The sequence below is a fragment of the Phascolarctos cinereus genome, unplaced genomic scaffold, assembly GCF_003287225.1.
Source record: "Phascolarctos cinereus isolate Bilbo 61053 unplaced genomic scaffold, phaCin_HiC Scaffold_726;HRSCAF=1367, whole genome shotgun sequence".
NCBI lineage: Eukaryota > Metazoa > Chordata > Mammalia > Diprotodontia > Phascolarctidae > Phascolarctos > Phascolarctos cinereus.
Genome location: NW_027556098.1, coordinates 241422969 through 241473871, shown reverse-complemented (window position 1 = coordinate 241473871; position 50903 = coordinate 241422969). Strand labels below are relative to the sequence as shown.

At 36.2% G+C, this 50903-nt stretch overlaps 1 protein-coding gene across 1 annotated transcript; it reads left to right on the top strand.

Annotated features, from left to right (window-relative positions):
* The first annotated feature begins 17955 nt into the window (after positions 1–17955).
* Positions 17956–43025, top strand: TNFAIP6 (TNF alpha induced protein 6). The gene is made up of 6 exons (XM_020970338.2): positions 17956–18141; positions 24598–24735; positions 27753–27914; positions 35070–35298; positions 36892–36932; positions 41424–43025. The coding sequence occupies exons 1-6, from the start codon at positions 18048–18050 to the stop codon at positions 41591–41593; spliced, it is 834 nt and encodes a 277-aa protein (XP_020825997.1). The 5' UTR covers positions 17956–18047; the 3' UTR covers positions 41594–43025.
* Positions 43026–50903: the final 7878 nt, after the last annotated feature.

Below are 50903 nucleotides of genomic sequence, written 5' to 3'. Positions count from 1 at the left end.
CCCTCTTCTACCCCCTCTCCAAGATAGCAAGCAATCTGATATAGGTTATACATGTGCAATCATATTAAACATTTTCTCATCTTAGTCATGTTGTAAAAGAAGAAGTAGAACAAAAGGGAAAAACAAAGCGAAAGAAAAAAAACAACAAAAGTGAAAATAGTATTCTTCTATCTGAATTCAGATTCCATAATTCTTTCTCTGGATGTGGAAAGCATTTTTTGTGGATTAACTTGGATCATTGTATTTCTGAGCAGAGCTAAGTCTACCATAGTTGATCATTGCACAATGTTGCTATTACTGTGTACAATGTTCTTCCGGTTCTGCTGACTTCATACTCACCTTCATACTCTCTTAAATTCTAGCCAAAATGGATGACTTACTATTTGCTGTGCACGACATTCCATCTCCTGTCTTACTAATTTTGCATCATCCCCCATCTCTAAAATATATTTCTTCCTTACTTCATCCTTGGGAAAGCTAGATGGTGTCATGGATAGAGTTCCAGTGGATAGAGCTCATCTTCCTGAGTTCAGATCTGGCCTCAGACACTCGATAGCTGTGTGATCTTGGGCAAGTCACTTAATCCTGTTTGTTCCATTTCTTCATCTGTAAAATGAGCTGAAGAAGGAAATGTCAAAACTACTCCAGCATCTTTGCCAAGAAAACCCCATATAGGATCACAAAGAGTCAAATATGACTGAACAACAATAGACAAGGGAAAGAATTATTTCTTCTTTTGTCGTATCTCTAGGACAATGCTTTGAACTTAAATGTTTATTAAAATGAATTGTGTGATATTGAAGTTACAAGTGAGAGAAAACCAAAAAGTTGGCTAAACTGTTTGATTGATTGATTCATTGATTATTTCGGAAGGGGGAAGGAGAGGACAAAAGTTGTAAGTTCATTGGGATGAAGAACTCTGGGTGAGTAGACTCTCTTACCAGTACAGGTCTGCATCTATTCTAAAACTTAAAATATCTTAAAAAGAAATTTCCTGAGACACAGAGAGGGGTTCAGTGATGGCCAGTTTTCATAGTCAGTGCTAAGAGCTACTGAAGGGCCTTTCTAACTGGATACTATCTTCTATTAGCTACCGTTACCACAGGAGTCCTTTATTTCAGCTATCAAGTAGGACTTTGTTTTAGTTTTGTTGATTAATTATGCCTGACTCTTCCTAACCCCATTTGGGGTTTTTCATTGGGAAATTAATTGGGAAAGAGATAATGTAAAAACAAAAAATACCAATAATTTCTTTTCTAAAATAAGGGATCTAAACTGCATGACCCCTGCATGATTTTGTTGTTGTTGTTTTGTTATTCCAAGTTATCCAAATGTACAGTTTGTGAGGCATTTGCCACTCTGCTCTGAAGACCTCAGAAATGTCTCTCTTTTCTTGATTCCAAGCATTGTTCAGCAGCATTATTCGTTAATCTCACTGTTAAAAAGAATTATAGCCACATGAAGAGATTTAAACCCTGACTCTTTCCACTTATTTACTAAAACCTCTTGGGAAAATATACTTTTTATTAGATTCCTAATGCTTCTCAATCTCACACCAAGAGGATTATGGTGATAATAATGCCAAATATAGTATTGTTACCCTAGAGACCAGATTGGAAAAGACCTTCAAAAGTGGATAATTAAAGACTTGTTCTTCAGTGTCAGTTATTAATTTTTTTTAATCTTTAAAAAAAAGTCCTGACCACAGTTTTCTTAGCATAGTCAAACACCAGAGGAATAAAAAATTCTTTCTCTCCCCTTTTCAGTGGTTAGCAAAGACTCACTGTGGCATCAGATCATCTAAGTGCTATCATTCCATTACAGTGCTCTATAATCATGAGGGAGACTGAGAAATCCCAAATTTCAAATTCTTTTTCCAGATAATGTTCCCCCCAAATGTCCTTTATTAATACCTTTCCTCTCCTTCTCCACACCTCCTTAGTACAAGGATCAAGTATATGAACTCTCAGTTTTGTCTCTCTTTCTATTTCTCTTCTCTTTCCTTTCTCATTTTCTTTGGTATTACAGGATTGTAGGCCTAAAGTCAGGAATACCTGAATTCAAATCCATCCTCAGACACTTACTAGCTATGTGACCCTGGTCAAGTCACTTAACTCTGTTTGCCTCAGTTTCCTCATCTATAAAACGAGCTGGAGAAAGAAATGGCAAACCATGCTAGTATCTTTGCCAAGAATATGGGGCCATGAAGACTTAGAAACAACCAAACAACAAAGAAGAGAAGAGAGCCTCTCATTTTACAGAGGAGAAAACTGAGGACCAGAAAGTTTAAATGATTTACCCAGTTACAGAAGTATTAGAGGTAGGATTTGAGAATAGGTCTAATAAATCTAAATCCACTGTTCTTTTTTCTCTCTCTCCTGCTCTTTGATCTTTCTCTTCTTTTTTTTTTCTTGTTCTATTCTGACATCTTGCTCTTTCTCACCGATCCCAAGTCAGTTTGAGTAGGTAACTTCCTATAAAAATTTGCTACCAGACCAAAGCTTAAAGTTCAATGTTAGAGATTACTTGTGTTAGCTGAACTTTTAATTTCTTTAAAATGCAAATGTCCATGCCAGTTAACGACATTCTCATCTATTTTAATCACCTCTCTGAAAGAGTGGTATTTATTGCGGGGGGGGGGGACAAACTAAGAGACACTGAGGAAAAACACCAGGTACCTGAAAAAGTAGAGCTTCAAGTTTGGGGAAAGTATAAAAGAAGGAAGGTAAGGTAAAACTAGAAGAAAAACTTCATATATTCACATAGTCACATATATTCACAAATTTTGCTAAGGATAAACCTTTATTGTTCAAGTGAAGTTAAATTTGTTAGCTCATGAGACTAAAACACTCTTGCATTTCTATTTCCTAGGAAAATTTCATAATCCTATATATCTTTCTTCATTGATCTTCCCTTTCCTAACCATAACATCCTCTTTGCCACCAAACCCTTCTTAGTCTACAGATTCCTAAATTCACCCAATCTCCAGACTCCCTACAATCTATTGCTATCAGGCTGAAACTTTTCATCTACCTTCTATATCTAGGACACAAACTATAATGGAAAAGATGCTAAAGTGGGAGTCAGAGGACTAGATTTCAAATTCCAGCTTTGCCATCTATTTATCAGTGAGATCTTGGGCAAATTCATCTCACCTCCATGGGTCTCAGTTTCCTCATGAATACAATGAGGCAGTTAAAATGTAAATGGAGTAACAACAAAAAATTGATACTGAGTACAACAAAATTATAATGACTAAATTTGGCCCCCAAAAAGAGATGTGAGAAGACACCTATCCAGCTCTTTTACAGAAGTAGTGGGTCTGTGGGCATGGAAAAGTACGTATAAAATCAGACTTTCTTAATACATTGTTTAGTTATTTATAGTTTCTTCCTTCCTTCCTTTATTTTTCATACTTTTTAAAATAAGAGATGGCTCTCTAGTGTGCAATGGAAGAAAATTCATTGGGAAATAGAGATAATGTAAAAACAAAAAAATGCCAATAATTTTTTAAAAAAATAAGTGAGCTAAACTGCGTGACTCCTAAAGTCTCTTCCAGTTCTCAGAGTATGATCCAAAGTTATTAAGATCAAAAAAAGGCAAGAAGTCATTCATGGAAAGGTTCACACCATACCTCATGCTTGGAATTGTCTCCCAGTACATCTCTACTTTTCCTTCTTTCAAAGTCCTGATGTACAATTTAGTAACCAAGGGAGAGGTAATAATATTCTCATAAAGATAATGCCTCGGTTTCCAGACCAGATGACAGGCACACCAGTAATTCCACCAACAAAAATGAATAACCTCTAAAGAGAAACATTCAAAAGCCAGGTTAGGGCTAAAGATATAAATTCAGAAAGCATATGGGTAGTTCCTACAGTATCATCTCACACATGTATCACCAGAAAAGCTACCCCAGGTTCAAGGAACTTTCTGGGTCAACACGCACTCAAAACCATAACTCATGAACCCTCATCTAGTTACTGACTTTAACATTCAGCCAGAGAACACATCAGTTTCAATAAAGACAATTAAATAACAGCAAATTAAAAAAAAGAACCCCCCATGCATACATGGAGAACATGCTTTCCTAAGTTATGACATCACCACTGGGTAACAGCATAAAAAGAATACTCATTAACAGCATTCTTGTACAAAAACCACAAGTTTCGGGAATGTATATGACCTGGGAATATGCAAGAAGCAACATACACATCAGGAAACCACATAGGAAAGACGCACATGGGGTATGTGTAGAAACAGTGAATGTGTGGTCACCATAATTCATACCTCTACACTATAGAACTGTCACTGTCCTCTGGTGACATCAGCATAATGCTTTTTATTGGGCGCTTTGTATCTACTCTCCAGTACCTTTTCTTTACTGGGAGTTTCCCATCCTACTAGCTTCAGGTCTTCATGGCCATCTACTGTTCTTCGCTCAATTTATGAGAATTCCAATGACTGGAAAGCTTCTTCTGACAGAATCCTAGTGAATTAGTATGCAAATGAAGGTAGAACAAAATGAAAAGGTCTGGGAAAACATCTGGGTCATAAGCATTCCTTTATTATAGTTATCTGCCTTTTATTTGTTTACTCCTGTGGAGCTCTGAAGTGTTCTCTCTCTACACCTACATAGAAGTGAGAATTGAATAAAGAATCAAGTTTGAAAAGCAAGAAAGTACAAAGCAGAAGTTCCCAAATTTATTTGGCCTACTGTCCCCTTTCCAAAAGAAAGTTACTGGGGAGGGGGAGGTGCCCCCAGAAATCTACTTTCTTTAACCCTTTAATTTTTTTTTGAAATTTGCATAATTTAAAAAAAAATTTTTTTAAATGACACATCTTAGATTTAATAATTTATTGTAAATTTGTGGGTTTTTTCCTGCATTGAAATTTTGATGATGCTATATTCCATCGTGTAACCATATAATATCATATTGTAAACAAGTCATTACATGCACATATTCCTGCCGATGCAGGCTGGACTTTCCAACAAAGTGTGACATGCTTGCCTGCCACCACTGACTTCTTAAGACCTATTGGCAGACTTGACCACTGATAGGTTATAACTTGCATTTTGTGTGTTTATTTGGAAAATGATGTAATCATTATGACTTTAATTCTGTTATACAACAAATGAAACATGCGCAAATGGTTTTTCAAAATTTTCTTCTCTTCTTTTCTTTCCTTATACTTTCACTACTCCCTTATTTTTATTCAACACTCCCCCAATTGCACCTGAGGCTACTACTGCATCCCCATAATTCCAGCACCCTACAGGGGGAGGTATTGCCCACTTTGAGAACCTATGGATAGAGAAAAGTTGAGGATAGCCTTGAAGAATGCCAGCATTTAGAGGACATGTACTATCAAAGGAAATATAAAAAGAGCATCATATTAGACAGGTAATTGCTGACATTATATGTAGTACTTTAAACTTTGCAGAGTGTTTTTTTATGGAATCTAGTTTGACTCTGACAATCAATCAATAACATTTATTAAGTGACTATGTGCCAGGCATTGTGCTAAACAGTGGGCATACAAAAAGAAGCAAAAGGCAGTCCCTGTCCTCAAGCAGCTTACAATCTAAAGGGGGAGACAACATGTAAACAAATACATAGAAACCTATGGGAGATGAACAGACATGAATGTTCAATGTCTTAGTATCTAAGTTATAGAGAGAGCATCAGTAATGGTCAAAACGGCAAATGCTTTAGAAAAATCAAAGAGCATAATGACTGAGAAAAGACCATTGAATTTATTGTTTCATTAAAGTAATAAGGATTGAAGCCAAATGCAAGGAGTAAGAATAGAGTAAGGAATGGTAAAACTCAGAATGAGCTCAGAAGGGCAAGAAAAACCAAAAGGTTTTTACTATGCCTAAGGCAGAGCTATGACTAAAAATTTAGGTACTTGGGAGAAATTCAGCTGAGATGAGACAGGAAGCAGAAACCCAGGACTATTGCTGGGGAGGCTTGTACATACTGTCACTGCTACTGATCTCAGATGCCTGCCAGGTCTAGTGGTAAAATGGGAGCAATCCACCTAATTTGAATACATTTGCAGCTGCATAGCACTAGGGAAAGACAAGCCTCAAGAAAGAGGTATGAAAACAGTAGAACTGTCTGTAAGCAGTGGCCATGGGCTGGGCTGGGGGCAGGTCACACTGGGCAGCAAGAAGTATCTGAACACTGAAACAAATGTGCCCTAACTCCAATAGATGTCAGCAAAGTCCCAGTCACTCTATATTAGTTGTACCTCTGGGTAGGGGCAAGAGGATGATCAAAAGGGGGCTAGGCCTACCTGAAGTGATGACAGATAGCAGAGAATGGGAAAGAGATATAGGTACTTTTTTTGTTTTGCTTTTCTTATAACACAAACTTTTATTTATTTGTTTTTGTTTTATTGGTGCTCTTTCTGTTTTTTTTTACACCACAATAACTTCCTAGAAACTTGTGTCATAGCATCCTTTCTCATTGGAAAAGAAAGAAAACAGCAAAGCAAAACTATTTGATAGAATAATATCAACTTAATATCTGTGATCTTCATCGCTTGTTTTTGTAAAGGAAGGAAGTATGTTTCAACATCAGTCCTTTGGAACCAATATTGGTCATTAAATTTAATCTGAAAGTATCTCATGTACTTGGTCTCTATCATATGCACTGGATCGTGTATTTAGAGTTAGAAGTGATCTCAGAAGTCTTCTAAACAATCTAACTCCCTCATTTTAGAGAAAGGATAGTTTGGTTCCCCATGGTTTCTTTGGATAGAAAGTGGCAGAGCTGGAATTCAAACTGAGGTCCTTAGACTGCAGACACCATTCATTCCACTATACCATAATACCTTTCTCATATTGACTGCAAATAGAAATAATTTTTCTTCATTTTTGCTGTACTCCTTTAATTTCTTTTTATTGTCTTATTTCTATAGCTAGCATTACTGATACTAAGTCAAATGATAGCGGGAAGAGAGAACATGCTCACTTTAAACCCGAACTTACTGCAAAAGCTTCTGGTGTTTCCCACTGCAAAAATATCACTATTGCTTTTAGATATATATTTTAGCAATTAATCAGTAAACATTTATTAAGCACCTACTTATATGCCAGGCACTGTGCTAAGTCCTAGAAATACAAAAAGAGGCAAAAGACAGTCTCTGCCCTCAAGGAGTTTATAATCTAATGCATAGTAAGAGCTACCATTTAGCATAAACGAATGTTACATCTCATTGAAGGCTTTTTCCGAATTCATTCTAGCAATGATTAAAATTTATATCTCTTTATAGCATTATAATGTAGTGGGCAGCTACTGGAAGCTAACCTAACTTCAGGCATCTAGAGAATACAAATGACTGACCTAACACAGGCAAGGGGTATGTAAAAACATCTTTATTTTGCTTGTAAAGATACAATCTCCAAACGTAAGGTGGAACATATGATGGCAATCAGACTCATTAACAGTTGTAGTTAGCTTATGTACTCCTCATGCCTCCCTCTGTCCCCCACACTGAGGCATGTCTCAGGTCTCAATCCTAACAGCCAGTAGGAGCTAAAGACCTTACCAAATTACAGAAACAGTGACCTCACTTCCGGTCGTGGCTTTTAGCCCTAATGCTCATTGCTGCATCATTCTAGGATTGCTCCAACAATTGTCAAAACTTGTTCTAGCACTATTTGAAAGACTTGTTTATTTGACTGTTTTCCCCAAACTCTATTTTACAGCTTTGTTTTCCTAATCCCACCTAGTTAAAGTCTTACTATGCCCACCACATTCTGGTACTTACTTACATAAGGGTAATCAGGATTCTTATTGGGGTTGAAACAAGATTTGGCCAAAGCCCAATAAAGCAGTTTATTTTTTTACAAATATACCCTTTTCACAAGAAAAGATGACTACTACCAGTACAGCGAACCCAAGATATATCCTTGCTTTTCAGGAGATATAGACATTAAAAGAGTTATTCAGATGGTGCAGAAACAAGGTAAAAATGAATGGCTATTTAGCAGTCCCACTAAATGTTGCCTGTTTTGATGTTTGAAATATTAGCTATCCAGGAAAGCATGATAGGAGCTATGAGTTATGAGTTGGGTTCATGTTTTTTAAGTCTTCGTCAACTTGTCCTTATGAGTCCACTCTGTTAGAGGCACTTCTTTTTGTGCAGGAAATAAATAGTTGTCCTTTACCTGATCTTCATTGTATATTGAGTACCTCTCAGACACCTTTTGAGACCTAGACTTGCACCAAACTAAGCATTAAGCTATTTTGCCCAGGTTTCCAGGGTAAGGCCATAAAAAACCAGAAATAACAAGAACCTGACTCTTCTCTAGAGCCAAATTCCTCCAGGGTTGAATCTAGTCCATATAAGCCCAGACCTGAGAGGTTCCTTAGTAGGAAGGGACATATGGGCTGGTGCCACTCTGTCATTATATATATCGTGTATGTATGTACGTATATATGTATTTCCTTGCAATATGTGCCAAACAGTGGTACCTCTATGTCAACTGGTATAGATATATGTTAGTCATTTTTTTCATAATTGCAAATTGTTTCCAGAATCGTTAAACCAATTCACAGCTCCACTAATGGTATATCAGGATACCTGTCTTTCTAGAGCCCCCCCAGTATTGATCATTTCCATCTTTTGTCTTCTTTGCCAATTTCATGAGTGTTAGGTGAAACTTCAGAGTTGTCTTAATTTGCATTTTTCTTACTATTAGTGACGTGGCTCAATCTTTCATATGATTATTAGGAGTTTGCAATTCTTCTTTTGAGAACTATTCATTTCCTTTGACCACTTTTCAACTGAAAAATGGCTCCTAGTCTTATATATTTGCATTAATTCCCTACATGTCTTGCTTATCAGACTTTTATCAGGTATCTTCTATGTAAACATTTTCTTCCTGATTAGTTTTGCATTTTGTTCTACCTGCATTGATTTCGTTTATACAAAAGCTTGTCAATTTCACATAATTAAAATTGTCTTTCTTGCCTTTTGCAATCTTCTCCATTGCTTATTTACTTGTGAGATCGTCCCCTAGGTAGAGGTATAAAAATTACTTCCATTCAATATGGAATATGTAAGTTCTTTTATGAAGTGACAGTTAATGTTTGGTTTACTGGTCCCTTTGGAATTTACTGTGTCATATAGTATAAGGTACTTAAACCTATTTTTGCCAAGTTTCTAGTTTTTTCCAGCAGTTCTGAAAACTCTAACAGTGGCAGTGATATCAAAGAAATGAAAGTCATTGGAACAGAAGAGACAAACTTACTCTTATTTGGAGATTGTATGATGGTTTACTTCACAAACTCCAAGGAAATGAACTGCTTTTTTTTTTTTAAAGGCAATTGGGGTTAAGTGATTTGCCCAGGGTCACACAGCTAGTCTCAAGTATTTGGCCCGAGGCCGAATTTGAACTCGGGTCCTTCTGACTTCAGAGCTGGTGCTCTATCCACTGCACCACCCAGCTGTTCCCTATGAACTGTTATGTTTAATAGGATAATAGAGACCAAGCCAGAAAGGACCCTAGAAATCATCTAGTCCACTCCCCCTGACTTGCTATTGCTCACACATAATTAGTGGCAAAGCCCAGGGTTTGAACTCAAGTCCTCTTTTGCTAGATTGAGCACATTCTTCAGCCTGAGGGAAGATGAACACACTAACACACTCTTGGTGGAGCTATAAACTGGAATACAGAAAACAATTTGAAATTATATGAGAAGAGTCAGTAAACTGTTTACATCCTCAAACCCACTACTGGGTGTGGATCCCGAGGACGTTAATTACAGGAGGAAAAGTACCACATACGCCAAAACATTCATAGCAACAAAAACAACAAACCCCCAAACTGGAAAACAAAGTGTGTGCTAGCAAGTCAAGTCAACAATCATTTATTAAAGGCGTGCCAGGCACTACACTAACTGATGCAGATAAAAGAAAGGCACAAATAGTTTCTGCCTTCAGGGAACTCAAAATCTAATGCAAACAGCTATATGCAAATAAGGTATATATGAGACAATTTGGAGGCAGTCTCAGAGGGAATGTACTAGCATTAAAGGGAATCACAGTAAAGGCTTTTTGCAGATGAGATTTTTAACTGAGACTCGAAGGAAGTCAGGGAACCCAGGAGATGGCTGCAAGGAAGGAGAGAATTCTGGGTATAGAGGACAGGAGTTAGGAGATGGAGTGTCAACGTAAGGAACAACAAAGAGGTGAGCGTCAGAAGATCATGGGTGAATAAAGATAAGAATAAAGTGTAAAAAGATAAGAAAGGTAGGAGGAGGCCAGATTTTGAATAACTTAAAAATGAAACTTTTATATTTGATTGTGGAGGTAGCAAGAAGCCAGTGGAGTTTATTGAATGGTGTGATGGAGGGGGTGATATTGCTTTGGCAGCTGACCAGAGAATGAATTGGAGCAGAGAAAGACTTGAGTCAGGAAACTCAACCAGAAGGCCTTTGCAATAGTCTAGGTGTAAGGTGAAGAGGGTCTTCATCAGGGTGATGGCAGTGTTAAAGGAAATAAGGGAGCATATATGAGGAATGTTGCAAGTATAGAAAAGCTTCAGTAAAACAGAAGGATGCAAAATTTATCCCTGAAATTATCAACATTTCTATCTATCAATATCAAAGATCCAAAAGAATTAATGGGAAGAAAAATGGCATTAAAATTTCCACAAATTTCATAAAAAAAACCTGGGAGTTAACCTACTAAGATACAGTCAGGTCATATAAATACAATTACAAAATTTTCTTCTACAGAAATAAAAGGATACTTAAATAATTGTAATGATATTCATTTCTGGTACAAGTCAATGTGTTCAGTTCTGGTAAATGCCAATATAAGAAAAATATTACCTAAGTTAATTTACAGATTTAGTGCTATGCCAATCTAGGAGCTACTTTAAAGACCTAAACAAAAAAATAATAAAATTCATTTTACAGGAACAAATGATCTAGAATCTAAAGAAAGTAAGAGGGGAAAAAGTAGAAAAGGGGAATGGTGATATATAGCAACATTCATTTAAAAAAGCAAAACTATTTGATACTGGTTAGAAAAAAACAGAAAAGCCTGTAATTTATAGATAAGTAGGAAGCACAAATGATCGAACTCAATAGCCCAACGTTTGTTAAATTCAAAACCTACGCAACTTTAGAAAAGACTCTTATTTCTTCTCAAAGTTTTTTCCCTGATTTCCAATGCCCAGGCCAGAGAGTAATATTTCTCATGATGAATCCCATCATTTTTCTCCATTCTCCCAATCCAAAAAAAAAATTTACTCTTTCCCTGTCACAAAAATATTGATTTATTGATGAAGAAATGAGCTCTAGCACAAAATATATTGAATTATTTCTTTCCACTTTCCTCTTACCAATTCTTTTGCTTTCCTTGAAGTTGACCCACACATGTTTACTCTTTCTTATTTCAATGGCCCTCAAAGAATGGGAGTTTTTTAATAGCCTTACCTCACCATAGAATCATAAAAGAATTCATTGCAGTGCTTAGTTTCTTTCTTGTTACTTATCACTTGTTTATTGTTTCAGTTTACTCTTCTTCTTTTGATAGTTCTGGAAATCAAATGTTCTCTTCTCTGATTTCATTTCAAAGAATGGTTCAACTTCCTCCTTTTTACTGAAAGACTATCTTTTTCTTCAATAAGTAAATGCAGCTTCATAGGCTATGTTATTTTGGAGTTCAAATTGATCTCCTTTTTTTAAATTTCTATATTATAATTTGTTCTTTGTTGTCTTGTAAATGACAAGTAAACAATCCAGACTGATTTCCTCTGGTATATAAAGGGCACCTAGATGTTTGATAAATGTGTTATTTGATTTTGAAATTTTTGAACAACAGCCAAAAAAGTTTCCCAATGAATTAAACTTTGGGCTCTTCTCTGTCAGCATTCTATGGAGTCCGTTCTTTACCAGGGGCGAAGCCAAGATGGCAGAGTGAAAGCAATGACTTGCTTGGGATCTCCCCCAAGCCCCTCCAAATACCCATAAAAATGGCTCTAAACAAATTCTAGAGCAGCAGAACATGGAAAAAGACAGAGTGAAACAAATTTCCAGCCCAAGACAATTTGGATGATTGATCAGAAAGGTGTATCATGCTGGGCTGGGAGCGCAGCGCAGTGTGGGCATGCAGGCTGCAGCAAACCTGGAGCAGGCCTCAGAGGACTGAATCACAGGCAGCTGTGGCGGTTTCCAGATTCCTCAATCCACTAATGCCAAAGACAACTTAGAAGGTCAGCGGGAAAAGTCTGTTTCTGCGGTGCTGAGAGAGGAGTGTGGGGTCTCAGTTCCAGTTCCCTGTGAACACTGCCTGGGGAGGGGGGCAGCTGCCTCCTGAGCTTCTGGCCCACAGACTGAGGGGGAATCCAGTGGCTGATCATAGAGGGATTGCAGGGATCTCTTTGCCAGTGCCAAGGCAGGAATCTATTGCTTTGGATCTGGGTCACAGTTCTGGGCAGCAGTCCTGGGGGGAGCAGGAGCGCTGGTGTGGTGGAGCTTGTAGTGGCTGTGAAGAGGAAACCCTCCTCATAGTTACAGGACAGAAAGGAGTACCTGTAGAGTACTACTTGGAGTAGTATTAATAGACCAGAGCACAGGCCAGGAAAGGAGTATACATCTCACCCCTTTTCATACCACCTGGAAGAACTGAAAATTTACAGGTCCCTACAAGTATCTCTGAAAATAGCTGTACAAACCCCCAAAGCTTGAGACAGTACATTCTCCACATTGGAAGCAGACTCTTACCTTAACAAAGAGTTTAAAACTCAAGTAATTGGCTGGGATCATGAGCAAGCAGTACAAAAAGAGTCAGACTACATTATCTTACTTTGGTGACAAAGAAGATCAAAACATACAACCAGAAGAAGACAACAAAGTCAAAAGCCTCCAAGAAAAATATGAATCAGTCCCAGGTCTTGGAAGAGCTCAAAAGGGATTTTGAGAAGCAAGTAAGGGAAGTAGAGGAAAAACTGGGAAGAGAAATGAGAGTGATGCAAGAAAATCATGAAAAACAAGTCAACAGCTTGCTAAAGGAGACCCAAAAAAATACTGAAGAAAATAACACCTTAAAAAATAGCCTAACCCAAATGGCAAAAGAGGTCCAAAAAGCCAATGAGGAGAAGAATGCCCTAAAAAGAAAAATTGGCCAAATGGAAAAGGAAGTCCAAAAGATTACTGAAGAAAATACTTCCTTAAAAATTAGAATAGAGCAATTGGAAGACAGTGACTTTATGAGAAATCAAGACACTGTAAAACAAATCCAAAAGAATGAAAAATAGAAACAATGTGAAATATCTCATTGGAAAAACAACTGACCTGGAAAATAGATCCAGGGAGAGAATTTAAAAACTATTGGACTACCTGAAAGCCATGATCAAAAAAAGAGCCTAGACATCATCTTTCAATAAATTATCAAGGAAAACTGCCCTGATATTTAGAACCAGAGGGCAAAATAGAAATTGAAAAATCCACAATCTCCTCCTGAAAGAGATCCCCAAAGGAAAACTCCTAGGAATATTGTAGCCAAATTCCAGAGTTCCCAAGTCAAGGAGAAAATATTACAAGCTGCCAGAAGGAAACAATTCAAGTACTGTGGAAACACAATCAGGATAACACAAGATTTAGCAGCTTCTACATTAAAGGACCGCAGGGCATGGTGTATAATATTATGGAGGGCAAAGGAGATAGGATTATAACCAAGAATCACCTACCCAGCAAAACTGAGTATAATCCTGTAGGGGAAAAAATGGTGAAATAGAGGACTTTCAAGCATTCTTGATGAAAAGACCAGAACTGCATAGAAAATTTAACTTTCAAATACAAGACTCAAGTGGAACATAAAGAGGTAAACAGAAAAGAGAAATCATTAGAGACTTATTAAGGTTGAACTGTTTACATTCCTGCATGAAAGATGATATTTATAACTCATGAGACCTTTGTCAGTATTAGGTAGTTGGAGGAAAAATTATATGTAGTATATAGATAGATAGATAGATAGATAGATAGATAGATAGATAGATAGATAGAGGGCACAGGGTGAGTTGAAGATTAAGGGGTCATATCTGGAGAATAAAATTAAGGGATGAGAGAGGATTATACTTAGAGAAGAAGAAAGGGAGAGGCAGAATGGGGTAAATTATCTCACAAAAAAAAAACAGGAAAGTCTCTTACAGTGGAGGGGAAATGGTAGAAGGTGAGAGGTGAGTGAATCTTATTCTCATGGGATTTGACTTATGAAGGGAATAACATACACATTCAATTGGGTATGAAAATCTGTCTTGCCCTACAGGAAAATAGGGGAGAAGGGACAAGAGAGCAGGGGATGATAGAGGAGGCAGATTGGGAAAGGGTGTAATCAGAAGCAATTACTTCTGAGGAGGGACAGGGTCAAAAGAAAGAATAGAATAAATGGGAGGGCAGGATAGGATTAAGGGAAACGGATGTATAACCTATATTGAGTTGCTTGCCTTTTCAGTGAGGGTGTGTGGGGAGGGAAGGAGGAAGGGAGAAAATTTGAAACCTAAAGTTTTAAAAACATATGTTTAAAAAAATGTTTTCACATGCAACTGGGAAATAAGAAATACAGGAAATGGGGTACAGAAGTCTATCCTGCCCTATAGGAAAATAGAAGGGGAAGGGGATAAGAGAAGGAGGGGAGAGATAAAAGAGAGGACAAACTAGGGGAAGGGATATTCAGAATGCATGCTATCTTGGGGTGGGGGGAGAGGTGAGATGGGGCAAAAATTTGGAACTTAAAATCTTGTGGAAGTAAATATTGAAAACTAAAAATAAATAAATTTATATTTTTAAAAATCTGTTCTTTACCCTCCATTTTCCATATTTCTAAGCAATTTTCCTGAGATAGTTCCTGAAATCTATTATTCAGAATTTTTTAGTTATTCATTTTTCCTAGATGATCTCTATATATTTTTTTTATTTTTGCATCCTAACTTCATTCTTTTGCATCCTTACTTTTCATTTTTGCATCCTAACTTCAAACTTGTTTTCCTTGGTTTGTAGAGGTATCAAGTGTCTTCCCAAGCTTGTCTCTCATTTTTTTGATTCCATTTCCTCTGTCAGAGAAAATGGTATTCGGACTGGCTTTGGATAGAGCAAAATGACTAATAAAAATTACTTCATTGTTTAAGATTAAAGGTAAGAAGGAATGGACAGGTAAGACAGAACTTTTTTGCAGTCCATTAAAGTGGTATTTTAAGTTTAGATAGTTATTTTGGTATATAAAGGGCAGGAGTTAAGGGAATTTAGATCAGATAGCCTCTATCTTTTCATCAAGGCCAACTCTGGAAAGGAATTAGAAAATGAAGTTAGACTTTTTTTTAAGAGAGTGAGAAAGTTTGGAGTAATTTCTGTGGTGAATCTGAGAAGGCGTCAATAAGACATGAGTAAAAGGATTATTACAACAGCAAGGTCCTAGCCAAAGTTTGATAGCAAAAAATTATAGTAGACTTAGCACAGTTTTGTTCACATAGACATGAACACTCAGTAGTTCAGGAATGGGTGGGGATAAAACAGATGGTGAGCATTATCTATCATTGGGAATTAAAAACGTGATAACAGCTCTGGAAATATGGGATTAGATTTGTGTAAGTCTAAGAAATCTGATTACGAAAAATGTGAGAAGTGTTCCAATTTTAAAATTGTGTGACATTTAAAAAGTTCAAGAGACATAATTTCAGGTAATTCAATCATTTTGTTAATGATGTCAGCATGTTTATTAATAAAAGGATGGTCATTTGGCCATCTCTCTTTTAGACCAAAGACCCCTCATGACAGTGGGCTCACAGTTTATATGTTTTTGGAAGAGTAGGTGTTCCTGAGGTGGCAATCAACTCTGATTAACAATTAATGAAGGGCAGCGAGGTGGTACAGTGGATAGTGCACCGGCCCTGAAGTCAGGAGGACCGGAGTTCAAATCTGGCCTCAGACCAAACACTTGACACTTATTAGCTGTGTGACCCTAGGCAAGTCACTTAACCCCAATTGCCTTAAGAAAAAAAAAAACAACAATTAATGAGAAATGAATTTTACAATGAGAAGCTGGGCTATATTACATTGAAAGCCTTGGGGTACATGAGTTGGATCACCCAAATCTTGGTCAAAAAGACTTATCAATTTCCATATCACCTCTCTGACAAAAGGGAGTATCCACATGTTCTCAGACTTGTTTGAGCAAACACAATGAGCAGGAATGCACACATTTGCCTCCACTTAGAATTTCTTTTACTTAGATCTTAGACTGGGTAAATCTTTGAGAGAAATTTCCCACATTGGTTCATTTCTGGATAAGGAAGTAGAAAAGAGGGAAAACCTTGGTCTCAATACAATAATTAGTTATTAGTAAAGAGAGAAATAATCATTTCTCTCATAGGCACCAGTTTAGACTGCTCCTAAGAAAATGACTTCTTGCTGGGGCCTACCTGTAGATTCCATTATAATTGGTGGATGAAAGCTGGTCAGGAGAGAAGTGAAGCCTTGAACTAAACCACTCTCCAAAAGACTAACATCAGCTATTCATTCATTTAAAAATTCATTCAAAAGGCATGGATCATTGCCTGCAATGCACCAGGCACTGGGGATAACACAACAAAGTCCTTGACCTCAAGGAGTTTACATTTGTTATGGGAGGTATTTAGATACCTAAACACAAGATGTATACAAAGTAAATCTAATTTTCCAGGGCCAGGAAGGGCACTAATGACTTGGGAATCAAGATGGATGTATTGTAGGAGCATTTGAGCATTAAGCATTTGTAAACTGAATCTCAAAGAAAAAATTAGTGTTAAGAGATAGGAGTGAAAAAGGGGGGCGTTTCAGGTGGACAGCCCAGGCAAATAAGAGCAGGTGGTGGAATGTTCTTGAGGTAAACAGAGGAGCTCACACTGTGATGTGCTTCGATGCCAAACGTTTATATTTTATCCTAAAAGTACTAAGGAACCACTTTAGTTTCTTTAGTAGGAGAGTGACATGATCAGAATTATACTTTATGAAAATCACCTTAAGAAACTGTATGAAAGATCAATTAGAGAAGAGAAAGATTTGAGGCAGGAAGACTCATTAGTTATGAACTGGATTGTCCCCTACCTTCACTGCAGAATGGAATAAACAAACTGATCCTTCCCTCATCCTTAGGCCTCATAGAGGCAGGGAGTGGCATAGTGGATAGAGTGTTTGAACTGGAATCAGAAAAAAAACAGTTCAAATTCAGCCTCTGATACTTACTAACTGTGTGACCCTGGCAACTCACTTAATTTTTTTTTGCCTCAGTTTCCTTCTCTGTAAAAATGGAAATAAAATTAGCACCCACCTCCCAAGATTGTTGTGAGGATCAAATGAGATATTATTGTAAAAGATATTTAGCACAGTGCCTGGAACATAGGAGGCACTACATAAATAAATCCTTATTCTCTCATCAAGTCCATCACTGAAGCAGTGCTTGAAATTAGGGTATGCCTAATTCATATAATTTTGGTTTAAACATTTCTAAATTTCTTTGACATGAGAGAGACTAACAAGGTATCCCAGTTTTGAAGTAACTACCTGGGTAAATTAAAGAATAATAGTCCTCATACCAAGATTGATGCATTGAAAATAAAATTGGGGTTTTGCTTTTGAAAGTTTGTTATCAGCACTGAATCTTAACTCACAAAAATTATATCTACTATAGTTCACCAAGTGAAATAAACTTCCCAATAGCAATAAAATATCTGTCAGTTCTGAGGATGAAAGGATATCTGGATGGGCAAGAATTTTCCTATCAGTTTTAGAATTTACACAATTACTCTATACTCTCAGTTTTACACTCCAACGCAAATGAGTCAGACTAATAGATTCAGACACTGTCTTAATTGTGTTACTATGCAGCTGCGAATGCAATTGGAGCAAACTTGCTGACCTCACAGCTGAAAAAACTATTTAAAAGATCTGGAAACCAGATGTTCCAGTCAAATTTCAGCAGCTGCTTGAAGAGTTTACCCTGAGTAGCTCCCAAAAGACTGTTACCCATTTTCTACAACTGAAGATATGATCGCCTTAATTTATTTCTTTGTTTTGCTGTGGGATGAATCTCAGGGCTGGGGATTCAAGGATGGAATCTTTCATAACTCCATTTGGCTTGGTAAGAAACTTCATTCATATGTTTTTTGTTAGGAAAACAAAGTCTTATTTTTTCAAACTGTAGAGAAGTATGCCAAACCAGCAAGCTCTCCCGCAATTCATTTATAGGTGAATGTTGCATAAAGAAAATGTTATTAAAAAAGATCTCAATGAGATTTATATTCTGAAACTACTATGTTGGTGATACATTTTTATGGCTTTATTCCCCTCCTTTAAAGCTTAGAAGTGGTTTTAAAGGAATAAATTTCCTAGAGAAGAAAATAGTTAACTTTTGAACACATTTAACATAAGTGTTTTGACTATTTTCTTCTCCATATGAATATGTGTGTTACATTTTCAGGAGAAGATCCTAGAAAAGATTGGAGGAGGTGGGGTGAATTATTATCTGGTATTTTTAAAAATTATTTTGAAGTGATATCTTTTGTTTTTACATTGCCTGAATTTTCCTCTGTGCCTGAACTTGCTTCTGCTATAAATAGAAAATGTAGTTTGGACTCAAAACTGTAACATACAAAAATCTTCAAGCTATTTTCTACAGTGATGATACTATAAGTTTTATATTTCTCTCAGTTTTTATTGAGTTTTAGCAAAATTTACATGTGTTATGTGGAAACAAAGAGAAGGATATCTTTCTGACAATACTCTGTTTCATTCCTTTTTCCCCTTCCTGGTACACATTTAAATGAGAGTTTATCTCATTTAAAAAAAAGGAATGGTGGGTTAGCAAAATAAATGTAAAAACTAAAGGTGGTGTGACACCAAATGTTAACAAAAAGCCCCATCCCACCAAAACAAAACAAAACAAAATCGACAGAACAAAGAAAATATCTCAAATTCTCAAACCACTTCAAATATTAACTTTTAGATAATATTCTCCCTAATTCTCAAAATACAAATACATTTTTATTGCTCTATCTTTTCTTTGTCATAATGGAAAGTTTTTTTTTTTGAAGTTCAGAAAGGAAACTAGAAAGAATAGTGCTGCAAATATAGAAATAATAATTATCATGAAATGTAATAGGATCTGCCTGGATCTTGGTTTCACACTAGCTAAGCTGGGTCCAGATCATTTTTCCTTTTCAAAATATGTCATGCTTGTAATAAGAGCCTCAATGAGGATTTCATTAAAAAGCCTGACTTATAACGGAGAGTCTTACCTTCTCCTCTTCATTTTTATTCTGCTCCTATGAACCATTTTCTCACTGAACAAATGTTATTCTTTTGATGGAGTTGGGCTGATATTTATTGGCAGGAAGGCAACAAATATATTGCATGTCTTCAAGGCTCCTGCTAGAATATATATATATGTGTGTGTGTATATGTATATGTACATGTACACACACATATATTATATATGTATATATGTTGATGATGATGACGACAACAATAATATGCAGCTAGGGCAGCCCAATGAATAGAATGATAGACCTGGAATCAGGAAGACCTGAATTCAAGTGCTGCCTCAGATAGTTACTAACTGTGTAACCCTGGGCAAATCATTTAACCTCTGTCTTGGTTTCCTCATCTGTAAAAAAAAAAATCTGTAATAGCACCTACCTCCCAGGGTTTCCATGAAGATCAAATAAGAAAAACTTTAAAAAGCCCTTTGCAAATCTTAAAGTGCTCTATAAAATGCTAGATATTATTATACATATATAATATTGCTATTTGGTAAAATCTTGGGCTAATTAGGACTGCATGAAGAACAGTCTCAATGTATGAAAATTCTAAATTTTGGGCTATTTAAATAAAGTTTAAACAAAAGAAGTAAGAAGTCAAGTACTGCAGTAACTCTAACTTCTAACAATTTTTCTAAGTTCCACAGGATGCCTCCTTAATGGCTAAGTCTAATCTATAATTAGCAGAAGAATTTACAAGTAAAACACATAAATTGGTTAAATGTGCCTCTTATAATTTGGTATGAACTATCCATTTGCTTGTCAAACCCTTTATCTGAGGAAATCTTCAAACTATGGTATATTTCAAATTCATGGACTCTGGGTTAATAGAGTTTTACTGACAGTGAATCCATGAGAGCTGAATAGAGGACCAGAAGAATGATGTCCAACAAAATTCAGAAAGTTAGGAGAAGGGGATGGGTTTAGGAAGTAAGATAAGGAGTTGGATTTTAGATGGATCGAGTTTGAGATGCCTATGAGATATCCAGGTGAATATGCCTGTTAACAGGCAGTCAAACATTCTGGACTGGTATTGGGAAAAAGAAAGAATGGTTAGATATGTAGGTTTGGAGTTATCTACATAGAGATGATGGGTGAATCCGTGAGAGAGAGCTGCATAGAGAGAGAGAGGTGAAGAAAGCCCAGTATAGAACTCTGGGGCACACTCACAAACACGGGGAAGGAATGGATGTTAATCCTGTAAAGGCTTCTAAGAAGGATCAGTCCAACAGTTAGGAGCACTAGGCTAGCGCAGTGTGGTTAAAACCTAGGGAGCAGATATCTAGAAGATAAGGGTAGTTGGCAGTGGTAAACAATGCAGAGCAGTCAAACAGATGAACATTGAGAAAAGACCACTTAGCAAGAAAAAAATCATTGGTGACTTTTGAGAGAGCAATTTCAGTTAAACGAAGATAATAGAATCCAGATTAAAAGGGATAGAGAAAGCAGTACAGAAAAGGAGTTGAGACATTTTTTAAGAGTTTGATTGTAAAGAGGAGGAGAAATATAAGATGATAGCTTGAGGGGATGGTAGGATTAAATGAAAGTTTTTGAACAATGAGGAGGTGGTATTTAGACATATTTGTAGGTAGCAGTAAAGGAGATAGTGGATAAGAAGGGATGGAAATTAGTGAGAAAAAATCACAGAAGGGTCAAGCACCTAGAAGAAGTGGGAGGGAGGTAATGAGATGAAGGGCACTAGTAGAGAGATAAATATTAACAAGGAAGGGTCACCTCTTCTGAGAGTGGGGAAATGAGGAGAGGATGAGGGAATAATGCTGTAGTAATTTGAAATGTGGAATTGCCAAGGAGAAGAAGATTGGGCCTATGACCTCAATATTAGGGAAGTATGAGACTTATTCTTCACCTGAGATAGGAAGATAGAGGGATTGGCATAAGTAGATTGAGGAGAGAAGAAACTTTTGGAACAGAAACTATCAGGAGTATGATAGAGTCAATCAGACAAGGTAAAAAGATTGGTGTGCAGTAATAAGCGATAAGTTGAAATTACATGAAATCAGACTGTAGTGAATCCAGTCAGCACAACTTCTAATTACACTATCAGACAACAAAAGTAGAGAAAAGGTGGATGGTGAGACTAAACCAGGATTGTAGTTTCTGAATGATGATGGTAAGCATTCTGGAAGTGGTAGTGAGGAGCAAATAGCTTACTTATACTTCCTCCTGGCCCAAGAGGTCTGGAAGCATGAAAGAAGGTACATTGAGTATAGGGAAAGTGGTCACGGAAGTAATTTACAGAAGAGGAGTCTAAGACTTGGAAACTAAAAGACTTTGCCCAAGGTTACTCAAGTGAAAAATAAAGCCAGAATTCAAATCCAGGATCTCTGATTCTGGATTCAAGACTCTTTCCATTACTCCCTATTGCCTCTCATCTTATGCTTTCCTTATCTTTTAATATATAAAGGAATACTTTTTTTTAATTTCAATACAACATTTGTTTCATTTGGATTTCTTTAAGGCTTTGCCCAGCTTTCAGTTTGTTTATTTAACACTCAGGCACTGTTAGTCATTCTCATCAAATGTCTGATATTTTTCCAAGTAAGTCAAGAGGATGGATCAATTTTCATTACTTTCTTTTGCCTTCATTATATTCTTTTTTTGTTTGCTTGTTTCCCTCTCCACATTTCATAAGTAAAATCAAAGTCCAAAGGAAGTTACTATTTTTCTATTTATTGAAAGGCACTTGAAATCTATAGTTGTGCTCCTTCAGGGAATTCCACTGGCTTAGATTTAGATAGATTGAGTTTGAGATGCCTATGGAATATCCACATGTGTATGCCTAGCAGATAATTGGATATTCTGAACTGTTGCTAGGAGAATGAAAGAATGATTAAGTATATAGGTTTAGGAGTTCTCTACATAGAGATGGCTGAATCTATGGGAGCTGATGAGCTTACCAAGACGAAACATATTGAGTAAGAGAAGAAGAAAGTCCAGGACAGAATTCTGGGGCATACCCCCATATACAGGAAAGGAAGTGGATGCTAATTCAGTAAAGGCTCCTGAGAAGGATCAGTCCAACAGTTGGTTGGTTGTTGTTCTTTACCTTCAAAGGGACCAAAATAACAGCACTGTGTTAGGGACAAGGTACAATGTGTCTAACTGCAGCTGATCAGACCAAGATGTGCTCAAAAGGCTCTGTCACAGGTCAGGCACAGTCTGTATGAACATTTGGAGTGGAGATGTCTCTAAATTTGTGCATCTCATGTTTCTTGTTTAATAGTTAGGATCACTATGATAGAGCAGTATGGTTAAAACTCACATTAATCACCCGTAACTGTAAAATTATTTCTTTGCAGCATATACCATTCTCACATTTACTGATGCTAAATTTACGTTTGGTGATTTCACATATCATATTCACAGATAAAACCAATGCTAGTGATTGTTACCTTGGTATTTGAGTACCTCAAGTCAGTAAGCATTTATGAAGCACATATTAAGCTTCACATGGAGATACTGACTACTACCATCAGCTTCATTCTTTCAAAAAGTAAATTTGGGCTGTGTTCTTTCTCTGTAAAGGTCACTGAAAAGACTATTTTTTAGTAAATCTTTTTTTTCAGGAATCTTAATGACTAATTTCTAAGTAATCAGTCACATTGGCTATATATTCAGTATAGTTCTATTGTTAAAATAAATTCAGTACAACACACATCAACTACTTTTCTAGTTAGCATCTTTCATTGAACTGATACGACTTTAGATATAGGAAAGAAACCTAATTTTCAAAAGTTCTGAATCTGACCAAAAATTCACTCCAATGACTCCTCCAGACTTTCTCATATAACCATTCTATTTACAATGAACAGAAAGGTTCTGTTGCCAAGTATATATGTCATACATGCCTAAGCATTTTAAAAGAATTAGTATAAGGGGCAGCTAGTGGTGCAGTGGATAGAGCACCAGCCCTGAAGTCAGGAAGACCTGAGTTCAAATGTGACCTCATACCAAACACTTGGTACTTACTAGCTGTGTGACCCTGGACAAGTCACTTAACCCCAATTGCCTGAAAAAGAATTAGTACAAAAGAAATTATGCTTAATAGTAAATCTATACTGAACACAATTTATTATTTCTTTGATATTTCAAATAGTACTTCAGGGTCTTATGATATCACAGGATCATTATTTTCAACATCAGCTATCACTGTACTAGCATGTAAGTATGAGTTTCTAGTTGATAAAATGTTGCATCAACTCATTTTTACTTTTTATCTGAAACACATTTATGCACATTATTAGTGTGTTACTATGAGTTGCATGTGCTAAGTACATCACTTTTTTTTTACTTTCACGTTGATAGTTCAGAAAAAAATATTCATTTTAAAATTCTTGCCTCTTTCCCTAAAATTCCCCTCATTCATTTTTTTCCCAAAAAACTTTCTAACAAAGAAAAGTCAACTGCCCAAAGCAAACAGTTCTGGAAAACAAATTGGCAGTTAAAATAGCTGATGTAATGTTGTAACATTAGACAAAAAATTTCCAGTGAATTACAAGACTGAATGATAATGATATAGTCCATTTTCCACATGGCCCTGGATCCACATAAACAACTGCATTGAATATGAGGCATAATGGATATTAAAGAATACTTTCTTTGGTTCACGCATCAATCCCAGGCCAGCCAGGAATTTCTAAAGTCATCTAAACTCAGTTTGTACTGACAGACCAATCAAGTAACTGGCATAAAATGTTTAATTGGGACTAAATTGGCAAAAGAATAGGAAATCAATCTAAGAACACATTACTGGGATCTGATCCCTACAGAAATTGCTGGGGAAATTTGGAAAACAATCCTGGAAGACTCCTCTCTGGGCAGGCCATGGCAAAGTCACTGTCATAACTGAATCAAACTGAAGAGAAGACTCAGCAATACAAAATCTGAAACTGCCCACAGCACCTGCCACTTTCCACCATCCAAGCTGTAACAGGAGGTCTTCTTTCTCTTTTAACTTCACTTAGCCATTTAGGAGACTATGCCGCTTCTATTACCCTTATTCCTGTGCCACGAACTTCCATGATCCTTTCCATGTGACTTTCGGCTCTTCTCTCCCCTCAGATATAGTCCTTAAGATACAATATGCCTGTAGCAGTGATAACACAGGCTTGCAGGAAATGGAGTCCTGGGAAATTCAGTCAAGCTCATCCTTGAGGTCCAGAGCCCTATGGGAAATATAATCAGTCCTTCCTTTGGATGTGACTTTTTGACTTTTTGAAATTTTGAAATATTGACTTTGAAATTTTGTCATTTCACAGAACAAGCAGCAGGCGTCTATCACAGAGAAGCACGTGCTGGCAAATATCAGCTTACTTATGCAGAAGCAAAAGCAGTATGTGAATATGAAGGAGGGCATCTTGCCACCTATAAACAACTGGAGGCAGCCAGAAAAATTGGTATGTAATTTCCTTAGTAAGTGTGGGATTTTAGGGGGTTTGCTCCCTTGAGATAAAATGGTCTATCCTGCCCTGCTCTCAACAGCAAGTCTTCCCCCTCCATTTCTCTCAATAATCCCCTTTCAAAGTTTCTCTAATGCCTTCAGTCTCATAGAATGTTAGAGCAGAGTTGGGCTTAGGTACAGGTAAGAGAGACACCTGTCCAGGGTAATACCATGCAGTGGAGGTGAAACAAGGGACCCTTCTTCGTGTTCCTTTTGATAAATTGCTTGAACTTTTTCAATGGCAGAAAATTTCATTCTCCATAGAATGCAGGTATTCATTTCAAGCAGAATTGTCTTATGTATCCCTCTAAAAGCTTCTACTGAATAGCAATAACCAAGAAGGTTATTTTCAAACCTCTCCTAGAGAAGCCTTATACCAGCTCAGCCTTAGAGCTAGAAGAGGTAGAGAAGTACTGCAGAAATCATCTTCCTTCACGTCTGCCTGGACACAAAGCTTAAGCTACTTCTTGGGTTCAGGACACAAGCAAAGTCAGTATGTGAATATGAAAGACAGTGCCTTTGTGAAGCAAAAGGTACCACGAAGAGAAGAAAATACAAGCCCCTGGCTTATCTATTGCACCTTTTGGATTTTCCCCTAAGATTCAGACCACAACAGTTTCAGACCTCTTGAAATATCTTTCCTTCTCAGTATTATTAATCTCTCCAAGCATATTTTTTTGCCTATTAAAAAACCAAACAAAGCTTAGTTCAAGTTTATGGAGTGTATTACTTCTAGAAGTAGTTAGAATTATATAGTTAAGGTTTTTTTACTCATTTTATCTTTGGATTGCTGCTTTTTTTTTCACATCCTATGGTAATAGTTAACATAATATGTCATTACATTTGGTGAAATTGTTAAGGTAGGACAAATGCAGCATTACTGACTTACTGAATTGGTTACCTGCATGTAATATTCCAATGCTACAAAGAAAGCAATGATATTGGTTTTAAGAGAGGGAAAATTAGGGTTGGTGATGCCATGATCTGGCAGCTCCGTTATTTGGAGGGGAAGGGAGAATTGTTTGTTTTTAATTGAATCTTATTTTTATTGACATATTTTATTGTCACATCACATTAATTTCCAAATACACACATATACATATATACATACACATACATATACACACACACTCTCCATCTGCAATACATGCAATACACACACAAACACACACAGACACACACACAAACAAGCAGGTCAGGAGCCTAGAGCTAAGCTTATTACATATCCCTCTCAGGGTTCTAGGGTACACATGAGGGACAATGGGAGGTATCTTTCTCAAATGTTATCCACATGAATCCCCATTCTAAAATGTTCTCCCCACTGTTAACCACCACTGAATATTATTCCAGTTTTTATTTTGACCACTTAACATCACTTAGTTTTACAGAGATTATTTCTTGCAAAGATACATAGCAAGAACAGATGTCACAAAGCATTTCCTCCCAACACCTGGCATAAGACTCTCCCCTTATACCACATTCTTCTTTGGAGAGGGTGGGCCCAAACTGCATTCATCACTTCATACAAGTCTTTTCATCTTTATCTGAATTTTTCATATCCATCATTCCCTAAAGCACAACAATATCCCACTATATCGATATACCACAATTTGTTTAGATATTTCCTAATCACTGGGCATGTAGTTTGTTTCCAACTTTTACTACAATAAATAGTGCTGTTTTTGCAGCCCTGTCATCAAGTTGCTGATAATCTATCTGCTCTCCTGGGATGGTAGGATCATATTAATTTCCTTTAGACAATCCAAAAACTGCCCTTTGTTGAAAGAGAAAATGCCTGGCAACCACTTATGCTTTCATGTCATGACTTCCATGATATGGAGGACAGAGCATTGGATTTAGAGTTAGGTCCAAACTTAGGAACAAATCCTGTGGTTGTGTTACATCCTATGTAACACTGGGAAAATAATTTTCCACCTCTGGTCCTCAGTTTCCTCATCTGTTAAATGAAGGGATTTGCTTAGATGATTTCTAAGGGTTGTTCTTACTTTAGTCCTTTAGGTAAGTGAGTGACTTTTCTTCATTACTTTGCTGCACACTTTCCAACTGAGCCTCTTTTAAGAAATACGCGATGCAGTGAATAGTATATACCACTGCTGAGGTCATATGCTTCATCCCTGTAGTAAAGTAATAAATGACTGTTGAATTGAATTTCAGGATAGCTTGTGTATCCTTAAAGCAGAGTGCCCTAAGTAGGTCATGGAAAATAAGGTTGATTATATATTTTAGATTTTGCTCCTTGAGGATAAGGACTATCTTTTGCCTCTTTTAGTATGCATAGTACTTAGCACAATGCCTGGCATAGAATAAGTGCTTAATAAATGTTTGTTGATTGATTGATTTATGACACATTGCTTTTCCTTACATATATCTTGGTTTTTAATGTTTAAAAAGGTATTAGCTCTCCAGGGGAAAAAAATGGACAAAACATGCACAATCACATTTGTTAGTTCTAAAGTTAATTTGTTATGTCTCCTGATCAAAATCAAAGCCTAGTCTAGAAAATATCAGCTAGGAGACTAGAATGATAACTTACATTAGTGTCTATTTGTGTTAAGATCATTTTATTATTGATTAACATTGGGGAGGAGAGGAGGAGGAGGAGGACGGGCACTTCCATGGAAAATGCCGTGCCTAAATTTACATTCTTTACAGATTCATAGTATTGAAATTTGTGGTCCATTTGTGTCTGATTTTATAATGAGTAAAAATGATCTTTTTTCTTGTAAAAGATAGTGATAATATTTTACACATAAACATTTCCATTTCTCAGAGAGAAAATTACTTCACTGATACCACTCCCTAAAAAGTATTCTTTCACAAAATGCATTGGGTAATTGGGAAACTGTCATGAAATTGAATGCAATCACAGCTTTTGTTATGTTTTGCTTTTAGCTAGCTAATCTGTAATATAATTTACCAATTGAAGCTATGCGATATAACTTTCTCTTGCAGGATTCCATGTGTGTGCTGCAGGATGGATGGCCAAGGGTAGAGTTGGTTATCCCATTGTGAAGCCAGGGCCCAACTGTGGATTTGGAAAAACTGGCATTATTGATTATGGAGTCCGTCTCAACAGAAGTGAAAGATGGGATGCTTACTGCTACAACCCTCATGGTTTGTAAAAGAACATTATTTCATACCTTTTGTGTGTAGTAATTTAAAGTGAGACACAAGGATCTGAAGAAGACAGTGCAGCAGGGATTTATATAGATAGATATGACCTAGAATGCTTCATTCTGCAGGAGACAGCTAGGTTTGTTAGTGGATAGAGTTCTGGAACTGCAGTAAAGAAAATCTGAGTTCAAATCCTGCCTCATACAAGTATTAGTTCTGTGGCCCTGAGCAAATCAGTCTCTCTCAGCCTCCATTTTCTCTGTAAATTCTCTCTGCAAAAAGGGACTGATAATGGCACCTACATCCCAGAGTTTTTATGCAATAATATTTTTTTGTAAACATTAAATTTTTATCTTATCATTATTTATATCTCTAAAAGAGATTGCGTTTTCTCTCTTTGTGAAAAGAGTAAGGAGACAGCTGTGATTAAATGTTCACTCCTTACTCTCCTACCTTCAAATGGGTTATTGGAGCTAGAATCACAACTAATTATCATGTATGCCATATTTGCAGTCTAGGGATACAATCCTTTGGAGGGTTTCAGGATAGAAATCACTTTCCCTGGTTGCTACAGGTAGGAAGTAGTCTCTTCTTAAGATGGGAGGGCTATATAATTAGTTTAATCTCTACCAGTTTACCTTCCCTAACACCAAATACTAAATATGAAAGACAAACATAGATAGCAAACAAATATTTATTGATGCAAGTAACAAAACAATAATCAGGAAAATAATTATACAGACAAGGTTAGGCTATGGGACATAAAAGAATCAGACGGCCATGTCCAAAAATATGTCTATTTCTGCATCTTGAGTCTGTTACTTCTCTGTCAGGAGACTGACTGTATGCTTTCTTATTGTCCTCTGGGATTGTGATTGATTGATTGATTCTTAAGTATTTTACACATTTTTTCAATATGGCCAATGTGGGAATTTGTTTTGTTTAACCAGACATATTTGTTACAAGGCTTTTTTTTTGCAATAGGGAAAAGGAGTCAGAAAGGTAAGAAAATAGATAAAAACCAAGTTATTTGTACAAATTATAGTCATTGTATTGGTTGGCCCTTCCTCAAAGTATTTCTAGAAGGGCCAGAGCTCAATCTGCTGACATTCACTACAATAACCCAGCATAGCCTTATATCTCCATACCACAAAACAGTATTACAGCAAGTAACATGTTATTACTTGCCTCAATAAATGTTTGTTTGCTATCTATGTTTGTCTTTCATGTTTAGTTTTTGGTGTTAGGGAAGGTAAACTGGAAGAGATTAAACTAATTATATTGCCCTCCCATCTTAAGAAGGGACTATTTCCTGCCTATAGCATCCTTTGGTGGATGATATGCCCTTTATTTACTCCATCCCACAGTTGCCAAGAAATAGTAAGTCTCTTCCCATTGCAAATCTCCCCATGCCTCTTAGAATAGAATTAGACATTTTTTTTAAATTTTTTTTGGGGGGTTAGAATTAGACATTAAAGCAAATGTCAAGAAATGGCCTGGTGAACTTCATGTATTCATTTCAGTTTTAAAAGACTGAACAAATTATGCCTGAGCTATGGTGGTCTGGGTACAAACCAGCCAAGTCCTGGAGATCATTTTGATTTGCCATTGCAGAAGGAATTTCCTGAAAGAATTAGTTTTACCTTGATTTGCAGCAATTTACTTTGGGCAATCACCTGCCTCAAAATCCTATCTATACACACAGATATAATTCAATTAATCCAACAAGCATTTGTCAAGTTACCACATGTGCAGAGCCCTATGCTAAGTAGGTACTGGGTCCATAAAGACAGAAATGATTCAATATGATATAGCTGCTCACTGGGAAATGGTGTATGAGGAAGGAAGGTACAGAGATACAACATGTACAGATAAGCATGATGCAATTTATGAGAACCAAGGAAGAATCAGAAAAAGTGCTCTAGAAAAATTTGAGTTATAAGGAACTTCTATCTGTGGTAGTACTTGGGCTAGGACTAAATGCAAAATATGGGCAGTAGCTATCTGTTCTTTATAGCTACCAACAATGACAAAAACATACTATTCCAAAAAAAATTTTGAACAAGAGTTTAGCAAGTTGGAATGTCATATTTTCAAAGGGTGGCTAAGTGTCGCAGTGGATAGAGTGCAGGGCCTGAAGTGCACGGGTCTGAAGTAAGATTCATTTTCATAAATTCAAATACAACCTCAGATACTTACTAGTCATGTGTCCCTAGACAAGTTTGCCTCAGTTCTTCATCTGTAAAATGAGCTGAAGAAGGAAATGGCAAACCACTCCAGTATCTCTGCCAAGAAAACCCTAAATTGGGTCATGAAGAGACAGACATGACTGAAACAACTGAACAACAAAATATTTTCAAAAGTTTGCATACTCTTCTAGGAAATGGCTTAGAAGTTTTGGATTATAATTTACTTCTTACATAATTTCAGTACTTAGATTACATTTGGCTTTAGTGGATTACTTAATTATAAAGGAAGTGGCTAGCCTGAGGGAGTATAGGGATGGAGTGTAACTAGCATGCATCTGAAATAGCACTAAGTCAATCATGGACAATTTGAATGAAAAGACTACTTTTTAAAGTATCATCAAAAAATTAAATATATGTTATTAATCATAACTTATTTTACCAAGTTAATTTTTATTGAAATTAGGCCATAAAATGGAATTAAGTGATCAAAAGTAGGCTTATAGATTTAGAGCAAGAAGGAATCTTCCATCCTCAATAATTTTTTTCAATTAACAAGCATTTGTTTTGTTCTTCCAATATCTCTTTCTACTGGAAGAAAATAAAGAAAAACAAAATCCTTGCAATATGCATAGTCAAACAAAATAAATTCCCACATTGGTCATGTCCAATCATGGATCCATTATAATTAGGATTGAGTAGTTATCTCAAATCATAGACTGAGTATGACTATATGTGTGTGTGTGTGTGTGTGTGGATAGATAGATAGATAGATAGATAGATAGATAGATAGATAGATACGAACTAGAGATAATTTTTTAATGTTTAAAAAGGTATTAGCTCTCCAGGGGAAAAATGGACAAAACATGCACAATCATATTTGTTATGTTCTAAAGTTAATTTGTTAAAATAGAATGCAGTATGACAATTGCTTAATTTGGAACGGTATTGAAGAGGAACCTATGAATATGAGAAATTAAAGAACATGCAATATAGCAATCTTTGGTATTCATTTTTTGTGAATTATATTTCTATGAAGTAGCTGTAAGACTAGAAGGTAAGCAGAGTTGGCAAGTTTCTAGTAGAGGTTTGTTGTAGTCCAGGAGACTGGCGGAACTGGGGAGGCATGAGTTAACTCTCACACTCTCACAACATTAGGGACCACTGTCATCAAAGAAGTTGTCCTGTAGATCTGGGGAGTTTGGGCTAACTTTGCTCCCAGGTAAATTGATCTGTGACTCAACTGTGGGTCTTTTGGGCAAGAAGAGTATAAAAGCATTTGTAGGACTTTGGTAGAGGCCTGCTGAGACCCTAGGATATCTTGCTAGGGGGTGATGGTTTTCAGCATGCTCTAAAATTGGTTGAAAACTACAAATCAGAATTTAACTATTTTGTTGATTGTCTAGAATTAAGGAAATGATGGAGAAAATGTTTATAATGCAGATTAAACTTAAAAGTGTGTTGTACTTAACTTTTTTTTCCTGAGAGCCAGTTGTTAAGCATTTACCAGGACGCTACTGTTCCTTACCACCTGCTTTTTCCTTGTCAGAGCCTTTTTATCTGTTTCTATCCTTCTGAACTTTTTTAAAAGCACTTTGAGGGCTACTTTTATTGGAGAGTTTTTAATATATTTTTATTAAAAAGATGGAATCCTCAGCAGTCACGTAATCCTACATCAGATAGAGAACAGGGACCCAGACAAGAGAGATGGTTTTTTAATAAGACTTTTTTGCTAATTCACATATTTTTAATGCCAAAAAACTTGTTCTCCATAACAGTATAGGCATTTGTTTTGTGATAAGTCATTACTTCTCTTCCAGGGAAGGATTAAAGACTTTTGAGTACAGGTGGTAAAATTTTGAACATATGTTCAAATTCTTTATATCTTGCTTCTAGTATTGAGGCTGGTATTGAGAATAGTCATAAGTAGACTGTCCCAAGAATCATGATCAAGAAAATAAGGAATGAGATTCTTCTTTATAATACTCCTGCACAGAAGTGCTAATCAATGATTGGTCTGAGGTAGTCAATCAGGAAAGTGGCATTCTAACTATAATATTTAAATTGCTGCAAATTTTGTGTCAAAGTAATTCTCCTGTCATGAATAGCTCAGTCAATTTTGAGAGATATCATAACTTCTCTTGGCTTAAGCCTCCACTCAGAAACATGGATGGGAGAAGGGGAGCAGAGAGGAACTGTATAACAGTTACTGATAATTTCATGATTGTAAGGATGCTTGTCAAACACAGATTTAGAGCTGAAAGGAACATTAGAGATCATCTAGTCCAATCCTTTTATTTTATACATGAGGAAATTGAGAATTGGAGAGGGAAGTGATATTTCTCAAGGTACACAGGCAATAAGCATACAACTGGAATTTGAACCCAAGCCTTCCAACTCCATATCCAGTCCTTTTCCCACCATGTCAACCTTTCAAAGGGTTTATTTATAAGGAAAGAAAATTCAAAAGACATTGTACACTCTTTAAGTACTACTCTGAGGTTAAACTAGATAGTTTCTAAAATTCCTTCTATTCCCTCTATATGGTTCCCCCTCCCTTTCCCACCCTGCTGATTCCATTCCTTGCAATCTTCCATCTCTTGAGCGAACTCAGCTGCATGAATCTTGCAATAGCCTCAGCGTTTTCCTTGTGCTATCCTTTATCAATGAAATTATGAGATGGCAGCAGTAAGTAGTACAAGGACTTTGAATTCTTTTTCACAGTAGTAGTATGGTGTTGCAATAACCTGTCCATACTTTTTCACCAAGTCTCCCAGACACCCAAAATGGACACAGAGATTGATCTTACCATTGTCCATTATTTTATTCATATCCCCATGATATAACCATATCTATAATATATCAGAGCAGCTAGGTGACACAGTAGATAGTGCTCCAGCCTGGGAATCAGGAGGACCTGAGTTCAAATCCAGCCTCAGACACTTGACACTTGCTAGCTGTATGACCCTGGGCAAGTCGCTTAACTCTGCCTCACCAACAAGAAAAAAAACCTGTTAAGTTCTATAATATATCCGATAATAATATGTGGAGAAATAGAAAATACAAGAAAGGAAACTCTTGATCTGAACTCAATGTCAAGATATTGGACCATAGTACCAATATAATTATGCATAATCTATCTTACTCTAGATTCCACGTCACTGGAGAAGACAAATTGCTAAAATGTAGCCCAGTAGTATAACTTGAAAATGCAAATATCTAAATATAAAGATATTAAACATTCTATCAGCAGGTAGTTGGAAAACAATTATCCTAAACAAAATTGTTTCTTATACTAGCATTTTATGGTATTTCTCTGCACAAGAAGTAGCTTGACTTCCTATTCAATAACTTATATAAATTTGTTCCATTTAGTAGAAGTATTATTACCATTTTATAGAAAAGGGAAATGAGGGTGAAAGGTTATGACTTGCCAAAAGCCATGCAGTAAATGGCAGAGCTGAGACTTGACCCCAAGTCCTCTGACTCCAAATCCAGTGTTCTTTTCACATGTGTTTTCTCATGATGAAAACTTTGCTTAGGGAAGATTAGTCTAGAAGTAGTAGGTAGGACAAATTGAAAAAAAAGGGAAGTCTATGAAGGGCTTAGATTAAATGACCCTAAGATCCTTACCAGCTCTAACTCAATAACACAGTGTTTGGGGCAGGGAAGCTGGCCAGTTGAAGGGTTCTATAACAGTAGTTCAGATGTTAGGTGATGAAGCTCTGGACTAGTATAACCACAGTGAGAATGAAGGAGGAACAATAGATTTTTTTTTACTTTACAAAAGAATTGACAGGGATTGGTGACTGTGTATGTATAAGGGATGAAAAAACAGACATTTGATTTTAGACATGTCAAGTCTGAGGTGACAGACAATGGAATGAAAATACTGAATATGGGAAATATAGGACTGATACGTGGGTAAGAGTTCAGGACTGGAAATGGATTTGGGAATCATAAACATAATGGTAAGATTTGAAGACATGAGAATAAATGAGGTCTGTAAGTGAGAGAGAGAAAGAATGTAAAAAAGAGGGGAGCAGAGAGCCAACGACCAGGCCTTGAGGAATGCCCAGCTAAGGAGCAGGAGCTTTTCCAAAGTTACTTTTTTGCCCCATAGTTCAATGATTCTATGATAGAAAAGTCATTGTAATGATTCGTACATATTCAAAGAGCCAATAAATTAGAAAGCATTTCGTGAATGCTTATTATTTGTCCATTTATGTAACACTTTCAGATTTGCAAAGAGTTTTACAAATATTCTCATTTTATACTCACAAACAACTGTATGAGGTAGGTGCTATTACCCCCATTTTACAGATGAGGAAACTAAGGCAGACAGCAGTTAGGCGAGTGACTTGCCCAGGTCACACAGCTAGTATCTGAGGCCAAAATTGAAACTCACATCTTTCTGATTGCGGGTTTAGCACTTTATTCACTGCCCCATATAGCTGCCAATCATGCAAAGAAATTTTCTGAAATGTTTTCTTAAAAAGCAGGAGGGAGACTATTAAAACTGATGAAGAATGTCAAAAAGTATAAACAGAAGCACAATCAATTAAATTGCTCATTTTTCTGCTTCATTCATCCAATCTTTAACTATATAATGTATGCACCATATATTTCATAGGTGCTGCTATGCTATATTAGGCAATATACTGGGTCATCTCAATATTATGTGAAAAACATCCTAATTAGAATTATTTACATTGGAATGGATTGCCTTAAGAGGTTATGGGTATCTCTTCATATAAATTCTTTAAGCAAAGGCTGAATAACCTTTTCATATATGATGCAAAGGGAATTCTTATTAAGGGATGCATTGCACTAGATGTCCTTGAGGTCCCTTGCAACTTAGATTCTGTGGGGTAAAAAAACCCATAAATGTAGGGGAACTAAGAAGCAAATTTCATTCAGGACACAAGGTGATGTTTTATTACCTAATAGCACTTATTTTCCTTTTCAGCAAAAGAGTGTGGAGGGGTCTTCACAGACCCAAAACGAATCATTAAATCTCCAGGATACCCAAGGGAATATGAAGATAACCAAATCTGCTACTGGCATATTCGACTAAAGTATGATCAACGTATTCATCTGAGTTTTCTGAACTTCAATCTTGAAGATGACATAGCTTGCCTTGCTGACTACTTAGAAATATATGACAGCTATGATGATATTCATGGCTTTGTGGGAAGGTAAAAATGACTTTCATACGTCTAGTTAAATTGAGAAGTAACAGCTTGTCATTTTTTGGCTCTGCATTTCTGCAGCATTAGTTTCCTATATCCATTTGCTGAAATATTCCTTGACTCAACATCCTGTTTTGACAAAGAAGGATCCTTTGGAATGAAAAATCTTGGCTTGCTGCTATAGTATATAATAATTGGTAGCCTCATTTTGTAGTTGTTCTTTGTTATTAAGAATTAGTTTTATAGTCAATTTAAAAAAAAATTCAAGTGTTTACCTAGCAATGGATTTAAAGTTGAGGAAAATGTGTTATGGGAAATCCATTATAGTTTCAATGTCACCATCTCCCCTCCTGTCCATCTTGTTTAAATAATTCTAAAAAATCACTAAAACTCACCTCAGTAATTAAGGTTGCCCCATTATTAAAAAAAAAAGTTTCCTTTCTCTCTTTAAAGGTGTCTTTATGTGTAGCAATTCTTTCTCCTTTGTTTCTCAAAAGAACACAGTAATAAAAATCTGTTGTTCTGATGCTATAGGGTTCATATTCACCAAATGTTATAAAAGTTCACATTCGTGGTACATTAATCTTTCTCCATACCTACCTTCTTTAAAGTATGGCAAATTTCAAAATCTCCATGCTAATTTCCCATAGGAATGGAGAGAAATTACAGTATGGATAATCCAATGTCAAATAATCCAAAATTCCTTTAAAACAGAATGTCTACTCAAGAAGAAGAAATGAGGGGAACTGTAGTTTTAGGGTAGTGACAAAAGGGTATTTTTAAAAACTGGTGGAAAACTATTATTGGGTAGGAAAATTGGTTTTTGGAATAATTTTTAAGAAGACATGAAGGAGAAGTATATCCAAGAGGGATGGGATTTTAAAAAAAACAAAGTCCCTTATTCTCAAGATCACAAAAAAGCCCTTTTTGTCCCTTTAAACCAGTTTCAAATATCTACTAAAAACATCTAAGATACTATTCAGGTGGTAATTTTCAAAAGCCTATTCTGTTACTTAAATTATATTATGTAATATGTCTTGTCTAAATTAATTAATTTCCTAGAAACTTACATAATTCCTGCTTTTTATATGGTTCCAAGTAGTTCTTTTCATCTTTTGATAGGGAAATCTTTGAGTGGGGCCTTTGACACTTTTTCCATTCAAAAATCTCCCATAGTTGTAGTTGGCAAAAATATCTTTAGAAAGGGGAATGATATCATCACTTTTCTTTAACTGACACCAGTAATTACAAAGGCAGCTTATGGTATGGAATAAATAAGAGCCATGCATTTGCATTTTCCAAAGAATTTTAAATGACTACTACATAAACAATTACAAAAACACAAATTAAGAAATGCCTTTCTTTTGCTTGTGTCCTTCATTTTGACAGACAGTTCACTGAAATGCCACACTCTCATTTCTTGTCCCTCCTCTCACTTTTAAGCCTAATTACTCAATCTTTTGAAGGTATACCCTGAAAAAAATTACTTCAATTGAAAAAAAAGAGTCATTGCTTAAGGGAAAAACAGGAATTTTTACTAGTAATAAAAAGGACTACATAATAATCTGTGAATGACTTATTTTCTTTTTTTCCTTCCAGATACTGTGGAGATGAGCTACCAGAAGATATCATTAGTACAGGTAATTGCAAATTATTGGGACAAAAATATATTTGTGAATGAACTAAATGTACCTCTCTGGGTCCAGTTTGGGTCACTGAGAATGAGACACAATTTCTCAGAAGAAATTAATGAATCACAGAATTTTAGAACCAGAAGGACTCTTAACAATATTCTAGTTCAACCTCCTTATCTTACAAATGAAGACACTGAGATCCAGGTAAAATGAAGTGACAGTGACAGGTTTACAAGGAGCAGAAAATAATGGTAAAAGATTTGGACCTAAAATTTGAAAGCCTAGGTTCTAGTATTGGTTTTGTTTCATATTGTCATATCCCTTTGGACAAGTCATACCTTTGGAGACTAGATGTCTTCATCTGCAAAATGGGTGTTAATATAATTTTATTTGTGCGCCAATCTTATAGGATTGTTATGAGGAGACCACTTTTTTTTTTTTTGGTGAGGCAATCAGGGTTAAGTGACTTGCCCTGGGGCAAACAGTTAGTAAGTGTCATGTGTCTGAGGTCACATTTGAACTCAGGTCCTCCTCACTCCAGGGCCAGTGCTCTATCCACTGCGCCACCTAGCTGCCCCCAGGATATCACTTTCTATGCAATATGTGATTATGACTTGAACCCAAATTTTCCCCCACAGTGTGATACTCTTAACACTGCTGCCTTTCAGAAGATGAACTAGGTTCAACATGAATTAGGTTGTCATGAAAATGAATTTCCCTTATTGCTCTAATACCTTGCATTTATATGGCACTTTCAATTTCTCAGAGTTTTTATATATCTCTTATTTCTTTTCATTCTCAGCATTATAAGATTTCGTATGAGCAAGGACCATTTTATAGACACAGAAACTGAGGCCCTGGGTGGTAAATTGGTCACAAAGAGATATAGTTGGAGCCTCGTTGTTACTACAAGATAAATAGGTCCTTAAAGAGCCCTGTAGACCAAAAAATACCCCCCCCAACCAAACTAACAAAGCTTGCAATTCTATACTTGATTTGTCTGCTGCAAATCTCTTTGGGAAACATAATGCTTAAACTTTCTCAGTCATTTATACTCTGTTTTTTAGGAATAAGGTTAGTAGGTTCTTTTTTGTTGTTGTTGTTGTTTTAGTAGGTTCTTTTGAAAGCATGTTTAGATTGGGGAGATGGGAAGAGGAAAAGTAGAAAAAGCTTCTAAGCATCAGTTCTAGAAGGCTTAAAGAATGGTGTGAGCGTTATGTAAATAAAAACAAAAAAAAATGCAGCCTACTATATTCACAGTTTCATGGCCTACTCTGATTATAAATTCAAAAACAGGGTCACTGAGAGGCTAAATGCAAAGTCAAAAGAAAATACAAAGGCTGAAGAATATTTTATTTTCATGATGATAAAAAACAGAAAAAAATAAAATTTAGCTGCAAAGAGGAACAAAATATTAACATGAATAAACAAGTGGGGGAATAATTTTATAGAAAACAAAATGAGACTTCCAGATTGAAAAAGATAGCAGGAGACGAAACTTGAGAGATGAAAAATACATAATGTTTCATTCTTTGCCTCCAAATACAAATTGTGTTGGCCTATGTAACATGAACATTCACATCTTTATGTTTTAAAGATGTTTAAAGTTTCAGGTAGAAAATGTCTCCAGGGTTCTTGCAAATGGGAAAGGCCCAATTTAAATCCAGAGGAAGCCTTACCTGTAACATAGTTGCCATGATCCCACTGTCTTGGGACTTGACTTGCGGCATTTTCCTCTCTCAGTGTTCTCTGGCACTAAGCTGATTGGAATTGTCTTTCCTAACATTAGCTCAAGTTCCTATAAGCTGTTGCTTCGCTCCCCTATGCTTAGGGGCCCAATGACTAGCACCCTAGTGCTATTTAAACTCCTAAATTTAGGATTAGCTTTTACAAAGGAATATTTACTTCACAAATATAGCAAGAACAAAAATACTAACATTTCACCCATCACATCAGTGGCATAATCTCCCTTAGGCCACCTTCACTATCTTGGGGAATAGGATAGTAAGGGGGGCAAGAGTGGGCTTAGCTTAGCTCAGTTCCTAAACAGCACTAAGTTCACATTCAAAGTACACACACACACACACACACACACACACACACACACACACACACACACACACACACATTCAAGGCCAGCATCAGTGCAGGCTTTTGCTGAGCTGGAGTCCAGGACCCTTGTTCCTTAGCGTGTTTCTTCTGAGCTGGCTGTAACACCCAACCTGGATTCCTGGATTCCCATGGCTCACACTTCTGGGCCAAATTGGAGATTATATATCTAGCACCTAGAACTGAAAAGAACAAACAAAAAGCCAAAAAACTAGGCCCATTTTTCTGGGCTACATGCCCTAATAGGGGGGTAGAGGGAGGGAAGTAGAAAAATCCTTCCCCTTTACCTCTCGCTCTTACTATGAGTAAGACCTTTCACTGTCAGACACCAATGTAGCAAAAGCCTCCACATCTGCTGAGTAATACGGATTTTAAAGACCAACAACTCCATCTACACAGCCAATGTAAAAAGTCTACTCCCAACCACAAGGCAGGCTACCACAGAATGTCCAGGCATGCTCCAAGCCTCCAGTTCCGCTTGGTGATTGCCAGTTGACGCTTTAAAGCAGTTCCCTAGTGTCTTCCACATAGGAAATGCCTTTTTAGGTGGTCTGGACATTCCCCAAATCCCTATTACATTTGCTTCATCTTAGTGTAGTAAATATCACAGTTTTAGGACATGGTTCTTTGATTGGAGTTGAGACGGTGAAAGATTCCTACCCTAGCAGTTATTGCCAAATCTACCTTAGAACCAACTCCTCAATTTTTGGACACTTCCCCCAACCCTTCTTGACTCTCTAGAGTGTGCCAGGAAATGGACTGGGATTGAATTTTTTGTTTTGTTTTGTTTTGTTTTTCCAGTAGTTCTGAATTTAGAAAAGAAATGAACTGTTTATTTGGCATCTACTTATACAAAGCTGGATATGAAGGTGATCCTCAGTCCCCAAAGGCTATGCAAGTGGAGCAACAGGGCACAGGCTCCTACAGGTCCAGTTCAATTGAGAAGATAGGACCAGCCTAACTAAGACTAGAAAAGCCCATTACCACATCATCTCTTAATGACCATTTACTGAGTTATAAAAGGCTTGCAGTCAGCATTGAAGGAGGGACTACTCACAGAGATCCTTGAAGTATCATAGTATGTGTTCAAGGTACTATGGCATATGAATCAGTTATAGTGAAGATGTGATCAGCTTCCCTAAGAGTAGTTCATAAGTTAAAATGATATCGCTAATCATATTGGTATAGATGACTGAGGAGAGTAAAAAGCATGCCATATGAGAATCATTTGAAGGAACCAGGAAGTAGGTAGCAAAGACAAAAGAAGACTTGGGGGAGACTCTAATAGTTGCCTTTAGGTGTATGAAAGGTTATCTTATTAAAGAGGAATTAGATTTATTCTTGCTTGGACCCAGGGGCAATACTTGGAACAAATGCATGGAAGGCCCTGCAAGGGAGACTTCAACTTGGTCTAAGGAAAACAAACAAACAAATAAACTTACAAGTAGAGCTGTTCTCTTTAAGTATGGTCTTGAAAACTTGTCTGAGAAATTATAGTTGTTGTTATTCAGTGGTTTCCAACTCTTCATGACCCCATTTGGGGTTTTCTTGGCAAAGATACTGGAATGTTTTGGCCCTTCTTTCTCCAGCTCATTTTAGGCCAATAAATGAGGCAAATTGAGGCAAATAGGGTTAAGCGACTTGACCAGGGTCACACAGCTAGTAACTGTCTGAGGCCAGATTTGAACTCAGGAAGATAGGACTTCCTGACTCCAGGCCCTGCATTCTATCCAGTGACCTAAATTATAGAGGGAATTCTTATTTAAATATTAGTTAGTCTCTAAAGTCCCTTCCAACTCCAACATTCTATGACAGTTATAGGAATTGTCTACAATTTAGAGGCTTCAGTTAAACAAAGTTGTGTCTACCATGTGCAAGCACCATGCCAGGTGCTGGGAATGCAAAGATTAATAACAAAACAAAACAAAACCCTGTCCTTAAATCTCGAGGACTTTAGAATCTGCTGATTCACCCATGTCAAGAAGACCTAAACAACTAAAACTGGAAATTACACTAAGACTCTTGGGACACCCTGCATTTATTGACCTTTCCTATACACAGCAGCGACCTAAGCACTGATTGGAAGAATGATTGCTCAAGCCAAGTTGTGCCCTGGTCCTTGGAATGCTACTTCCAGAGTTAAATCCTGTTTGTTTTAACTCAGTAGGACAAAAGCCACACACAAGTAGGACTTACAGTAGAATAAGATTTCACTGGAGAGAACTTCCCTTTTTCCCTTAGTACAGTAGACAGCCTTTACAAATTAAGAAAACTGCACTAGTATGATAGTTTAAACCTCATTTATTAATATTGATGTTCTCAAATAAATGTTGAAGCTGAGGAATTTTTAACAGATGAGGAAGTAATCTTTGTGATTTCTTTCCATAGGAAATGTCATGACCTTGAAGTTTTTATCTGATGCTTCAGTGACAGCAGGAGGTTTTCAACTCAAGTATGTTACAGTGGATCCCACATCCAAAACTGGCGAAGGAAAAAATGCTAGCACAAGTTCTCATGGAAATAAACACTTTTTACCTGGAAGATTCAGCCATTTGTAAACCAACACAGCATCATCAAAAATGACAGTATTTGGTGTTTGCATTCTTTTTCCAACTCTCTTTGTATCTCACTTTTAAAGTCACTGCTGTCATCCAGAGGAACAGGGGCCAAAAGCCTTGTTAATGCTAATCTTTGCACTACTTTGGTGAACATCGAATTTAGTGGATGAAGATAAAAATCCAACTTAAAAAATAAAAGTGAGAAGCATTAAAGAGAAAGTAACTTTATCTTTCTGAACCCAAGGAAATCAAGAAATCTCCTGAGTGACCGTTACTATTAATTTACCTATCAATTTTCTTCCTGTTTTTCTTCCCCTCTCTTCCACATATAAATGTGACCTATTATGATTAGTATTGTGTTACTTAGACCCAACATTTGTAATTTTCACATTCACTTTGGATCCACTCCCTTAGATTCTGATTTACAGCTTTCTCTTTTTTTTCAATTGCAACAATGTGATTTTACAACTTCAAAGTTTCCATACCTTGGAGTCTTAGGAATCTTAATCAATGTCAAAGAAGTTTAATTATCAAATGAGATAATGCATATGAATATGCTTATTCATATATATATATAAAGTATGAATATATTTTAAAAAATAAAAAGGAATTCAGAAAAGTAAAGTATCATTAGTAGTAGATATACACCAACTAGGATTTTCCTATCAGCTACATCCAGATATATGAGTGTATATTTCCATAAACTTTGCATATACTGTGGATTTGTGTATATCTTTATAAACAATGTTGCCTTTTTAGGATAGGTTCAATTCCAAATTTGATCAGTGATATCATTAAAGCAATAATTTCTACTTTCCTCCTTTTTCTATTCCTTCCCATTTATCCAGTAAAATTGACCAAAGTCCCTATCATTACAAATGTGGGACACAAGGGAGGAGAATAGAGGAAAGGGAAAAGAAATCTTCAATAGAGTGTTTATAGACCTTGAGAGTAATAAGTTAACAAGATTAGCTTTAGATAGCTGGTCATCAAGATCATTATTTTTTTTTAAGTTACAGAAAAATTATAACTTTTTAATCACATTTGTAACACTTTTTCTGGTACTCTAACCCTAAGGAATACTACTGTCAATAAATATTCATTTAAAGCCTGTGTGCTTAGCATAGTAAGTACCATAAGCATTTAATTATGAGACGTGCTCCCTCCTCACTTCTTGGAACTCACACTTCCCTTCAAGGCTCAGTTTATGTGCCGCTGTCTTCAAGTCTTTTGTGATTCCTTCAGTTGTTACTGCCTAACCCCATCACTTTGTATTTATTTTTGTATATATATTGTATGTATTTATCTGTGTACATGTTCTTCCCCCCTAAAAGAACGTAATTGCCTTAAGGGCCAAGACTCCCATTTTTATATTTGTATTCTCAGTGCCTGGCACATAATAGATGCTTAATAAATTATTTTTAGAATTGAATTTTCATTGAACTGAAATTGTTTAATATGTGGTATGTCAATAGTTATGTTGTGCAATTATGTGATTAATTTAGCACAAGGATACGTACACTTAATATCAGATTTACAGTGGTTTTTTTTTATTTTTTAATAGTTGATAAGTCACTGACAAATCTATTAACTGGCTCCATTCAAATCCGAACTCAGGTACCACTTCTTTCCTGAAGCTCTCTTGGACAACAGCCCTCACTTCTCCTCCATTGGCACTCTGCCTGGACCTCTCTTTTGCATTTATCTCCCTCTCTTTAAGATCACTGTCATTTGTGTACATTACTCATCCACCACCAGCCCTTTTTCATTAGATTGTAAGGTCCTTAAGAGCAAGATTTGTGTCATATCTTTAGTGACTTGTAGTTAGTACTTCTTAATACATGTGAGTTACCTTTTTCCATTCCACTGAAATCTACTCAATGTGTACTTTGATTCCTCAGAGTGGATACCTGGAATAATAATACTGTCAAAAAAAATTTTTTTTTGGAGAGGACAATCTGACCATCTTTTCTTATTCCGTCTTATGAATCCTTGTGCCCTATTTCTGTTTGCTGATTTTTCAAATATACAATCTGAGATGGTTTTGAAAGCTATAAACATTTGTTAATATCTTTATATGTAATGCTGTCACAAAGCCCATTGTACAGGACTCTTTCCTTACTGGTGAAGATAAAGGCTCTGCTCCCTGTGAGGGGCAGGGAGGAGTTGGTGACAGCCAGATAGCTCCAGCCTTGAACTCGTCTTCTTTGGGAATCTTCAAAGGCTACTCCACTTTCAAGACTTTTCAGGGCCACTTTTCCTTTTGGGACTCTTCAGGAGGGGTCCCCTTTGTGACTTTTCAGGGCCAGTCCCCTTTGGGAATGGTCAGGCTTCAGGTCTTGAACTTCAAGATTTGCTCCTGGCTTCCAGCTTCAAGAATACTTAGCTAGCTCTTCATATTCTAAGGATACTGGGGAGGTTCCATGGGTTAGGTCCTCATTACACTACACTAAATTGTAAGGTCCCCCTACTGGAATAAGAAACCTTAAATTTTCATTCAATTCAAACATCTTATCTTCCGGTTTTGTTATTTTTCAGGTCTATTAATTCTACTTAACTTGAACTTTAGATTTTTGCAAAAGGAAGCTTTTTGACTAATCTCAAGTGACTTCTTGGTAACATATTTTACAATTGTTTCATGTTAATAAAAAAGTTTTCTTGTGCCTATGTTGTAGAGGTTAGTTCCTTTCCCCATTATTTTTTAAAATTTCTAAAATACATGTTTGCAGATGTTTTGTTACTGTAAAACTGTCTGAATGAGTGCCAGCCAATAAAAAATCACCAGAGGAAAGAAATCCCATAAACTCCTTCAGGTCCTCTCTTAAAAATAAAAAGGCAGCAATGTTTCTGATACTATTTGTTAAAATTTAAAGTGAAACGGCAGTTTTCTTGTTTGTTTTATTTGGTGGAAAATTAATTTTAAATAACTTCACAGTGAATCTCATAACACCAGTTGGAAAGTGGTTTTATGTAACTAAATTTAATTGAATCAAGATGTCTTCATTAAAAAAAAAATTATGTACTCTTCCTGTTGACTAATTTCATTGTTTTTTGAAATTCTGACCCCTGCTGTATCAAATGAGTATTACTCATGTTTGGAGTTTGAAATGAAATTTCTTATTCTCCCTTCATAAAACTTCATTCATTTTAATCAATAATATTTTCAAACCACAAATCAAGACTTATTTAAAGTTGAGTGCCCTTGTCTTAAAAAAAAAAGCTAATGAAATATATAATTAACTGGTCATGAAATTAAAGAGGGGAAAGTTAGAATTACGAGCTAACAAAAAATACTACTACCTGCTGGCATATGTCAAATAATAATTTCAGACAACCCATCAAACAACTATACATCACACTCTCACTAATACTTAGTTTTAACCTCTTGAGAAATAAAAGACAGTATTTTTAAATTAAAATTTTTTTTAATAGAAGACAATGATTAACCTATTTCATTTAATACAGAAACTAGATTCTTGGAGTTGTCTCTTCTATCTTCCGTTGTGTACATGATATAGGAATGGTTTTTAAAATCTAAGTATCATATATTGAAAAACTTAAGACATGTTCTTAACTTTTTGTGTAGTAAACTCCTTTGTTAGTCTGGTGAAGCCTATAGACTCATTCCAAGAATAATGTTTTTAAATGCATAAAATAAAATACATAGGATTACAAAGGAAACCAACTATCTTAAAATAAAATTTATTGAATCATAAAATACTTTTATAAAATATTTTAAAAAATAAACTCACAGATCTCAGGTTAGGAGTCCTTGACTTGAAAACTTTAGAGAACAGACAAGGAAGCACACCTACTATCCATCTCCCTGTGTCATGACAGAGGGGAGAAGGACTGTGACATAAGATGAATAATTCAACATACATTTTTGGACATCACAAATGTTTGGATTTATTTTGCTTGATTAAGCTTACTTGTTATAAGTATTGTATTTTTCTTTTCCATGGAAGGGGTGGTTTGGGGCAGAAGGTATGAGGTCGCAGAGGAGAGATAGCGTTACTAAAAGAAGGAAGAAAATGCTGTCATTGAAACATTTTACAAACAGAAGAAAACGGAAAGAGATTCAGAAGACAGAACAGACAAGCAGGACAGCTTTGAAAGAAACATGTTGAATTTATTATATATTTTTTGAAAAGCAGCTGTGTGTTATACAGAGTACTGGTTTTACTTGTATTGTAGACTGTTTTTTTCTGTTTTACTTTACAGATGGCAATGCTCAATTTTTTTGTCTGTGAAGTTCAGAATCTAAAAAAATTTTTTTTCAAAAAAAGAAAAAATCTAAGTGGAACATACTTCTGTCAAAGAAGAGAAGTGGCTAGGATAGAAGTTGTATACAAGGGAAAGGTCAATATGGAATGATGGGAGATTTTCCTCCCAGAACTGACAAATATAAAGCTAGTGCATCAATAAAATATATTTTTAAACATTGAAGTATAGAGACATTTGGACTTACTGAAAATGAAAATACCTGTTTTATTAAGAAGGCCCTGAATACATTCATATTTGTAAATGGATTTGTGATCTTATAAGTGTGTGATTACAAACCCTTCCACCAGTATAGACTGCAATCCCTCTATACATGTTCATTCCGTTCAGTTCTTATTAGCCACAGCTTCTAAGATACATATTTTTCACTAGAGGCTGTCCGTTGGGTTTTTTTAATATCTCAGGGCTACAAATGCACGGTTCTGATTGTTATCTTTTAGTCCCTGTATCTCAGAATAGCTCCTTTTCTATTTCTGCATGGCCTTGATAGTCTTTTGTAATAAGATAGCTAACATTTACATACCACTTTACAAATGTTAACTCTTTATCCTTACAACAACCCTAAGAGGTAGGTGCTACTATTATCCCCATTTCATAGTTAAGGAACATGAGGAAAACTCTAACCCAGTGTTCTTCCCTGTTTCCTCATCCATATCATGTCCCCTAACTGTGAATGTACACCCAAGTCATTGTAAAGTACCTTTCTCAACATTCTTTCACTTACTCACCTCACCAGATCCCATAGGTTTAATTACCATCTCTATGCAAATGATTCCCAAATCTATACATCTACCCCAAGTCTCCTTCCTGAGCTCTAATTCTGGATTCTTTGTCCATTCTCACAGAGGGCTCCCCACCTAACATCTCCCTGCCTTTTCACTGGCTGTCCCCCAGGAGCCTGGAATGCTTCGCCGTCTCATCTGACGGCAGCTAGGTGGCGCAGTGAATAAAGAAGTGACCTTAAAAGTCAGAAATACTCAAATTCAAATCCTGAATCAGACCTTTACTAGCTGTAATCACTTAACCTCTGACCCTAAATTGCTTCATTGATAAAATGAGGAAAATAGTATTTTGTAGGGTTATTGTGACAATCAAATAAGACAATATTTGTGACATATTTTGCAGATCTTAAAGTGATAATAAATGCCAGTTTCTTTGCCTTTGAGGCTTCCTTCAAAACTCTGCTAAATGGCACCTTCCAAGGGCTTCATCACAACTGCACAGGTTTTGTTGCTTCATTGTTGCTGTTATTCTTACCCTTTAGAGTTTTGTAGTCACTGCGCTATAGAAATATATATTTTTTTTAAACTTCTTGGTTTCTCTAGAAATATTAAGAAATAGTCTAAAATCCTTTCCAGGCTTTTCCCTTGGGTAAAAGGGAAGAACAAAGAACCTTCCTCAAAAATGGAGTAAAGGTGATAACTAAACTTAACTCCCATATAGAGCTTGATTATTGTCTTCCCACTCATCTGAAATGCTTGGTGCCAGGCCCCACCTGGGGACAGCATCATCTCTTTTGAAATTCAAGAGAAAGCTACTGATCACAGGAAGAAACTTCTAAGGGGAAACAGTCTAAGAAGGAACTGAGTAATGTCTATTCTGGAAAGTTAATCCCAAACTGTACCTTCACATCTTTTTCTTTGTTCAAGATTGTTATAAATGTTACCTAAAATCTTCTTGGAACAAACAGTATTGTGGGGGGAGAGAGGAGTGACCATGCCAGTTTGGACATCTCTCTTCAAGATAGAAATGACCTGGATGTAAAATTAAATAAAAGTATTCTGGCAGAATTGAGCCTCAATCACAGAGTACATTAATGTATAAGTTTTAATTTTTTTTCAACAGCGAATATTAGTTTTCCTGGTTCTGCTTATTTTACTTTGTCTCATCAATTAATATAGTTAAGCAAAACCAACGTACAGGGACAATGTCTGAAAATATATGCAACCTTCTATGGCACCATCTTCTACCCCATTTAATGAAAAGGGAGAGGTGCATTTCATCTTCTGTTCTCTTTGCTCACAGATTAGTCCTGATTACTTAATTGGTTGCATTGTTCTCCTAGTTATACTTCATTCTGTATTAGTTCATATAAATATTTCACTATTTCTCTAAATTCTTCATATTTGTTGTTTTTTAATAATTCAAAAATATCCTATTAAATTCCTTTGGCAGGATTGTTCAGCCATTCCCAATTTGCAGATGACTACTGTTATCAATTTTTCCCCCTACCACACAGTAGTTCTACGAATATTTTGCTATAAAAGGGGCAGTCTCACAAAGGGTATAAACTTTTTTTGTAAATAATTTCAAATTCCTATTGTGAGCTAATCTTTTCAGAAATTCTGTGGTGACAGGAAGAAGAGTTATGGGATGGTAATTAACACAGAGTAGGGTGATGGGTAGCAGAAAAATTTTGAGTCTAGCAGTACAAAAAAACAGCTTTGCAATTCATGATATAAAAATAAAACGTGGAGAGAAAAAAAGGATAATTTTGTTAAATAAGAAGGGGAGTTACTATCAATTACTATACTAGCTCACAGATGGCTGTCTATTTTAACTATTCTTGTTAACTAGATGTTAAGTTCTGTTAAATTTGTGTCATTTAAATTTCAGTGACCTGGGGAAAAAAGTTTTAGAATTTTTTTTAGGCTAGGGAAGATATAAGAATGAGTAAAATGATATGGAAGTTTTGAAGCAAAAAGTATGGAAGATTGAGGAAGTTCATATCTTATGGTTCACCAAAAGAATCCCTTCAATTATCCATACATGTTTTCAACAAAATACCATTTACTTTAAAATGAGATCTTTTCAGGTCAGTTGGCACATAAACAAAACTCAGGGTGAATCCATAATATTGTCAAATGATCATTTAATATCTTTCTGAAATCTAAGTGCCTTTAAAAAGCTTTCTTTAAGCAACTTATTTCCTAAGTACAACCTTCTTCTTAAAAATTCCAAATGTAAGGGCAGCAAGATGGCACAGTGGATAGAGCACCAGCCCTGGAGTCAGAAGTACCTGAGCTCAACTCTGGCCTCAGACACATAATACTTCCTAGCTGTGTGACTCTGGGCAAGTCACTTAACTCCAATTGCCTCAAAAAAAAAAAGATTCCAAATCTATACAACTTTCATGTTTTTATTGTTGTTCAGTCATGTCTGACTATACGATCCCATGGAGTCCATGGTGTTTTGTTGGCAAAGATACTGGAGTGGTTTGGCATTTCTTTCTAACGTACATCCCCATTTTACAGATTAGAGATTGAGGCAAAGTAGGGTTTAAGTGACTTGCCCAGAGTCACACAGCTAACATATATCTCAGGCTAAATTTGAACTCGGGGCCCAGTGCTTTATCCATTGCACTCAAACGCCTAGCTGATTCTTCAACCAACTTTTTTGTGCAACTCCCTTTTTAAAAACTCCAAATATACACAATATTTATACTTTTATGTTTCAGTGTAGTATTGCTCATTTCTGGTACTGCTACAGAGTTCCAGCGATCACAACCAACTTTCCCCATTCCCTTTAAACACTGCCCTTTCCCTCCTATTTTGCACAAGTCCTGAGAGGCAAAAATGACTTGTTCAATGTCACAGTTAGTGGCAAAGTAGGAATGAGAAATTAGCCCTGACTCCAACTTTCATTCTTTTCAGTACAACAAATTCTCTCTACATGTTTTCGTAGCCCTGTTCCTCCTCTTGTTAAGCTACTACAAGATGTCCATTTGAAATGGTTGGTTCTTGTTCAGTTTCAACGTGTTGTGGAAGGTAAACAAAAACAGAGTTTCATATTTTTCTTTTTAGGAATTCGGGTGGCCTAAATAGGTTTTAATCATATAATATTAGTGCTTGGACTGCAATCACTATTCATTTATTAAGCACTCTTTTTCAAACACTGTGCTACATTTAGGGTGGAGTAGATGGAGTAGGATGGAGTAGAAGATCCCTACCCTTAAGGAGTTGCCTTACATTCTAATGGGAGACAAGAAGTACATTTACAGTATAGGTATATACAAGATGTGATCAAGGTAGATACAATGTAACTTTGGAGGGACAGAAGGTAGTAGCAACTGAGGTAACCTGGAAAAGTCTTCTACAGCATTTAGCATTTAAGCTGCATTTTATAGATGAGAAAATAGGCTTACCAAAGTGAAGAAATTTGCTTTTATAGCTAGTTAAGGTCTTCCGACTCTCTATGCTATATTTTTTTCTACTACATTGGGCAGCTTGTCCTGGCATGGCTCAATAACCAAGAGCCTACATAGCAAACCCGGCTGTCTGTAATGTTATGTTGAATGAATAAAATGCTTTGGAAAATCCAAGTGCTAGAAGAAATAACGTTTATGTTATATTTTCAGAATTTGCCAATATCATGAATAAGGTTTAAAGTATTTAAATACTACACTTTCTAAAGAAAACAATCTCCATTTGTAGGCCACTTGTAAACATAGTGATTTTAACAAAATGAATGCTTTAAAAAACTTTTGTCAGTTCCTTCACTACAGGGACTGTCTTTTGCCTCTTTTTGTATCCCCAGATCTTAGATGGTTGATAAATGTTTACTGATTGATTTAAGAAATATTTTGGTAACTATTTCCATGTAATTGCTTTCTTCTGTAATTCTATCTTATTTTATGTATTCTGGAAAGGAGTCCATAGACCTCACCATACAGTCAAAAGGATCCATGACATAAAAAAAGTTAAAAACCATTGCTTTAAAGGGAGGTCGGTGTAGTGGAGAGAGGGTGATTTTTGGTTAGTAGCCTAATTTGTCAATACTGAAGGCCATCCTCCAATTCTAGAAGTTACGGAGCAGGTGCAGATGTGCTTGGGTGGATGATACTTCCCAACAGAAGGGAGGGAAGGAAGGAGGGAAGAAGAGAGGGAAGGAAGGAAGGAAGCAAGGAAGGAAGGAAGGAAGGAAGGAAGGAAGGAAGGAAGGAAGGAAGGAAGGAAGGAAATAAAACAGGAAGAAGAGAAGATAGGAAGGAGAAAAGAGGAAAGAAAAGGACAGGAAGGAGAAAAAA

What these genes read in the sequence shown, in the direction of transcription:
- TNFAIP6 (XM_020970338.2), top strand. Translation starts at nt 18,048, where the DNA reads ATGATCGCCTTAATTTATTTCTTTGTTTTGCTGTGGGATGAATCTCAG. An exon ending in TCATAACTCCATTTGGCTTG is followed by an intron (nt 18,142 to 24,597) that starts GTAAGAAACTTC and finishes GTCATTTCACAG; the next exon opens with AACAAGCAGCAGGCGTCTAT. An exon ending in TTACTGCTACAACCCTCATG is followed by an intron (nt 27,915 to 35,069) that starts GTTTGTAAAAGA and finishes TTTCCTTTTCAG; the next exon opens with CAAAAGAGTGTGGAGGGGTC.